This window comes from Elgaria multicarinata, chromosome 11 (genome assembly GCF_023053635.1).
Source record: "Elgaria multicarinata webbii isolate HBS135686 ecotype San Diego chromosome 11, rElgMul1.1.pri, whole genome shotgun sequence".
Taxonomy (NCBI): Eukaryota; Metazoa; Chordata; class Lepidosauria; order Squamata; family Anguidae; genus Elgaria; species Elgaria multicarinata.
The window spans coordinates 8312856-8384705 of NC_086181.1; the positions used below are offsets into that span (position 1 = coordinate 8312856).

The following is a 71850-nucleotide window of genomic DNA, read 5'->3' on the forward strand; positions in this document are numbered from 1 at the left end:
ATCCTTCACCATAGGCTATGCTGATGGTAGTTGCTGTCCAGGAACATCTGGAGGGCCACATGTTCAAACCCCCTGCATTAGGCATTCCTGCTAAGGAACCCAGCCTTTGCAGATTGTGCTATGAAATGAAGCGATTTGCATCTCCTGCACTAGGAACGTCACCGATTGGCAGTATAGAAATGTAATAACTAAATAAATAATGTACAGATTGGAGCTTAGTTATCCAGCAGCTTATGTTCAAATGCAGTTCTTGGCTCCAAGAACAGATCGAAATACACTTTTAAAATGTTTTTTTTAAAAAAAATAGGAGGGAATCTACACGTCGTACTGAAGGCGCCTGCGTGCGCCTCCAGTCCGCCCTCAAAACGATGGTGTAGACAGAGAAAGAAGAGACGGAGGAAGAGGAGGAGGAGGAGGAGGCTGGGGAACCGGCCGCGTCCTTGCCGCCACCGCCTCCCCGCCGGCCTCCTGCTGCCGGGGTAAGAGCCACCCGGGTCGAAGAGCTTGGCTTCCGCTTCCACCGAGCTCTCCAACCTGGATGACTCTTACCCCGGCAGCAGGAGGCTGGCGGGGAGGCGGCGGCGGTGGCGGCGGCAAGGATGCGGCCGGTTCCCCAGCCGCTGCCTCCTCCTCCTCTTCCTTCGTCTCTTCTTTCTCCATCTACACCATCGTTTTGATGGCGGACTGGAGGCGCACACAGGCGCCTTCAGTACGATGTGTAGATTCCCTCTCGGTGTAGGAAAAAAGGTTGAGAGAAAAAAAGGTTTAAAAATACACATCTAACTGCACATTTTTGTGAAGACTTTTTTTTTTTTTAAAAAAATGCATGTAATATACAGAAATGGGGCAGAATATTCTCATGACTGAACAAATATGAAAGTGACCTGTATTGAAAATAGACTGATCTGTCCATTCTTCATTAGGGACATTGCTATACCAGACTTGGGGTCCCTGTGAGAGGATGACACTGAATATAATCTCTCCAAGTCCTCTGGAAAAAGTGCAGAAAATGGAACTAAAATGATCAAAGGGCTGGAGGATCTCCTCTCTGAGGAAAAGTTATAACAGCTGGGATTCTTTAGCTTAGAAAAAAGTTGAGTAAGAGGAGACATGATAGAGTTGTACAGAATTATGCACAGTGTGAAGAATGTGGATAGGGAGACATTTCCCCACCACCTCTCAAAATACTAGAATCTGAAGTCCTCCCATGAAGATTGTTGGGAGATTCAATACATCTTCACACAGTTAAACTATGGAATTCACTACCACAAGATGTAATGATGGGCATCAATTCAGATCTCTTTAAAATGGGGTTACATTAATTCCTGGAGAAGGCTATTAATGGTTACTAGCCCTGATGGCTATATGCTATCTCCAGTGTCAGAGGCATTAAGCCTATGTACACCAGTTTCTGGGGTCCCACTTGTATGTTCTTGGTCAATATCTGTTTGGCTACTGTGTGAACAGGATGCTGGAAAATAGACCTTTGGTCTGATCCAGCTTAGATCTTCTTATGATCTTATGTTCTCTCCTGAACTGATATTCATTTCTCTATATGCAGACTGTGCATAAAAATGCAGCATTTTTGATGACAATGTACATGTGCCTTTTACGTAACACCTATCCTTGTGCTCTATTGCTGCTTATTTTCTACCTCATCACCAGCTAATGTCTCTAGCTGAAATACTAGATGGGTTAGATTTGCATGGTTATGTACTACACATTGGCCACGCCCAGCCAGGTATCTTGTCAGTGTGGTATGAAGCCATGTAACTTGCCCTTATCCTGTGGGTAGAAGATATAGCCATTACCAGAGGGTAATGGGAATAGCCTTGTGGGTGTGGTGGCAACCACATTGCTCTAAGTAATGTGTATTGTAGAGGTGTACTTTGCCTACTGAGCCACAACGGGATACTCTGCAAGCAGGATTCAGAGTTTCTTGGAGCACAGTGTGAATACAGGCACCCCCAATAGGAGTACCAACTGAATAGATGTGGATGACCATTTGAACACACATTATGGGCCTTGCTAGACGAGGCCTTAGCGCGCTTTGAGACCCGGTTTCCCTGCTGTGCGTCCAGATGACGCACAGGGGAATCCGGGCCCAGGCCGCACTGAGGCCTCCTCTAATGCGCCATAAGCGAAGTCACTTATGGCGCGCCTTTTTCGCAGCCCCGGCCTCAGGCCAGAGCTGCAAAACGTCTAGGAAGGTCCGTGGCTTTTTGTGGCTCCTCGCTCCTTGCGAGTAGCCGTGAAAAGCCACGGACCTGGCACAGCACTCATACGAGCGCTGTGCCCATCGGCCCGGGAGGGGGGAAGAGAGGGGCAGGGGGAAGGATGGCAAGGGGGGATGGCAAGGGGGGAGGGCGGGTGAGAGAGAGAGCGCCGCGTGCCGCCACCCGAGCAAGCAGGCGAGCGGCGCTGCCAGGGCAAGGCCTGGCATGGGGCGGCATTGCCCGGGCAAGCGCTGCCCCATGCCAGGCCTTGCCTGGTCCGAAGTCTTCGGGCCGCACGTGGCCCCTTTAAACTAAAAAATAATAATGGCGGACTCCGCAGGGATCCCAACGTCCCTGCGCGTCCGGCGTTTGGAAGCTGAGGCGGTGCGCGCTAACGTCAGCACGCTGCCGCCCCGCCTCCCTGCTGGCTTATCCCGTCAGGTCTAGCAAAGCCCTATAACACACATCTAAAGCTCTCCCATGAGGCAGAGTGAGGCAGTTGCTATAGGTGGCAGATGCTGGCGGGTGGGAGCAGCAGCGCCAGCATGTTAGAGGGCAATGCTGAATATGCCAGGGGGGCTGCTCTGCCCCCACTAAGCTGCCCTGCTTAGAACATGCTGTGCCGTCACCAGTGTTGAAGTGAGGTTCAACTGCCGATCCAATCAGCTTCTGTACATGGAATATTGGCCACCATTTTGTTCTTTGCCTCAGGCAGAAAAGTTTCTTGGGCAAGTCCTGTCTCAGCCTGATACATGGCGAAATTCTCCTTAACAATTGGATGATACAGACAACCAGCTTCTTAAGTGATTACAGGAACGTGGTGGTAAGTGGTTTCCATTACAGGGCAAGCGCTTTAGCTGGGTACTTTCAAGCCTTCTCTGCAAGTATTCAGAAGAAGAAAATAATTGTTTGTTTCCCCAGAGCGCTTTCTCCTCCTCAACCCCAGAAGCTCCTCAGAATGCTGCAGCAGCCCAATGCAGACCTGCTGGTATAAGGACAGGAGGGGACGTGAGCACGGACTCCACTATTCCTGCCCACCCATGACCCAACCTTTCTGTTGAAGAGGAAGGCCTGGAGAGGGTTCCACTAGCTGTAATGCAAGTAGAAGCCTCCACGTGGCTGAGGCACCTGCTTTATAAGGGTCCCCAATTGCACGGGGGCTTCTTCCCAGGTTCAAGCATAGAATCCCCCTTTGGAGCGTCCCCTCCTATATGCAAAGCTTGGGGACAGAGAAGATGGGGGTGTTGGTAGTGGGGCGTGCATGGACACCCCCATTCCCTCCCCACCTTTGAGCCAGGCAATAGTTCTAATCTTTCTCTGTGCCACTTAGCCCACTCCTTTATAGCATCATCCCTCTCTGACACAAAATTCCTCCTTCTCCCACAAGCCTCACTCCCTACAGTGGAGGATGGTGGCTCCGATGTCAATAGGGCAGTAGATCCACTCCAGGTTTTAGTCAGAACCTATCTTCAAGCCAGATCCTATCCTCAAGCTAGGTTCATCACCTTAGATCACTCCTTTAAAGTTTAGATTTTAAACTGTCTCCTAAGAAATCAAATCTGATTCAGGGCCTTTTCTGCAATGGCACCAAGACTGTACGGGGCCTCTTCCCTGGGAAAATCAATGAAGCCCCTCCCAGTGTCCTTTGATAAGGCCTGTCTTTCTGGAGGCTTTTTATGCTTAATTTTTGTGTATGGAGTGCTGCTGACCTGTTTATTTGTTTGAAAATATTTTAATGCATTTTTACTGTCTATGCATTATATCAACTGCATTTATTGCAATATGCATTTTTACTGTCTATTGCAATATATCAACTGCTTTTATTGCATTTATTAACTGCTTTGTTGGGGGCAACTTTTTTTTAAAAGTGTGGTGTAAATGTAGAACTTGGTTAATCATGGAAAACAGATTGAATTTGCAAACAGGTGAGAAAGGTGGGCGAGAGAGAAAGAGTGCACCGTGAGCTGGAGAAAGCAAGGAGAGTCGGGTTATTTGAACAACCCCAGGTCCAATATTAAAATCCCAAAAGGAATCTGTTGAAACTAGTGACCTTATTAGATGCCAAATTTTGAAAACAAGGGAACTATTCTGTCCCACACAGTCAAGTTCAAACAAGTTCCTTGCAGAGAGCTCCCGTTGCCAAATAGATTTCAAGTCTGTCTCACGCTGCAAGGAGCCCTGTCAAAGTTTTGCATATTGCTATTGTCAGATATAGATCAGTTCTGAATCAATTTGCAGCGAAAGCTGGGGAATGAGAGCATATGAGAAACAGCCTGTGGGTTCTTTTCCTCACTTGCATACTCTCTTATCACTTGCCTTTCACTGAGGTTCCAGTTGACAATTGCAACTTTGCAACACTTTCTCTTTTGGCAACCACACCAGGGTTGCATCTGTAGGCCTCAAGCCTTCAGGGCCCCATGGTCTCATGAAGGCGTCTGAGGAAGGGACTGAGCTAGCATGGCACCACCAGCTACTGGCAATAAAAGAAAGCAACAGGATAACCGACTAGAAACTAGGGCTGTGCTCTGCTTCTCTTCGGATCGGAGAAGCAGAAGCGGATTGGGGTGCTTTGCCTCCCCTTAAGGCGGAGATGAAGAGGATGGGGGGGGCAGGGGAGCGGAGCAGATCGGATTGAGATGAAGGCGGATCCTTCGCCTCGATCCGGAGCTCTGTAAAAAAGGTAAGGGGGCCTTATCTGGCGCTGGCGCCGCCTGTGCGGCAACAGCAGCAGAGCCAGGTAAGGGTGCAGGAGGGAGGGGGGTCTTACCTGGTCTGTCGCTGCCCATCGCTGGCTTCACTAGAGCCCGGGGCTCAACCTGGAAGTTTAGGCCCCAAGCGGGGCCTACAGTTCCTGGTTGAGCCACAGGCTCTAGTGAAGCTGGCAACGGGCTGCAATGGACCAGGTAAGTGGTGTGCCACCTGTGCGGCAACAGCGGCAGAGCCAGGTAAGGGGGCAGGGGGAGGGGGGTCTTACCTGTGTCCTCCCGTGGTCCGGCAGCGGCTTCAACTGAGCCCAAGGACTCAAACAAGACCAGGCCTGGTCTTCCTGTTTGAGTCCTCGGGCTCAGTTGAAGCAGCCACTGGATCGTGGATGGACGCAGGTAAGGGGGGAGGACGGAGGGGGGCCTTACCTGGCGCCAGCGCCGCTGCTGCGGAACTCCAATTCAGATCCGGAGCTCCTCAGCGAAGCAAAGTGGACCACTGGTGGATCGGCGCGGAGTGGGAACTGATCCGAAAGTTGTGGATCGGGATCCGAAGCGGATTGGGGGGTCCGTGCACAGCCCTAATAGAAACACAAAAAAGCTCCTTTGCTAATCATCAGCTGGCCCTCTTGGATGTCCTAACAACCCCTGAAATGCAACTGGTTGGGGCAAAGAAGAGGGCCTTTGCAGAAGATGCACCCAGGCCTTGGAACTCCCCTTCAGAGAAAGCCTACCAGGGGTAGAAAGCACATGGCCTGCCAGCTGTAGGTGGCCTGATGGCTGTTTTTGCAGGGCCCCACCATTGCCCCAAATCATGTTGATTTTGCAAGGATATAGCTTTTATGGTATTCTCGAGTGCCCTTTGATGCCTGCTTTAACCTCTGCTGCTTTTAATTGTTGTAGCTTTTTAAATGGTGCTGTCCTTCTTATTTCACTGTTGGAATTGTCACTAGCTGTCTCTGTGGCTTCGCACCTTGGACAGCACCATTAGAATTCTGGCTGATTCTGACTGAAACCCAGAGAGGATTCACTGCCCCACTGAGATCGGAGCCAGCAGCCTCCACTTCCTTCCTTGAAATCTTTTCGAGGAAAGGCAGGATGAAAACCAAGTTTTAAAATAAATATCAAGAGCTGTAAAGGGATTCTGTCTTACCATCTCTCGAATGTATGTGCAATTTTCATGTTGGGAATCCCCTGGCCCATTACTGAAGTGAAAAGCAAGTTTGGTTGGAAATCTTGTGAGCGTGTGGACTGATATAACTTGCGGAGACTTGGAAAGCACCATTTTCCGATGACAGTTAGTGTCAAGAGCTGCTCACAGTGCTCCGTTCCAGGCAAAAGGTTTTCCCTGAAGCCACCCACCCTTACGTGCTCCTGAGCACTAGCTCCTGAAAGATGAGCCTTTAGGAGTAATTGCAGAACACAATCAACTTCTTAGGTGATGTTGAATTACTTTAAAAGATTGCATTCCGCTGGTTATGAAATCACTACAGGGCGAAACTCTATCTGGATGCTGTGTAATATAACTAGGGAGCCATGCCATTTTTCAGGCATGGTTGTGTCTCCTGGAAATGCATGAGGAGTATGAGGAAATGAGCTGAAGAAAATGCACTCTGTGAATGCTTGGAGGCACTCTTACTTTGTTCTTGTCTTTCAACAAACATCTGAGAAGCAGATCCTGGAAATAACCATTAGGTTCTAGGAATGCTGTGGAATCCACACTCCTTCAGATTGTTCTTGGCAGTCTGTTTTAGTTTTCATTTTACAGGTTCTAGCTGCTTGGAATTGCTACAAAGTACAGGAGTTGCTGCCTGCGTTGCAAATGCACCCCAAAATGCACCAGGGTCTGTGATGATATGTTATGTCATCCCTCTCAAGGATATTGCATGGGGAAAAAGATGTTCCCAGGTGCATTTTGGGATACATTTTCAAAATGCCTGGCACCTGCTGCAATTTGTAGCTACTTGAAGCTGATTCAAGTAGCAAAGGAAGAACATTGGAAATGCAGTTCTCACAACCCCTTGTAAACTTGCAAGTGCTTTTCTAAAAAAAATAATAGGTAGATTTTACTTTTAACAATTTAAACATCTGTACATGGCAAATGAGTTGGGACCAACTTTCAATCACATGCATGTGAAACTAACATGGAACTTTTCTACATGAGGAATTTATTGTGTGCTTGTGGTTCCTTATTCACTTAGAGGACATTGTGATCCTCTAGTTTCACTTTGGATTTTAACAAACAGTTACCCGAGATTTTTTTTAGAGCAGGGTAAATGGAGTATTATTTCTGAAAGCGAAACAAAATGTCTTTTCTTACTTGAGTAATTGTGATATTTCTTGATGGGCTCAGTGCCACCTAGAAGTTATGTAGCAGAAAAGCAGGAAAGGAAAAGTTCTTTGTATAGTGCTTGGATCTCAATTGTGTGACAAAACTAGAAGTGGTTTTGATTAACAGCCTCATGTAGAAAACTCACAGACTAAATGTAGACCGATCCATTCATCTCTACTTGCAGCTTCAACACATTCATCTATCACAGAGAGAAGACGATACAGAGAAACCCCAACGATGCCCCGAACCCTCGTCTTATCCATGTCTTTCCTCCGAGGTTCTTCTTTCTGTTACAGCTAATACGATGTAATATCACAGTTGTCCAAAGTAACATTTTGTAATGCTTCAAGGTTTTGAGCAAAGTAGTGGATTCACTTAGCAATAGATACTTTTAAAATGTATATGCTGATTCCAAATGACAGCTGAATAAGACAAAACGTAGCTGAAATAGCTGAGAGAAGCCTTGGGTGCCCAATCTCGATCCCTTCCGAATTGCCCAGAGCCCTGTGCAGAGAAACCAGTGTGGTTTGCAGCTGGCCAAGGTGTTCTTTGATGAGTTGGTGTTGGGAAGCCATGCAGGTGGGTGCAGTAGTCCTAACATACAAATGAAAAGCCACCCTTTCTTGTACTGGGCTACGTACAACTTTGGCCATTGGCAGCATCTATCAGAGGACAAGCAGGAGCAACCAGGACTTCCTACGATGCAGTGGCTAGAGCAACCTTCCCCATTCTTGAGCCCTCCAAATGAGTTGGACTACAACTCCCATGCTGCGAGTCGAAGTCCAACACATCTAGAGGGCACAAGGTCAAGGAACCCTGGGTTGGAGCATGGGAAATCTCATTCAGTTATAAACGTCACCAGTCGGCCTTTCGCATGTCACCAGGTCTCATCCTAATTTTGTTTCATCAAGGCCCTGCAATGTAGCTGAGATGAAGCTAACACTGCTCTTGGAAGAAGGGTGGGACGCACATGTAACAATGATTTCACAAATGCAAGATACGTCATTATGAGACAGGATAATATCCGGTAAACTGGTTATGAAATTGTTACAGGGAGAAACTCTTATCTGCACATCATGTTATATAATTAGAGAACCATGTCATTTTCAGGCATGGGTGGGTGTCTCCTGGGTGTGAACGTGGTGTTGAAGAAAATACACTCTGTGCATGCTTAGGGATACTTCCTTTTTTATTGTCTATGAACATAAGTGTGAGAAGCAGCCCCTACAACTAACAGTTAATAGAAGTTAATCAAGATAGTAAGAAAGCTGGAAAGGGGGATCCTCCTTGGGGCCTATTTACGAAGAGGGAATTCATGCTAACATCCAGATTCACACCCGACATGTAGTCATTTGTGTCTGGAAAGTTATGTGTTACTACAAATTTCCTAATGCTGATTTGCCGACGGGCAGTCTGCAGCTGGGAATTTCTGCGCTGCTCTCTGCCTTTCATTTCTGATAAGGTGCTTCACGGACTCTGTGCCAAACCACGCAGCTACTAAAAAAAACCCTTCCAGTTTTCCCTCCTCCAGGCAGTGCCATCTGCAAAATGCTGTCTCTAATCCTAGAATTCCCTGGCACCATCTAAACTGCACAAGTATCTCAGATGTTTTAAATATGCGCATTTTGCAACTTGTTTTGTTTAATTTTCCAAAACTTTCAACCCCTGCTGATTTGAGCAAGAAAGAACTTTTAAATACCAAACAGCAACAGGAATTACAATAGAGTTACAGGAGCAGCATTAGTGCTCTGGTGCTCAAGCCCTACAACTCCCAGAATTCCCCAGGTTTGGACCCTTAGACAGTCAGCCATGTCCACTTCTGTGATAGTCTATTCCAGCGGTTCCCAAACTTTTTCAGGTCACCGCCCCCTTGGTTCCACAAACTCATGCCCAGTGCCCCCTACCCTACACTATAAAAAATCATTATTCAGAATAGCGGTTTACAACTAAGGAAGATAATAACAATAAAATTCAAAACAGTAACAATTAATTGAATATTTATTCAAAATCCAATTACATGTTTTTAGTTTATTCAATTAAACCTAATTGATGGACTTGATCCAGTGATATCATCTTTTCAAAGTCTGATAGTCATTTAGCAAGAATATTAGATATCACATTTAGTAACCAGGGTAGAGTACCTCACTGTTCTGTCAATTCTTAATGTGATGGATGGGCTTGATGAAGGGATACCAGTTTCCCAATGTCTGGTTTAAAGTCACTTAACATAAGTCTTAAATCACCACGTTTAGTAATCTGGAGTCGATTTCTTTGCTTGGAGAGAAGTAGGCAGACCACACTAAAACCACATTCCACCGAATATGATGTTGGAAATGCAACCAGGAGCTTCTGAACCACTCTCCATAGCGCAGGACAGCAATCAGAAATTTCCTTCTGTAACCAAAACTCCTGGTATGGAAAAGACCACCTCGAGCGCCCCCCTGCCGTCCGCTTCCCTCTGAACGCCCCCCCATCCAATCCCACCGCCCTCAAGGGGGCAGCACCACCCACTTTGGGAACCACCGGTCTATTCCATTCCTGCTCCCACTTGGTTCTTCATCCAACCCACCCCTCAACAGCCAGCCAACATTCCGAGGCCACTGAGCATGTTTTGAGATCTCCCCCCACCCTGCCCCACCCCTTGGGGGCTTCCCCAACACTAGATTATTTGGCCGCCTGCAAACCTCAGGTCTCCGCTGAGCCTGCTGATACCTCCTTTGTGTGTGTGTGTGTGAGTGTGTGTGTGTGTGTGGTGCTGCTCTGGGTACGTACTACATAGGCATCGGCACTCATGGCTGAATACAAGAAATAGAAAGAATAATAATGCACTAGTCCCAGAATAGAAGCTGCACATGTTGAATTAACCTAGGGCTTGTCTATACGCCCTGTACACCCTGTCCTGACTGTGTTTGTACGACGCAGCTGCCAACTCTCAGTAACACTGGGCTCCCCACCCACCCCTGAAACTCTGCTTTCTCATGGAGGTGTTTTACCACGACTTTTGCAGTTGCTCTGAGGTCACCGCCTCGTTTCTTTGTCTGTCAGTAGTTGCCTCAGTTTAGGTTAGTTGGCGTTTCTAGGGGCAGATCCACATGCAGGGTGAGTGTACACAGTGCAGGGGGCAGGGATGCCTTTTTTTTTTCCTGGTCGGATAGCCCACACTCCCTCCTGCTGTATAACTTTATTGTTTCCATGTCATAGCAGCGATGCTGCAAGGTTTTTGTGAAAAGAGCTCCAGCTGCATGTTCTTTAAGAGTTGCGCATGTTAAAAAAAAATGTAACTATTTCTCAGATAACGGGGAAAAACCCCAAGGGTTTGCCCCTGAGTATTTGTTGAATGCTCAGGAGGTACAGACAAGCACAGCATTCACAGGACAGTACTTGTATGATGCACATATTAAAAGCATGTATTGGTTTACCTTTTTAGAGGAATACGTAAAACATCTTAGGCATGCATTTTAAAAAAATGAAATATGTGAAGTGGTATATGAGTAAGACTTCTTTTTTTCTGTGACCTGTTCCATTCTTACGTTGCAGAGCAGAGAATGGCTGCATTCAAACAAAAGCTTTTTTCTTTGCCTTATGTGTGAGCTGTTCCTAATGGCAGGAATAGGCAAATGTTTTGGCCTGCGGACACATTTAGCAATTTGAAAAACTGTCCTGGGTTTCTCACAAAATACCTGCCATGGGAGGCATTTATTTATTTATTTATTTATTATTGCATTTATATCCCACCGTTTTTTCTCCAAGGAACCCAAGACAGCGTACATAATCCTCTTCCTCTCCATTTTATCCTCACAACAACAACCCTGTGAGGTTGGTTGGGCTGAGAGTCTGTGACTGGCCCAAAGTCACCCAGTGGGTTTCCATGGCCAAGTGGGGACTAGAACCTGGATCTCCTGACTCCCAGTCCAACACTTTAGCTACTACACCACACTGGCTAAAGTGGCATGGCAAAGGTCAAGTAACCTGCCCCATTGCCCCAAAGTAGAATCCCAGCTGTTGGTAAGAAAATGTGCTAATTAAAAAGAAGACGAAGAAGAAGAAAGGTGGGAGAGGATACCTTGTGAACACCCAAAAAGTGTCACAGCCAGGTTGCATTGGTGTTCACAGGCACTATGTTCCCTACCTTACGCCCATGGGCTTGCTCCTGGCTTCTTCGCAGAGTGTGACAAACGAGTCAAACTCGGCCGGTGTTTTTCATTGCGTTTGTTTGAATTTGAAAGCTCTTTCACTGAACAAGTTATCTTCCACCCAGTCAACAGCTCCACATTGTTTGAACGGCTGCTGAGTTTGCCATTTTTCAGGGCAGGGCAGGGCGCAAAATTGGGAATGAGGAAAACTTTCCCAAGTGGCTGCAGCAGCCGTGGCGCTCTGGACATTAATCATCAGATTGGCCCTGGTGTGCCTTTTTTTTTCTTTACTAAAAAGCAGCTGGTGGGGGGAGTTCCAATCCAGAACAGGACTGTGAGGGGTGGGGAGTGTGGCTTTAACTCTTTGGGCCTGTTCAGACAACATGCTAAGCCAGTGTTAGGCCGCTAACACATTTGCAGCAAATGGTTAGTGGGTGTGTTTAAATTGTAGTTATGAAGTCACCGTGATTAGAAATGGTTCACAAGACTTTCTAAGTCATGGTTCACATGACACACAATGCCATAGTGTTTAGCTCAAATGCCTAACCAGCATGGCATAGCATGTCATCTGAACAGGGGCATTTCCTCACCGTGGTCCCAGTCAAAATTGTGGTTGCTATTTGCCCAGGGTGAGAAAGTACTGGTGCCAATGGAACCTTTTTTCCTCTGAAAGATAACTGATGTAAGGAGGGATTTGGATCGATGATGGTGGGGGCAAGTGATTAAAGCCCCCCTCTTCCGTGGCCCCAATCTAGATCACGCATGCAGAGGTGTGTGTGGTTGCTATTTAGTTAGAACAAACAAGCATGCAAGGACCTCTCGGGTTTGGCCTTGACATGTCACAGAGTTGCAAGCAAGCTTTCAGGATCTCCATAATTCTTCATTAAACTGAAAGAAGATTTTTGATGATTTCTAAAGCTTGTTCTAGGGTGACCATACAAAAAGGAGGACAGGGCTCCTGTATCTTTAACAGTTGTATTGAAAAGGGAATTTCGGCAGGTGTCATTTGTATATATGGAGAACCTGGTGAAATTTCCTCTTCATCATAACAGTTAAAGCTGCAGGTGCCCTGCCCTCTTTTAAATCTGGTCAGTCTAGTATAGCTCCTGCAGCTTTAACTGCTGTGATGAAGAGGGGATTTCACCAGGTTCTCCATATATACAAATGGCACCTGCTGAAATTCCCTTTTTTATGCAACTTTTAAAGATACAGGAGCCCTGTCATCCTTTTCATGTGGTCACCCTACTGCTTGCTTATTTGTTCATTTACTGCATTTTTATCTTGCTTTTCAGGCAATTATTGGCAGATCTACATTACTGCTTTAAAACACTTTATAACAGTTTTGACAACTGTTGGGGCCCATTCCACATTCCACATGCAGTTTTCAAAGCGTTTTTAAAGTGTTTTATCCTGATTGGGGTAGACCTGGCCATTGTCTCCCAAAGCAGCTTACATCAGTCAAAAGGAGAGGCAGGTCCTTGCCATCAGGCTTACAAACTAAAAAGAAAAGACACACAAGAGAAGGGATCTATAAGAGTAGGGTGACCATATGAAAAGGAGGACCGGGCTCCTGTATCTTTAACAGTTGCATAGAAAAGGGAACTTCAGCAAGTGTCATTTGTATATACGGAGAACCTGGGGAAGTTTCCTCTTCATCACACCAGTTAAAGCTGCAGGTGCCCTGCCCTCTTTTAAATCTGGTCACTCTAGTATAGCTCCTGCAGCTTTAACTGGTGTGATGAAGAGGGAATTTCACCAGGTTCCCACATATACAAATGACACCTGCTGAAATTCCCTTTTCTATGCAACTGTTAAAGATACAGGAGCCCTGTCCTCCTTTCCATAGGTGACCCTATATAAGAGGGCATTTAAGGGCGGGTCTGCACTTTGGGCCTAGCTGGTGTTCTTGCTGGGGTGAGGCGGCTCTTGTTCCTTGGGCCGAAGGACGGGCTCAGAGCGCTCTTTCCTCCGGCTTCTGCAGTCCCAGGGCAACCGTCAATGGCGGCTGAATGTTCTTCCTGGCAGGGAGGGGGAAGCAAGCTCCCTCCAACTGATTCTTCTCCGGCCAATGGATGGTCCTGGTTGCTCTCCCCCTTGGCTTGATGGCAAGACTGGGCTTCACTTCTGCTCTTCAGGACCTTGCTTACTTTGTGACACTGTAGTCTGTCCTAATAAAGGCCTTCATCACCCTACTGTGGTTTTTAGATTATTATTTCTTCTAATGGACCAAGTGTTAGTCGTCCTGAGGGCTAACTGGAAACACTTTTTCTGGAGTTTTGCCCTCACATTTCAGGAAATATTTGGGCAGATCTCCATGGGCAGTATGCCAACAGTTTCATTGAACTCTGTTTGACTTCAGGTTGGGCTCTTACTGACTTGCTAGGGCTCTTTGTTTCCTCCTCAGCCTGCTCTGTGCCCACTGAGTGATGGATGTTCACATTCCACACGAATGGCTTCACCTACTTCTCGGCATACCTCTCTGGCACAAGCTTAAGCCATTAATTCCCAGATTAAAGTCCAACAAACACAACTAAAAAGATATAGCGTGTTGCGCTTGGAGACAGAATCAATCACACAACAATAGAACAACCCACCCACTCCCCACACCTGCCTCCTCCTGGATGCCAACCTCTGCTAGGACTCACTCCTGGAGCTTCAGCAAAAGAAACCCTAGCGTGGCAACTACTGATAGCCAAACCAGTCTATCGATTGTCCTTGTCACTTTCACATCTATGCAACCATCAGTCTGTTCCACCCAGTTTCTACAACACCATGGGATTTTTAAAAAATGCACAAAAATCCATTTTCTTATGCAATTTTTTCCTGGCATAGGCATTTTGTATGCATCTTTCATCAACGTACGCATTTTGGTACATATTTTCCCCAATATATGAATGTCATTCCCCTCTCCCCCCACATCATTCCCCCCCCTGGTGCTGCCAGAAGGAGAGCACAAGGCCCTTGGACAACACCGCTCCATCTCCTCACTCTTGTCATTGCTTCCATGCTCAAAGAGAGTAGCAGCAGGGAGAAGAGCAGGAGCAGGAAGCTCCAGAAAATGGCGGTCAGCCGCCTTCCAGGGTGTGGATCTTGGCAGCTGTCCAGCAAGGCCTACACACGGGGCTGACCCTGAAACAGGCAGGTGATGGTTTGTACACATTGACAAATGTGGGCTTTTTTAAAAAAAGCTTCTAAGTTTATTGGTGCTTTCAGAAGTATATCAGGTAGTAAAAGTAAAAACACACACAAAACCAAACCAGGCCCTGATCTTCATGAACACGGGAGGAATGCATATTGTTGTTATTCTCTGCAGTATGCTAAAATCAGCTCTGCTCTATCAGTGTAACACGGTGGAACCAACAGTCCCTAAAACCTGGCTTTTCAGTGCTGAAAAACATGTGTGTGTGTGTGTGTGTGTGTGTGTAGAGTAGAGTAGAATCAATGTCTTCAAGGAGAGAGAATTGTTACCTGCCCTTCTCCAGGCTGCCCTGCTGCTACAGGTTAAAAATGGGAATAGGGAGTAACTAACCCAAAATACTGGCTCCCCATGAGAGCACCTCATCTGCACAAATAAACCCCACTCCAAAAAAGTATTGCACCAGCCCTAACACTACATCACAGAAACAGATCAATGCAGCGGCCAGCTCTGGAAATGCACAGCTTTGGAACTAACAGCACATCAGAGAAGCAAATTTGTTCATTTCTAACTGACCCCAGAATAGCTGTTTTCACAAGGATATTGTTGTTTTTATGCTTCTTATGATTTTAAATTTTTACATATATATATATATATATATATATATATATATATATATATATATGTTTTTAATGTTTACTGTTTTTAACTTTTTGTAAACCGCCCAGAGAGCTTCGGCTATGGGGCGGTATATAAATGCAATAAATAAATAAATGCAGTTCCCTGTTTGCAATTCTGGAGCTGTGCTGTTCCAAAATTAACACTACATCAGAGAAACCCACTGCGTGACTTTGGGCCAGACTCTCAGCCTAGCCTACCTCACAAGGTTGTTGTTGTGAGGATAAAATGCAGAGAAGGAGGAGGAGGGGGATTATGTATGTCGCCTTGGGTTCCTTCAGGAGGAAAAAAGGCAGGATATAAATGTAATAAATAAATAAAAAGGGGCAGTGTGTTCAGCTCTGAGATATATTGTGAGAGAGCTCCTTAGGTCCTGAAATATAAACATTTGCCAAAATTAGGAAACCCCATAGATGGGATTGCCTGGTGAAGGGGCAATTTCCCCAGAGATGGTGGCACGCTGGAGAGAAAATCCCCCATAAGGGATCAGAAAGAAACACAGTATTGGAAAGCAAAGACCCTTGAAGGGTGACCTGCCTTGGTCATCTTAGAGCAGACAGCAATTTGGATGATACATTATGGCCCTTGGTGTGGAGACTGAGGCCATTGCTAGATCAGGGTTTAGCCTGGTGCAAGCCCCGGGCCAGCCCCTGTGCGTCCAGATGATGCACAGGGGTTCCCGGGGTCAGGCAGGGATCTACCCTCACTTAGCCTGGGATAACCGGCACCGGTTGTGGCCCGGTATTTCCCACGGTCTTAGTCTGAGCCCAAGACCGTGGGCATGTAGCCCGTTCCGCCGCTTTTCCCGGCTATCGCATTTACTCATGAGTAGCCAGGAAAAGTGGCGGACGGTGCGCAGCACTACACAGGAGTGCTGCAGCCATCAGGGCAGGGTGGGGAGATGGGGGGGATAGGAGATCGCGGGCGGGGGGAGATCATGGCCGGGGGGGTAATCGGGGGCAGGGGAGAGCGGGGAACCCTTTTTTTAAAAAAACAACCTACCTTTATCGTTGGTGCGCTCCTGCTCCTGGTGCACAAGGCCCCTTTAAGATATAAAACAAAATGGCCGACACGACGGGGCTTTCCTTTACCCCATCGCGTCGTGTGGATAGGAGCGACAGCCCACGCTACTTCTGGCCCCTCCACACGCCTGGATTCTAAGGTAGGTCTAGCAAGGCCCTCAGTTGCCTCTTTCTCATTGATTTGTATTCTTCCACCACCACCACTACCCAACCCTGTAGCCTAAGAGCTCACTGTGGAGCTCAGCCATCTAATGCTTCCCTTCCTTCAACAGGAGAGGAGAGAGGAAAAAAGTCTCACATAATCAGAAATGTTTCTTGGAAAGGGCTGGGCCTGTGACGTTCATCTTGCCCCTTCCTCCTAATGCAAGTTTCATCCAGCAGCTCACCCTTCCCCTATGATCTGACCCACCCACCACCATCTCCACCCAGAATCAATTTTACTTTCTGCCTCTGAACGTAACAAGGGTTCCCAAAGCACTTGCTCTGCTGGGGATGCAAGAAAGATCACTGTGGGGTGATATCAGGCAGAGGAAATGATGGCCAGCCCAGGAGATAGCCCATTTGAGGTGGGGGAAAGGCTCTGTCTCGTTGGCTTTCAGATTCCCTCTCTCTTTGAGTTGTTATTGATCATGTTTGAAGCTGCACCACAGCATGGGGCAGGAGAGCTGTGAGGACATTCCAGCCTCTTCATGGTGGGCCCAGAAAAGGATGATCCTCTATGGTGCATGCAGAGTACACTGCTGTCTGCATGGGACTGTTGTCCCCCAATCTCCATCTCCCGCATCAAACCCCATCAGATCAAAGGTGGATATGAAGCAGAGGGAATCCTACTTTTGAATCTAAAACAGGCTCCAGTTTGCTGGTCGGAAAGGAGCTGAGCAAGGGAAAGAGATCCATGCAAGCGCACACTCTGCAGTAGCCTTGGGATTAGCCAACTCCTCGCAGGAGGAAAACTGAGCGTGGGCAGAAGCGGTGCAGGCTCCAAAGGTGAAAAAGTCCACGTCAAAGCCGTCGAAAGAGCTGAGGAGCCCCTGGTGCAGGTGGAGGTAGAACAGAGATTGAGGCATGTGGGCAGCTGCTAAGAGGGGGTGAACGTGGAGCTTCCTCTGACCCCTCTCAGCTGCAAGAATTCCCCATTCCTTGCTGGACCTCTGGTTGAAGTGACTTAGCAGAGGCTGGGCCAATGGGGCAGCCCCATCCCTTGACTGGGTCGATGGCTGCCTCCAGGCCTTGTCATATCACGGGTTTGGCGGTTCTGATTCCTCTGTTGCCCCATTTCACACAAGTCCGCAAATAGATACCTGCCCATCCCAAATGTTATACATCATGTGATACATTGCCTGCATTCCTGCAAAAAGGGATGGACACAGTTTTCCTTCATCAAGTCCTGGCAAAGACAAGGGCAAAAGGCAGCAGACGATGAGAGCCAAAGCCCCTAAAGTCAGGGAGAGCTGCTCTGACAAACCCCGCCCCACCCTTTCCTCCAAGCCACAGTGCCCACTTGGCTTTGCCCTGGCTCTTTGTTGCCTTCCACACAACTCCTGGGAACTGCAAGGGCAACTGCATGGAAACCCTCCCGTTTCATTCCAAACGTGTGCATTCACTCCCCTGTCGACTCTACTCACCCAAGCTTGGCTTGGGTCTCCTGTCCTGGGGCCTATCCCCCAACCCCTGCCCACAAAATTCCCCCCTCTCACTCCATCCCTCACTCATCACTATGGCCTTGACATAGGTGTCTTTGGGGAACCCCAGCTGCCCCCCCTTTTCTTTGAGCTTGCAGTTGATGGAGAAGGCGGCCAGGCACTCGACCACGGTCACCCTGTTCTCCAAGTTGAAAGAGTCAGGCTGATAGTGTAGGAAGTCCATGGAGCATGGGGGCCTCAAGGAGGCCTTACAAAGTTACATACATTGGGGGGGGGGAGAAAAAGAACATAAACAATTAAAATACACAACAAAATTATAAGACATTAACATAGATGGAGGGCCAGATTATTCTCCAAAGGCCTGCTGGAACAAAAAAGTTTTAGCCTGCTTCCAAAAGCCCATCAAGGAGGGAGCCAGTCTAGCTTCCCCGGGAAGAGAGTTCCAAAGCACCGGAGCAGCCACCGAGAAGGCCCTCTCCCATGTTCCCACCAAGTGCGCCTGTGAAGATGGTGGGACTTGAAGAAGGGCTTCTCCAGAAGGTCTCAATGGTAGCCAGGCACATGGCAAGCTTGGGGCAGGCTGTGCGTGCTCACATACATCCTGTCCTGTCCTGTCTCTACCCTTTGTGCCTTTATATTTGAGAATGGCTGACTGCCATAGGTATGCGGAAGGGGTGTGCAGGCTGTGCCTAATGTCTCAAGCAATAATCTCTCTCTGCTGGAAACCATATTTCAAAGAGGCCAGGAAAAGGGCCCCCGAAGGCTAATATCGCCTTGTAAGACCCTGCTCCAGCCAATGTCACCACAAAGCCCTACCAATGCTGGGGTTCAGGAGGGTCTCCACATTCCCTCCCCTCTCACCTGCAACAGCCATTCCCTGGTCAGGCAAGCTGAACACCGAGTAGGGCATCAGAGTCTACAGTGTTTAATAAATGAATGAATAAAAGTAATGTCTTTTATGACGGAGTATTCAGTAAATGTTCACCTTTAATAAATAAATAAATAAATAAAATTCCCTGGGTGCACATCCTAATGAAATGTGCTGCACAGGTCTATGCTGACTGCAGTGCAGGAGTTCTCTGCTACATAAAACGATAGAGAGTATGCCATATGCCACCTGCTGGGGAACCATTTCACATGCAACCCTATTGTATATTGACACAAAAGGAAGAGCCGTCTTCTGCCTGCTGGAGGCATTTCTAGGCGGGGGGCTCCTAGTATGACCAAGCAAGCGACATGGTACAGCCATTCCATCTGTTCATTTTAGTGATAAGGGGGAAAAAAGTGGACAAAATGGTGGGAAAACATGAGAGGGCTAACAATGGAAGACAGTGATGCCTGGGCCCTCTGCAAAATCCTGTAAATGAAGCAGGGTGATTACAATCAAAGCCCCATCTGGAAGCATCCCGGGTCCACCTGACATACAACAGGAAGAAGCTTCCTTGGTTTGCATCATGCCACAGGGTCTTGAGAAGGAGGCTTTCCCAGCCATTTCCTGTAGGTGTCACTCTTCTGTTGGTGTTTTGTAATAAACACCATAGGAAGGAAGCTGCTTCATAACTGAACCAAAGTAAAGAAAACAGAATCATAGAATCATAGAATAGCAGAGTTGGAAGGGGCCTACAAGGCCATCGAGTCCAACCCCCTGCTCAATGCAGGAATCCACCCTAAAGCATCCCTGACAGATGCTTGTCCAGCTGCCTCTTGAAGGCCTCTAGGGTGGGAGAGCCCACAACCTCCCTAGGTAACTGATTCCATTGACATACTGCTCTAACAGTCAGGAAGTTTTTCCTGATGTCCAGCTGGAATCTGGCTTCCTTTAACTTGAGCCCGTTATTCCGTGTCCTGCACTCTGGGAGGATCGAGAAGAGATCCTGGCCCTCCTCTGTGTGACAACCTTTTAAGTATTTGAAGAGTGCTATCATGTCTCCCCTCAATCTTCTCTTCTCCAGGCTAAACATGCCCAGTTCTTTCAGTCTCTCTTCATAGGGCTTTGTTTCCAGACCCCTGATCATCCTGGTTACCCTCCTCTGAACATGCTCCAGCTTGTCTGCGTCCTTCTTGAATTGTGGAGCCCAGAACTGGACACAATACTCTAGATGAGGCCTAACCAGGGCCGAATAGAGAGGCCCTCCCAAAAAAATCCAACGGTGCAGAAGCCTCCACTATATAGAAAATAAAGAAAACAATCACAATAATAGTGTCCAACGTGTCAGCACTAAAGTCTCAATAACATGTTACCAAACAGCATATGAGAAAAATAATGTTGTAGTAAAAGTACAGAATTGTATCCCCACACACATTCACAATTCTAGGCGTCTAAATAATTCTAAGCATCTAAATAAGTGTCTAAATAATTCTAGGCATCTAAATAAAACAGGTGTGAGGTACAATTCCCGTTTTGAGGAGTCTTCATCAGTTGGACGCTTGTTAAAAGAAGGAGCCATGGCTGTATGTTTGGGGTGGAGCCCTCCAACATTGTCACCTTGTTGTTATCATGTTTAGATCAGCCACATAATGCTCTCAACAGTTGAAATAGACCCCTCGAATTGTACCGGACACCTGTTTTATTTATACGCCCTGATTAGTGAATGTGTGTGGGGATACAATTCTGTACTTTTACTTACGGCTGTGCACGGACACCCCCCCCCCCGATCCGCTTCTCTTCCAGATTCGCAACTTCCGGATCAGGTCCACTCTGCTCTGCTCTGCCTATGGTCCACTCTGCTTCGCTGCGGAGCTCCGGATCCAGATTGGAGCTCCGCTTTTCCCCCCATAGACTTGCATTGAAATCCAAAAATGCCTACAACTTTTTTTCTGTTAACATTAGAAACCTCAAACTCAGTACCATGACAGCTGATCCATGTATACACATGCATGCCAAGCCTCAAGCAAATCCAAGCATCCCCTGATTTTGGGGGGATTTTTGAAAATCTGACACCCCAGTATCTCAGGGATTGTTAAAGCTGCAGACAGCTCAATGGGCTTTCTTTATTTATGGCCATTTCAAAGGAAATCCCAACATACCATGAATTGGGGAGTAGATAAACCTAAATATGAATCTTCTTCCACACTTGAAAAAATTATTTGGAACTTCAAAACGTCTAAGTGAGCACAGGAAGGACTTATCCCCTGAGTCAAAGCAAGACACACACAAACCATCCCTGCAAGGCGGGCACAAAGGAGGACAGGCAGCACTGGGAGCAAGCATGCCAGAGGCTTGTGGGGTTGAACCACAAAGCCCATCATGTAGTACAGCTCCCAGGCACCAGGCAGGCAGAGAGGCAGGCAGAGATATGCCATAGATCTATGGGGAAGTCAGTCCCAGCAGATACCCCAAGACAACAGCACCCAGGTGAAAGTGGGAAGCCAGGTATGGAGCAGACATTTCTGGGGGCACAAGGAAGTGAGCCAAGGATTGTTTCAAAGCCAGTAATGCAAACCATCCCTGTGAGGCGGGAGCAGCACAGAGAGATGCCTTTTTAGTTATGCATCCCATAACTAGGAGGCTAGGAGGATAAGAGTAAAGCTTTGTGATCCTTGCTTCAGATTTGATTGACTGCATTGTGATCATAGCCCTTATTAAACAACAACAAAATAATAATATTAATAATAGCAGTACTAATTAATATTAATAGCAATAATAATAATAACAACAACCACAACAATAAGGAGTTGAACCACAATGAAAACCTGCCTGACTTCACTGAAGAGGAAAAGCCAGGAGAGCTTGGGCTATGGGGTGTATAAAATGTAATAAATAAATAAACAAACAAAGGAAGGGTGGAATTGAAAGCAGCAGTGTTGCTGAATAAACAACAACAAGAATAATTTTTTTTAAAAGGCTATGTCTGTCTTTTACCAGTAAGAGGAAAGTGGACGTGCTCAGGGGGAGAGGGAACTGTGTCAATTTGACTGAAAAGAGGAGCGATCCGCTCATGGTTGCTTTTCTTCGCCATGCTTCTCCAGCCCCCCAATTCACTTCTTCTCCGCCTGTAGCGGAGGCAGATCACCCTGATCCGCTTCTGCTTCTCCAATCTGAGGAGAAGCGGATCACAGCCCTCCTTTTACTACAACAATATTTTTCTCATATGCCGTTTGGTAACATATTATTGAGACTTTAGTGCTGACACATTGGTCACTATTATTGTTATTGTTTTCTTTATTTTCTATATAGTGGAGGCTTCTGCACCGTTGGATTTTTTTGGAGGGGTTTAAGGAGGTGCATAAGCAAGGAGAAAGTGTTTTGTATACTTTTTCACAAACTGTATATGTAAGAATTAGGGGTGTGCACGGACCCCCCGCTCCGCTTCACTTCCAGATCCGCAATTTGCGGATCGGGCCGCTCCACCCCGCCCCCGCTCCGCCTATGTCCACTCCGCTCCGCTCGGAGCTCCGGATCCGGATCGAAGCTCCGTTTCCCCCCCCCCCATAGGCTTGCATTAAGCTAAAAAAGTATACAACTTTTTCCTGTGAAAGTTAGAAACCTTAAGTTTGGCACCATGGCACCTCATGGGAGTATACACACGCACACCAAGTTTCAAGCCAATCCCATCATCCCCTGATTTTGGGGGAATTTATGAAAACCGGGCACCCCATTCACACCCCTTTCCATAGCTCTGTAAATTTGCACGTTAGAAATCTCAAACTCACCACCATGAAAGCTTATCCAGGGGTGCACACGCACGCCAAGACTCAAGGCAGTCCCATCATCCCCTGTTTTTTGGGGAATTTATGAAAACCGGGCACCCCATTCACACCCCTTTCCATAGCTCCGTCAATTTGCACGTTAAAAATCTCAAACTTGCCACCATGAAAGCTTATCCAGGGGTGCACACGCATGCCAAGACTCAAGGCAGTCCCATCATCCCCTGATTTTTGGGGAATTTATGAAAACCGGGCACCCCATTCACACCCCTTTCCATAGCTCCGTCAATTTGCACGTTAAAAACCTCAAACTCACCACCATGAAAGCTTATCCAGGGGTGCACACGCACACCGAGACTCAAGGCAGTCCCATCATCCCCTGATTTTGGGGGAATTTATTAAAATCGGGCACCCCATTCACACCCCTTTCCATAGCTCCGTCAATTTGCACGTTAAAAATCTCAAACTCGCCACCATGATAGCTTGTCCAGGGATACATACGCACGCCAAGACTCAAGGCAGTCCCAGCAGCAGAGCCCGGTAAAGGACCAAGGGAGAGGGGGACCTTACCTGTCTCTGTCCGTGGTCCGTCGCGGTCTTCAATTGAGCCCGCGGTTCCACCAGGAAGTCTGGGCCGCAAGCGGCCCAGACTTCCTGGTGGAACTGTGGGCTCAATTGAAGACGCTGACGGACTGCGGACGGAGGCAGGTAAGGGAGAGGAGGGCGGAGGGGGGTTACCAGGCCCTGCCGCCGTTGCCGCATGGGCAACAGCGACAGCGGCAGGGTAAACCCCACTTACCTTTCCGGCGGAGCTCCGGATCGAGGCGAAGGATCTACCTTCACCTCGATCCTCTTCGCCACGCTCCGCCGGCCCCCCAATCCTCTTCGCCTCTGCCTTAAGGGCAGGCGAAGCCCCCCGCTCTGCTCCTGCTTCTCCGGTCCGATTAGAAGCGGAGCATATCCCTAGTAAGAATACTGTATATATCACCCACACTTGTAATATATTGCATCTATCTTATATTTTACATGTGAGCCTTTGTGGTTGAGTGCCCAGCACCCCAAATGTGTTTTTTCATAATTGAAACAGGCCATTGCTCCATCTAGCTCAGCGTCATCCAATGGAGGCTGGTGGCACCGGTTTCAATGGGGCTGTGAATCCATTCTGGTTTCCAATCAGAACCAGCTAGAACCTTAAAGGAGCTATCCAAGGTGCCAAACCTAATGCTCCTCAGATAACTTCGTTACTGTTCTGGCTGAATCTAACTGGCCACTCCATGGACTGTCCTTTGTGAGGGCACTGCACAATCTGTGGGGGACCTGTTGTTTTTTTTAAAGGAACCCCCCCAAAAAATAGCAATTTGAAACTGTTCCATAGCATTTACAGAACACTGCAAGGATTAAACTTCACTTGCAAACAAGTTAAATTTGACCATTTTAGCGCTCTCTAGTGCTAAAACTGCCATTTTTTCCACAAATGCAGACTCACACATTTTTGACTGCCACCAAATTTGGCTGTACAGCAGGGGGCTGCATGCAGCCCCATGGCCTGCGTGTTTCCCACCCAGGCCTTAAAAATGAATTGGAAAAAGGCAACATTTTATTGAATCTCTAATTGGACATCAGATGTCCACTCAGAAAACATGAGACTGCAGCAACAATAGGATTCCCTGCTCTTTCTAACTCACATCTTACCTGGCGTCCAAAATTTAATTGCAAAGTATGTGGTGAGAATTTCAAAAGCATAACCTGCCTACGTTGTACAATCCAAGTTATTGGAGCAGGAGGCTTCTTGGATGTGATTCAGTACTGGATTTGGCTTGACAGCAGGTCTGAGGGAGCTGTTTAAGTAGACTGACATTTGCTGCAACTTAGGGGGTGTTTTATACAGTGGATTCCCCCCTCCCCGGGCTCAGCCCCAACAGTGACCTTCAGTATTGGTCGTGGGGGCTGCTGTAAGTTGCTGTCTCATCACAGCCCCCCCCCATCTACAACAGGAACATAATACCGCTGGACAACACCACAGAGCTGGTGTTGAACCACTCTCTCAGTCTGACTGCTAACCTGCAGTCTTTAGCATGAACTGCACTGCAGGGCTGTCAGAAGCAACCTACTCTTCTCATTCTTTGCCTCTTCACTGTCTCTCTAGGTTGGCCAGTGGCATTTTGAGCTCTCTTGGGTTGCTGCAGTCATGCGTCCTCCTCCCCAGTCAACTTCTCCTGACTCCCTTGCTCATGTGCAGCTTTCCAGCACCCACAGATGATGTCAGCAGTGGGCATCTGTGCATGGCAGGAAGAGGGCTTCCCCAAATGAAGTCCCGGCACCTTGTCTTCATAGGCTAGAAGGAGTGAGAGGCATACTAGAAGGTCAGGGGTGGTGATTGGGCAGCAGTGGGCCTTCTTGAGGGCATGGGCCCTTGGCAGCTGCCCCACGGTACTGTCCACTGACACCAGATTGGCAGCAGGTCTTTGTAGGCTGAACCTGAGACCTTCTGCATACAAAACATGTGCTCTCTCATGGAGCTATGGCCCTTCCCCCAAAGGTCATACATACAACTAGATCCAGAAAAAGTCTGATGCATTAGGGCAGCCTCCCCCAAACTGTGCCCTCCAGATGTGTTCAACGACAATTTCCAAAATAACCAGCACAATTATTTTGAGCACCATGGGTTCAAAAGGAATTTCCCCAGCAGAAAGTCAAATGATTAATTGAAGCGCAAAACCTCCATGGAACTCAATTCCTCTTTGGCTTCATTAAAAGCTGAAAGGTTTCACTCTCCTCCTGGTTTCATGTGTTTTGCTGCCAGGGAGCAAGGGTATTGTGATATCACTAGGGAAGGGTGAGAATTTTGCTTCACTTTGGTTTTGACAGATTTTTTTGTTTTGTTTTTTGCCAAAGTTTGCAAAGTTTTCCATATTCAGGACAAAAAGAACTTGAGAAAAACCACTGTGTCTGGGAGAAAGTGAAATTGATGAATTCACCCATCCTTAGATGTCCCTCACAATGTTAGCCCCGAAGGAGAAGAAAATGAAATTGACACTTAGAATGTAGAGATCAGTTGGCCGGTACCAAAGCCGAACCAAGTTTGTCCAACATCAAGGCCAGAGGCTCATAAGAGGCCCATAGAGCTGGGCCCATAGAGTGGTACTCAGCACATTGATCAACAAAGTACAAGTCTCCCTCATGCTTTCTCTGATCTTATCCAACTACCCACAATGTGTGAAGAATCTAATCTCTGCCCCCAAGAAGTCTTCGTATTCCAGAAGACTTGAAGGATGGAGACAGGTATCTTTTCTTCACAAAACGTCTCCCAAGAAGGTTGGAACAGATTCAGAGAGGATTATGTATAAGGCCCAACCTTTCCATAACTTGCATACAAAATGAATGATACCAACACCACTTTTGAGTCCTCATATTGCTTCAGAATGTCTGGGCATCATCTTGAAGTGTTCCTCATATTTTAAGGAATGAGCAGCTGGTGTCAAGTATGGTGGACCCTCTGGGTCCCATGGCATTTGCCCTACCATGCTAGCCGGGGTGCTGATGTTCGGCTAGTCAGAAGATGGTTTGTAGGCTTACTAGATAAACACTTATGTCTTGGAGGACTTTTGTCATTATGCTTTGATTCATCCAGCCAGTTCACCACTCTTTTTCCCTGGATGGGCCATACTGTCATGAAACACTTCTTTTGACATGCCACCAATCTGATCAGAAATTATCTTTCCTTCTGTTCTTTGTAACTGAGTACTGGAGCTATTATTTATTTATTAAATGTTAATATGATGGTGAGATCAGGATCTTGGAGGAAAAGCAGGATAAAAATGTAATTAATAAATAAATACTTACATAAAATAAGAAGGCTTCTATAAAAGTTCAACCTAAAAGTTCAAAAAGCAAAAGCTTCATAATGCTGGGGTGTAGACTCATTGCAATTCTTCTTTTCTTCTTCCTTTTTGTCACAAGTTGTGGTTTGTAAAGTTAATTGACACAAACTAAACCTAGGAAGACATGGAAATAAATTTTCTCTAATGAGGGTCAGGAAGAACTGGGTTCACAGATGATTTGGGGTGAGCCTTCATCTTTCAGTTTCAGTTCCCCAACCCTGTAAACATGATCATAACTGAGTGGATTTATGTAATTATGTTCCCAGCTGCTTGAAGGCTGTGGTTCCATGTTATCAGAAGAAGCTGTCTTAGCTCGCATTGTGATAGATTTTTCCACACATGCAAGACAGAAGCCATAGGGCAGGAGTAAGGGCAGCAGCAGCAGGAGGAGGAATGCATTCTATTGGGGAAGGTATTGGGTCCAATTAAATTGACTGACCACAGGAAGCAGGCTATCTCCGGTCACCAAAAGCTAGAAAAAACCAACAGAGGTTGATGGCTATTCATTATGCCCTTCTTTTGAAGTCCCCCAAAGCCCTTGGCTACCCATTCTAAGAGAAAGAGTGCTGGATCAGATGGATTCGCAGACTGGTCCAGCAATCTGTGCCCAACTTTGTTTGTGGAAGGCCCAGGTTCAAACCCTCATCCAGCCATGTGGCTTCTGAGCATATCCATGGGCAAGTCTCTTTCTCTCAGCCTACTCCCACCTAGTAGGATTACTAAGAGGTGAGATGAAAAGCAGTTGTAAGGAGAGATGGCTGAGTTTGCTCATGCTTGCCTTGAATTCATTCTGAAATATATTGGAAATAACTAGAGGTGTGTGTGTGTGTGTGTAAGCCTATGCAGCAGGGTCTTGCTATTTACTGTGTTATCTGTACAGCACCATGTACACTGATGGTGCTATATAAATAAATAAATAGGCTTGCACTACCGGTCAGACAACGTTCTTATTTGCCACACTGGGCAGAACGCTAATAACTGAAATTTCTCTTTTAAAAAACAACAGCAGTCTTTGACACTGTGCCCCCAGAATAGCTCAGTTCTACTTGATACTATTGTTCATCCTCCCTAAAATGTTTCTTAATGATGTTGATTATAGTGAAGTTTCATTTCCAGGTTCAAGCCAGGACTTGAATTGGTCTTGTAAGGAAGGGGTTAAGTGTACAAAGAATTGCTGTTTTTAAGAATTTTTATTCATTGTCTATTGTCTGTTATAGAATTGCAGAAGTACCGCTTATCTCTCCACCTGGCCGTGGGCGTGAGGCCATCTCCTGGCTCCGTCAAGGCGAGAGAAGTGGCCTTGGGGCAATTTGCATCTGTGAAGGGAAAAAATGGCCCATCCGGAGGGAGGGGGAGTAGAATAGCTGAGTGGCCATAAAAGTCTACCAAATGTGGGGCCTGGGGCCTGAGCTGAAGGACACCTGGCTGGGGAAGTATATTCTGTAACAATGTATTAGTATTGCTGGTATTGGGGTTCAGGGTGTTATTTCTGTATCAATTTTAGTAGCTAATCTGATGTGTTGCTTGCCTCTTACCCTTCCAATTTCAATAAAGGATTGGGCCTAACCCTTTCAATTTGAGAGCTGTGTGCTTTATTCCAAGATCTGTGTAAAATCCAGTGGACAGCCGGTTTGGCTGAGTGTGGTTTCCTTTACAGGTCTCAGCAGTGATATCTGGATTTTAGGATGCAAGCAGGTACAGACTACTCCTGGCTTATCAATGGGTGAGCATAGCAGTGGCCATGATAGTGGTGCTTGTATTTGTTTATTTTCCTCTTCCCTCCCCACTCCATCTCTTTTTTCCTTTTGTATCACTGTGAATTGCAAGTTTGTAAATGTGAACTACATTAAGTTATTGCAAGAATCTTGGTATATAAATGTGAAAAGTAAATAAATAGCATTCCAACCTGGGTTTTGGAAGGAAACTGGTACTGACTAGGTAGGTAGTCAAACCAACCAGTGACAAAGCAGGGAGTTTAGTGAAACGTCTCTACCTGAGCAACTTGGGGAGTGAGAAATCTTATAGGACCAGGTGGCTTCTTTTGGGACCAATTTGCTTCCTGACCAGTATTAAACTGGTAGGGAGAAATGTGTTTGGTTCACATTTTAATGTGAACTTACCTAATTCACTCTTTCTGAACTAATCCATGAACTGAGACACAGTTATACTTTGATATTTTCACTTTTTCAAATGTTGCAATGCAGTCTTCCAATAAATAAAAAAAAAAGAAATTGCATTAAAATGCAGAATTTAGGGGGAGGGGGAATGTGGTAAAAATATCTATATCAGTGAAAACAGAGCACAAAAACACACTATATCCTGGGAAATTGCTTGACAAAAAAAAGCATCTTTTAGGAAAAGTGAGACACTGCTCACTTTAGGAGAAACACTCACAGATGTGTATAAATTCTGTGTGGACTTTAAAAATGATCATCGAATTGAGCTGATGTGGAAACAGGATGAAACAGATTTATGGATGGAATAATGAGAAAACAGAGCAAAGCCAAAATTGACAGACTCCTCCATCCCTGTTCAGACAATATGTAATGTTGGTAGTGCCACCTTGGCTTCTTCCTTCTAATAGTCAAGTTACTTCAGCGGTTGAGAGAGCAAGAGCTCAGTCCCATTGCTAGAGTCACAGGTTGAAGGTTCCTGGACTCACATCCTTACAAGCATTATGATGTGCATAAAAACCACAAGAATGTAAGAAGAGCTGTGCTGGATCAGACCAAGGTCCATCTAGTCCAGCATTCTGTTCACGCAGTTGCCAACCAGATAAATAATCTGCCATCATCTGCTAAGTGTTGCGAATGTCTTTCAGTACTCATCAAGTGATTGCCAAAAATAACAGAGGACATGTGGATTTTCTGATTGCATCAAGCACCAATAGAACTTTATTAGACAACCCTCATCAACATCAGAAGCTAAGTGCCAGCCACTAAACTCAAGCAAGAGTAGCTCCTGCAAAGAAAAAGCTTTGAAGAATGGAAGGAATAGGAAGTAGGGGCCACGGGGCATTCTGCTGCAGTGGAGAGAGAGAGACAGAGAGAGAAATGTGAAAGGCTGCATTGAATTTTGAGAGGAAGCAATCCTCTCTGTCTTGAAGGTCCATGCAGAGAATTTCAGCTGGTGCTCTCTTCCTCGATCAGCACAACACCGTGGAGGGTTTGGGGTCATACAGCGGTTTGTTATTCTTAGGACTTCCTGCCAGATCCTGTAGAGAGAGAGGGAAAGAGCGGGGTGAGTAGGTACATGTGACGTTAGAGGCCCAGGAATATATGGGTGACAACAGTTGAGTTGTGAAATGCATTTGCATTTGACTTATCAAACTTGCTTTCTAAAGCTCTGGATATACAGGCACGCAACAGCCATCCCTGCAACCAGCAGATGATATGAACAGGGCCAGCATCAAAGCTGATGGGGGCCACTGACAAAAGCCCCCCTGGACTCCCTCCTCCTCTTCCCCATTGTAACCTGCTTGCTCACCTGCCTCTCACTGTGGTCCAGACAACGCTGGCTGTGAGAAGGAGGAGCAGTCGAGGCTACGGCCTACTTGCTCCCTGGCTCTCTGCCTGTCAAGTAAGCAAGTGGTAGCAATGAGGAGAAAGAGGAGAGGAGGAGGAGGAGGACCAAGGGCAGCTGGGGAGAATAGCAGTGAGCAGGTAGACTCCTGAGGGAAACTCCCCCTCCCCCACTGAGGGTGTCTTTCCCAAGGGCCCTCTAAAAACTGAATACAAAGACTCCAATTTGACCAGATCTGCTATCAACTAAATACTAGATGTTCAGTCTAGTGCTTAATAAGTGAGAAGTATCTAGTAAAAGAGAAGACTCTTCTTCAAGCCCCCAACTCCAAATCTAGACACTAAACCTAGAGACCCTGAGAGCAGTAGAGCATCCAAGCATGGGATGCTCCACAGCCGAAGCAACTAACTTGCTCCACGTGCAGTGTGGATGTGCTGCATGGTCAAAATCAACGACAGCATCTCAGTGTTTACATGGACAATCTCCCATAGTCTACACCAGGCCTGCATATTTTCCCATAAGAATATCCCCTGTAAGGCAGGCTCAGCCCAAGGCATTTTTCTGCCTCAGGCAAAGGACAAGATGGCGCTCCTCCCATTCCATGACTCTTTCTTCACCACTGGCATCCTCAACCACACCTGAAGGCAGCAGTCTAGCTTAGGGGGAGCAGGGCAGACCACGTGGCCCACAGCTCTTTCCTCCAACATCTTGCTACTGCCTCCCAACATCTGCTACCTGAAGCAACTGCCTTACTCTGTCTAATGGTAGGGCTGGCCCTTCTTTAAGGATAAAACAATTTCAACACATTGGAATCGTCCTTTATTGATTAACATCCCCACTGTCTGAGGGAGGAAAATGAAGAGAACAGAAGATTTAAAGAAGCAGAGTTGCCCGTGTGCTTATTCTAAGTCTCACCTGATTTGATGTGAATATGTGAAGAACTGCCATAACTTCCTCCACCACTTTGACTGCTTCCGCCACCGATGCCTCCACCAATACCCGAACCACCTCCTCCGATGGTTCCTCCGCCACTGCCTCCTCCTCCGCTGATGCCGCCTCCGCTGATGCCGCCTCCGCTCATGCCACTTCCGCTCATGCCACTTCCGCTCATGCCGCCTCCGCTCATGCCGCCTCCGGTCATGCCACCTCCACTGATGCCGCCTCCGCTCATGCCGCCTCCACTGATGCCACCTCCGCCAATGCTGCCTCCGCCAATGCTGCCTCCACCACTGCTGATGCCGCCTCCGCTAATTCTGCCACCGCTACCCCTTCTGCCACCACTGTATCCTCCTCCTGTTCCTCCTCCGTATCCTCCTCCGTATCCTCCTCCGTATCCTCCTCCAGTTCCTCCTCCGTATCCTCCTCCTATTCCTACTGAGCCACTGGAAAACACAAAATCATAATCATGAATAACACAGCAAACCCCTTCATGGAAAAAGAACACTATGGTAGACTATGCCTTGTGGACTGGGCATCATCATCCAAGCCTCCTTCATCCATCATTCAGTCTGGGAAGGACTTCTGCTTTTAGTCGATTGTCAACCAGTTGGAGTTCGCAGTATTAAGCTAGATGAACCAGTGGCATGAACCAGCATAAGGCAGCTCATATTTTCACTCATCACACCTATTTTTCTCCCAAACACAGATGTGTAGCATAATCAATAAGTACAGAAAAGCATGAAACCCAGCTGACTCTAGGACCATTACTGGCAATATTTGGGCAACAGGATTTATATTAAAATCCTCAGTTGTATTATTATTATTATTATTATTATTATTATTATTATTATTATTATTATTATGTTCCCTGAAAGCAGAGTTTGTGGAGAAAAATTAAATCCAACAAAAGGTTTAACTTAACTGAAGTTGTACAGAGACTTTTAAATGTTATTTTGATAAATTTAACAGCTAGAGACTTCCTTTCTGAACAATAACTATACTTTGACTGGGTTAATTTTAATTGTAGATATCTCTTAATCCCTTCATGATTTGTTTAGAGGCTCTATGTTACTGGCATATCATTGTACTTTGGCTTGCACCTTTATTTATAAAGATGTACAGTGTTTTAAGTGTGTTCATATTTCATTTTGTTCCAATTTACTCTTAATTGTGTTTACTTAATTACAATTGATTTTTATATTAAAAACGAAACTTTATAGTACTTTGTTATAGAAGACAGCCTAATTCTTTTTTTAAAAAAAAAGCTCTATGGACATAAATACAGTCCTGAGTTTGAATTATAGTGAAAACCGTTGTTATTGGTGGAATCTGTGAGTCAAGAGTTTTCAAGTGAAGTATGTTTCATGAAAATCAGTCAACAGGAAGGCAGCCAAACAGGGATGACCAGCTAACTCCCAACTTTGAATTATACATATAAGATCATTATCATTATCTTTATCATTATCATTATTCTGCACTGTTTGCAGTCATGATTCCACAGCAGTGGCTTCACTTGTTCCATATCAGCAAGCAACCTACATTTCTTGCTGTCCTTCCTCGAGCAGCCGGCGATACTGGATGATCTCCTGTTCCAGACGGGTCTTGATGCCAAGGAGCATCTGGTACTCCTGGCTCTGGCTCTCGATCTCACAGCGGATGCTGGCCAGCTCTCCTTCCACTGGCTCAATCATGCACTGAATCTGTTGCAGCTGCATATTGTACCGACGTTCTGTGTCCTCCAGATTGCTCTGCAGAGACTGGATCTGATATTAGAGAGGAAACACAAGGGAGAAGACCTTCAGGAAAGAGGGGAATATGCCTTGACCCAATGCAGAATGCTGAGATGTTTTTAGGGAAAGGAGAAAGAGTTGGAAGATCTAAAGACGGCCGTGCACGCGCTGGCAACTTTGAGACTCAACTTCTGCAATGCACTCTACATAGGGCTACCTTTGTGCCTAGTCCGGAAACTTCAACTAGTGCAAAATATGGCAGCCAGCTTGGTCACTGGTACACCTAGGGGTGACCATATTACACCAACTTTAAAATCACTACACTGGCTGCCAATTAGTTTCCAGGTGAAGTATAAAGTGTTGGTTATTACCTTTAAAGCCCTACATGGTTTGAGTTCAGGTTACCTGCAGGATTGCCTTCTCCCATACAATCTGCCCCACACACTCAGTTCCTCTGGGAAGGGTTTTGTCCAGTCAGCCACAACTAGGCTGGCCACTATTACCCAGAGGACCTTGTCTTCTGCCGCCCCCAGACTGAGGAATGGCCTGCCGGAGGAGATTTGTCAGCTTAATGCTCTCTCTGAGTTTAAGACACCTGTAAAGACTAGTCTCTTCCGGCAGGCCGACCCAGATGAATTTTAAACCTAAGAATTTTAAGATGCTGTGATCGTTATTTTAATATTGTATTGGTTTTATATGCTCTTTTAACTAATTGTATGCAGTGTTGTTCCCCACCTCAATCCAGAGGGAGAGGCAGATATTATTATTATTATTATTATTATTATTATTATTATTATTATTATTATTATTATTACAAATATTTGGCTGTAGCCAAATGGAAAATAGGGTGTGGTGCGTTTCCTGTGAATTTCACATATCATTTGTGCATGTGATCACGTACTAGGCTGATTTGGGATTGCAGCTCAATCTCCAAGGACTGTAATTCCCGTCTCAGCTCTGTCACTTGCTTGGTGCCTGTAGTTATCTCCTGGTCGCTTGAAGTGACCTGTTGGCGAACCTCCTCCATCTATAAACCAAAAAAAAAAACATTTTTTGTGTGATTGACATGGCCATTTACTTCCAGAGGCAGACACAGCAAACTTGTGAACATAAAGACAATAAAAAGACACACCCAGGACTGGACAAAACAAGCATGCATAATATTAGACAGCTGCTGAGCAAGAATTTCACCCTATATTTCTGTATCTAGAATAATGCTAAATCTTGTTTAAAAGTTTGGTTGCTTCAACATAGGAATGGATTGATCAATTTATTTCCAGTACATGTAATTTTTGCAGGTGCTCACTCATAAACCCTTCCTGTTTCTTCATTAATTGCAATTTTAAAAAAAAATGCATGAAAAATTTGTAATTGACATATATAATTTTTTTCAGCTTTCATCTTCCCTTGACATTTATTATTTTATTTATTTTATTTTTTATTTTATTTATTACATTTTTATACTGCCCAATAGCTGAAGCGCTTTGGGTGGTTCACAAAAATTAAAACCATAATAAAACAACCAACATGTTCTCTACTTTGTTCAAATTGCTTCTGTTGACCCCTGCATGGCCTACAGATTCCTGGCAATAGCCCGACTTTGCAGTCAACATTTGGAGCAATGTACTAAATCCAACTCAGATACCAGCATCAACCCCTTAAGTCACCCTCCAAGCTCTTGTCAGTGGGGTCCCTCAAAGTATTCCCATTGTGTTGACTTAGGAGTTCCCTGTTGTGAGTCTTCCGATCACTGGCGAGGCAAACCCAGTAGATAAATAGGTTCAACTTGCCTTGGTTTCATACCACTTCTCCACCTCTCTGCGGTTTTGTTCGATGATGGCTTCATATTCAGCCCTGAGCTGATCAAGACGTTGCTTCAGATCCTGGCCGGGGGCCGCGTTCACCTCAACGTTGACCTCACCATGACCCCGTTGATTTCTTAGTTCTCTCAGGGTCTGCAATGGTGGGGAAGAAAAATGCGTCATCAAATGAAACTTGCGCAGCAGAAGTGATTACAGCTATGTCTGACTGATTGTATGAAATATCAGATAGAAGAGGGATGAGGAAAACACAGTCCTGCTCCAAGGGAAGAAACACCAGGACCACTCCCTTTCAGCCAAGGGCTTCAGCTTGAGGACGGCGTTTTTGCGTCATGAGACCCCAAACCTCCGCTTTTGCGCTCCTCCATGTTATCCACATGTGAAGGAGCAAGGGCAGGCATTTGAATGCGAAAAGGAGCACCTCCTTTCATCTCCGTTTTTTCTTTTAATATGGAGGAGGTTCTGCTGCCGTACATGGGGTACCCACGCCTCCTCACATCCCTGTTTTTTGTGGGGGTTTTAAACTTTACTTTGGAGGAGGCATGGTGCTCTTGCACTGGCTGCCCATGTCTCTTCACATCCCTGGGGTGTGTGTGTTCCCTTTTAGTTTGGAGGGGCCGCCCAGCCTGCACCCAGGGCCCCTGTGCCACCTTGCATCCCTGTTTGTTTGTTTGTTTTTACCTTTTGGGGGCTTCTCCCCATACCAGAGAAGCAAGGAGGTGGGACAGCGGCCATTCAGCCTGCTGGCCCATCCCCTTTCCCCTGCCTGGGCAGATGGCAACCAATCAGCATTTGCCCTCTGCCAGACATGCCTCCCAGGCAGCTCGAAGAGGAAAAAAAATCAGGGTAAGTGCCTGACTTCTTTAAAGTGGAGCTTTGGGGGTTTGCCCCTGGATGGCTTCAGGATGGCAGCTGCGTCATATAGATGACTTGCCGCCATACTGGATCCACCCTGGGGCAAATCCCTCATCAAGCCCAAGGTGTCAGAATTTAAGAACATAAGAACATACGTGGCTAGAGCCATGCTGGAACAGACCTAGGGTCCATCTAGTCCAGCACTGTATCTCCGCCCCTGCCTTCGGCTTGTTTTTTCACTCCCTCACAGGGTTTCCCTTCTCTTTCTGCATCCACAGTGGCCAACCAGCTGTCGACCAGGGACCCACAAGCAGGACACGGTGCAGCAGCACCCTTGTTCCCCAGCAACTGGTGTATACAATCCTACTGCCTCTGATACAGGAATTCAAGTCCACAGTGGTCCTGAAGTGGAGACTTGTGGGGCATCAGGTGAGTAGTAATGACACTGAATTCTAGCCGAAGTAAGGAGCTGCAGCGATGTCATGAAGAAGATGGGGCAGACATATTCTCTGATACCTCAGAGGGCAGGACTAGAACCAAGGGGTGGAAATGGCAGGGAAGCGGATTTTGGCTGAACCAAAACTCTGAACAGTAAGAGCTGCAGCAGTGGCTCAGACCACTGTGGGAAGTGCTGAGCTTTCCTTCGCTGGAGGTCATCTGGCCGGCCATCTGTCAGGGATGCTGTGGTTGTACCCTGCATTCAGGGAGGGGGCGGTTGGACTAGATGGCCTCCAAAGTCCCTTCCAACTCTGCGATTATATAACTCTATGCTGCTTGAAAGCCATTCGCTCCCTTAATAGGGTTTAGTTGAGAGTTGCATGTATCGATAACACAACGCAGCCCTTCAGCAAAGAAGAAGGAAATGGACTGCTCTTGTGAATGCTTAATGAAGATAGAGAGCATATGTTCTCTCATATCATGCATATTTTGCATTTTCTACCCAACCTAAGCAAAATGTTACCCAGTCAATCTCGCAGGAGGCTCAGAACGTACTATTTTTCTTGGTCGCTCAGGAGAGCTCTTACCTCCTCATGGTTCTTCTTGAGAGACATCAACTCCTCTCTCAGAGACTCAAACTGCATCTCCAGATCAGACCTCGCAAGAGTCAGTTGATCCAAGAGGGGGCGCAATCCATTGAGATCAGCCTCCACATTCTGACGGAGACCAGATTCGGTTTGATACCTAATCCACAGGAAAGGGGGTGAGAGGAAACCTTGATGGACAAGTCTTGCAGAAGTCTCCCCCCCGCCACCAACAACAATGACTCCCAACCCCCCAAATGGTCCAAACAGCTTTCTCGGTGGCTATAGAATGCTTGATGACTGTTGGGGGACTAAAAACAGAAAACGAAGGGTGAGTGGGGAATGGTATGGAATCAGTGGAAGCTGGTGGCTTTGCTTTTGGCGAGGCTGTGAATCCATTCTGGGTTTTAGTCAGTACCAGCCAGAATCCTAAAGGAGCTACCCTAGGTGCTGACCCTACTTGGGGATAGGGTTCAGCACCTTGCATAACTCCATTAGAGTTTTGGCTGGTTCTGTCTGAAACCCAGATTGGATTCACAGCCCCACCAAAATCAGAGCCACCAGCTTTCACTGAACGGAATGAAGTCTCCTTCCCAGACTGGCTGGCTAGCTGGCTGGACCTCTGAACTGGAACACTCCACACTAGTCAGAAGTATGCTTGTCAGCCATTATTCTTTTCCTTTAAAGAAAAGTGGTGTGTGTGTGTGTGTGTGTGCATGTGTGTGTGTGTGTGTGTGTGTGTGTGTGTGTGTGTGTGTAGTAAAATTGGGCAAAGGGAACTCAATCTGAAGAAGGTGGGCAAAAAGGAAATATACTTACTTCAGTTTAAAATCTTCAGCAGTCATCCTGGTGTTATCAATATTCAGAAGGATTTTGTTGTAATCATCTGTTTCAGAAATAAGCTGGGAATAGATGAGTGGGGATGTTTGTGTTTAATCGTGGCGATCACTTGGGAAATCGTAATAACATCATAGGAATCAGCCTTCCCCATTGAGAAGAATTGTGCTTGAGGTCCTACAAGAGGATTCTTTCCATGGGATGTTGTATCCATGACCGGCCAGTCACATATGTGAGCCATCACTCAGTGATGCAATCGTGAACAGATGAACATGCATATCTAAGCCAGTTTTCGGATAGGGAGCCCAAGCCCAGTTCTGCACAGTGACACGCGGAATCAAACGTGTGAGCGCAATCTCCAAGATGGTCATGTTTACCACTGGAAATAAGGATTTACAGTAGACCAGGGGTGTACAAAGTCTTTCAGTCTATGGGCCAAATTTGGTTTTGGAGATGCTCTCAAGGACGATCCAAGGATAAACCTTAGGTCTAGCTATGGCCTCAGTCTCATTACATAGGATGTTCTCCATAAGCCATCCCTCTCCAACAGCCTTCCCTTGCCTGGTGCCCTCCCAGCATGCACTTCTCCTTTTTCTTTTGTTGTGTTAATGAAAAGCTGCAGGATTTGCATGGGTTTTTAGAATACCTGTGCTTCATCCCAAAGGTTAAAATGGAGCATGTTAATTTACAATGTGTTAAATATTGATTAAATTACACCTATTAAATATTTCTCAGCCTAATATAACACAGGGAAGGGTAAAAATCCAAGACATTGTCGAATCTCTTTAAAATATAATCAATTACCTCATTGTAGAGCTGGTCAATTTGCTGATAATAGCCAGAGTAGTCCCTTGGTTCACTAACATCACCATGCTTTTGGTACCATTCTCTGATGTAGATCTCAAGTTGAGAATTTTCCTCTTCCAGGTTTCGCACCTGGTCCATGTAATTAGCCAGGCGATCATTAAGATGTTGCATGGTTGACTTTTCATTGGTGGAGAGGAGGCCACCCTCACCAGCTCCCATAGTGAAACTGCCACTGCTGAATGGGTAGTAGCCCCCGCCGCCACCACCCCCATAGCAAACACCCCCATAGCCACCACCGCCATAACCGCCACCGCCATAGCCTCCGCCGCCATAGCCTCCACCGCCATAGCTGCCGCCGCCATAGCTGCCACCGCCATAGCTGCCGCCACCGCCATAGGTGCTACCTCCATAGGATATTCTCCCTCTGCTTATTCTTCCGCAGCTACCGCTGCTGAAACCACCCCCTCCACTCCTGGATCCTCCTCCACCATAACTTCTTCCAGAAAATCCCCTTGAGGACCCTGAGGACGAGCTTGTAATTTTGATACTTCTGCCACCTCCACCTCCACCTCCACCTCCACCACCACTAATGCGCCCGCCGCTGCTGCTGCTGAAGCCACCACTGCCGCCTCCAACTCGAATGCCTCCGCTGCTGCCACCGCTTCCGCTGCTGCCGCCCTTAACGCCAAAACTCATGGTGAAAGATGTTTAGAATCCAAACCCTGTGAAAGCCCCAGCTCAGCTGCACAGTCTGGTATTGGGATTCCGACTGCAAATGCTCCCTCCCCGTCGATCCTCTTTTATATCTCCCATGGAGGGCGTTGCCACAAAGGGTGTTCCTTGTCCCTCCCTTGGCATTTGCCAATCCCGTTGTTTATGCCAAAAATGAACTGCCAAAGGGAGGTGTACGTGTGTGTATTTTAAATTATCAAAGGTAATCTTGTGCATACCTGGGATTTTGTCACTCTCTCTCTCTCTCTCTGTGTCCCAGAACGTTTTAGTTAAGATACTGCATGCTGCCATGGAGATATAGCTCCATCTTCTCTTGTTTCTCCCCATTTTGCCGTCATCCTGCGTGTTCAAGCACTTGGTTCATCTGTTTCGAACACATCAACCAATCATTCACACAGCATCAGCAGTGAAGGAAAACCCACAGTCGCCAAGTCACTATAATTACATGAAAAGGAGAATTTGGCTTTCCAACTCGAATACAAAGATGAGAATCCACTCAAGAAATGCTGAATGGAAAGTCTGGGGGAATCTGAAAATTAATGTTCTCCATTGCAGACTGTGAAGTGTGAAAATTGGAAGGGGGAATATGCTTACTTCTCCCCACTCCTCAGTTTCAGCATTGGGTGTTTGTATGTGTATTCTGTTACTGGCTTAGTTACTGGCAATAAGAACTATAAGCTAAAACATACTGGTATATTGGCTGTTTGGACCCTCTGCTTTTGCATTCAGTCCCACCCACCCCTGGAATGCGGCTCCTGAGAGCTCCAAAATTGCATTTGTCCCTTGAGCTGAAAGCGGTTTGCAACCCCTGTATTATGATTTAGGATTTCATGGACTAGAATCCATGAAATCCGATGCCATCATGCATGCATTATGGCACCTGAAACACGGCTGCCCCTCTGGAAGACTTTACACCCATTTGGGTGTACGTGCACCCTCTCCATACACATGGGATCCTTGAATGCTTGGAGGTCAAGGTGTGGGTGTAACCTTCTTCTGCTCCTTCCATGTGCTCACTGAATACCAAAATGCTTGGGTGATATGTGGATTAAATATTTGGGGTTGGATCTAGACTTATTAGGGTAGAATCATTGAAATCAATGGGACTGAAGTTAATCATGAATATTGATTAACTTCAGTATCAATGGGTCTATGAACTCTGGGCTCATCTACACCAAGCAGGATATTCCACTATGAAAGTGGTATGAAAGCAGTATGTAAGAGGCAGAAGCCACACTACTGCTTTATAGCAGTATTGAAGAGCACTGACAACTGTTGGGGGCCATTGACACAGACCATATACAACTTTCATAGTGTCGTGGTATATCCTGCTTGGTGTAGAAGTGCCAATGCTCCCCCCTAACAGTTGTCAGTACTCTTCAGTACCACTGTAAAGCAGTACTGTAGATGCTGCAGTGCACTTCAGTACCACTATAGAGCAGTAGTGTGGCTCCTGCCTTTTATATACCGCTTTCATACTGCTTTCATAATGGAATATCCTGCTTGGTGTAGATGAGCGCTAAGTCTGGATCCAGCCCAAGGTGTAGATTGTAAATGAGATCTAGCAATAGTTTCACTCACAATTTTCTGGTTGCAGAGACAGGGCCGGGATCGCATGACAGCCAGACTCCAAGAGTTCACAGCTGGCATTATACAATGCATTTCAAACTGATATGTATGATTGTTCTAACACATCTACTAGCAAAGCGGTTGTGAATATTATTGAACAATCCTAACCATTTCCTTGTAAAAAAAGGCATAACAAGGGATTCGCTTGTTGATTTAAGGCCCAATTGATTGTACTTGGGTGCCACTGAGATGGGTAATTTGTTGGATGAGTAATGAGATTGATGCCGGCTATTTAGTTAATTATATTATATTATATTTCTTTACTGCCAAAGCTCTCTGGGCAGTTCACAAAGACTGGTGTTTTGGTGACATTGATTATTATGATTATCTTAGAAACCATTCTAGTAAAAATAAAAGTATTTCCAGCCCACTTGTTGCATATATCTACACAACCCGGCTGCTTCATATCAACCCCTTAAACCATAAGGCCAATCTTCGAACCTTTTTTTTTTTTTTTTTGGAAAGAAACACATCTGAGTGGTAAATTCTCAAATACTGGTCTAGTGATTTAGGAGTTTGGTCTGCACCCACCACAATTTGTGCTAATGTAATAAGTGGCTTGGAAGTATTTCTATTTTACTAGAATAAAACACTGCAAACCTGAGCCTACATTTTGATGGGAACAACTGTGACTGAAGCCACAGGTACAGCTGTATCCGTTTTTTTGGGCGTTACTCATTTTGGTGGTGGAGGGAAGAGCAGAGCTACCAAACCCCTTTTGTTCAAAGGGTTGTGCTGGTGTTTGTAAGATTGAAGCAACTGATAAAAGAAGACACATTTTCACCTGTTGTGACACCCACGATGAGCACACCCAGAGTTTCCTCATCAATTACCTTTCCTTAGTAAGAGACGGCCCATTTAGCAAGAGCTTCCTCAACTGTGTGGATACCTAAACATCTCAGTACATGATCTGCAAATGTCAGCTACATGGATTCAAAGGAGATGGTTGCTCAAACTGCACGTAAAAGTGCCTGCTTTAACAATGACCAAAGTTGTTGTCACTGTTTTAAAAGTAATTTCTCTTTCCCCCTTTTCATTTAATAATTTGTTAGGGCCAATGTGTACCATTTTCTGCTTGAGCCTGGTTTGGTTCCGTCTGGGGAGGCGCCCCATCGAAAAGAGATGTGATTTTGTAAGCATCTTCTGGGCTGATGCTGATGCAACTCCATTTTGAAGATGTTCCCTCTTCATGATGATTATCTTGTCACTTGCTGCTCTGCTTAATCACTTCATAATGGGAAAATATACTTTCAACTCCTTGATGATCTGGTGATCACTGGTTCCCATCCTGCAGTCCAAAGATGTCGGTGTTATTATGAAGTGCATAGTGAACGTGGGTTTTGGTTCTCATCCTTGGCCAATTAGCTCCCAAATTAAGGATTCGGTCTAATAAATGGATTTTTAAAAATTCAAAGGTGGGGAACCTGGGGCCCTGAGGTGCTGTTGGACTACAATTCCTATCTGCCACAGCCAGTATGGGCAATGACTATGAATGATGGGGGTTGTAGTCCAGAAACTTCTGGGGGGGCTTCCCCTAAGGGCTGGTTTACACATTACAGTTGGTACATATTTACAGCTTGTTTTTAACGCCTCCATGTAATATTGCACTAGCTGTCTATTAGCTATCGAGCTACATATAAGGTTATGTTATTGTCATGCAAAGCCCTAAACAACTTGGGACCAGGATACCTAGCAGGCCGCCTTCCCTTCTATATCCCAGGTGAAATGTAAGATTGTCAGAGGAGGCCTTGCTGGTCATTCCAAAATTAATGGGACGCTGCCATGCAATGCCCTGATGGTGGGCCTTCTCAGCAGCAGCACCCACCCTTTGGGAAACCCTCCCTCCTGCAGTTTGGGAGGCAGAAAATGTGGCATCCTCCAAAAGCCTCCTGAAAATGCACTGGTTCACCCAGGCTTTCCCCAGGTTGTAATTAACTTAATCACGCCGTTCCATCTTATTGCTCATTGTATTGTTTTCATTGTAAGTGGAACTGGTTTTATGGTTGTTGTTTTTTCATGTTGTATTTTAAATGTGCTTTTAATGTTTAAATGTAAACTGCTTGGGATTTTATTGTATTATTTAGCGGTATATAAATATTGCAAATAAATAAATAATTTTTCGAAAGCAATGTTTTCAGAACCACCTTGGAAAACGTTAAGGCCATCTTCTTTCTCTCTGGTTCTAGCCTCTGGCTTTGCTCTTCCTCTCCTTCTTACCCCTTTGCTTTGCTGCTTCCCCTTCCCTCCCTCCTTCCATCCCAGCTTCTAGCCTCACTATTCCCCCCTCCCACATCTTCAGCTCACTGTTTCTCCCCCTCCCAGCCTGTAGCTTTGCTTTCTTTCCCCTCTACCCCTTTGCCTGGCTATTTGTCCCTCCCAGACTCTAGCTTCACTATTTCTTCCAGTCTTCTTTTGACTAGCCAGGCCCCTACAGCAGCTATTATGCGACTAGCCACATGCTCCCTGGGAGCCATTTTGTGGTGGCGCCCCCAACTGCTGCTCAAATTCACAGATGCATCAACAGGTCCAAAAAGGCTGGGGAACCCTGCGTTACCATACCACTCGTTCAATTGCAATTCCGTGTGCACGAATTTCTGTACACAATTCGGCATCCAGAATAGATGCCAGAACATTTGTGAACTACAAGTTCAATCACAGTTTTTAAAGATCAGCTAAAAACTTTTCTTCTTTCTAAAGCTTTTAGAACTTGATTTTGATCTTACTTTTATACTGTTGGGCCATAGCTAGACCTAAGGTTTATTCCTGGATCGTCCAGGGGTCAAACCTGTTCATCTAGGTGACACACAGGGGATCCAGTGCTCAGGCAGGGGCGAACCCTGGATGATCCCAGGATAAACCTTCGGTCTAGCTGTGGCCTTAGTTTACTCTACCCTGTGCCTGTTTGGTGCATTCTCTTCCCCTTCTTATTGTTTTATTATGATGCTATTAGAATGTAAGCCTATGCGGCAGGGTTTTGCTATTTTATTGTTTCACTCTGTACAGCACCATGTACACTGATGGTGCTATATTAATAAATAAATAAATAATAACAACACGGATTCCTGATCATCTCTGTTTTTATGGGGCTTTTCTTTAATAAAAACAAACAGGTTTCTAGACCTCATGATTGTGGAGCTGCATTAGAAAAAACATAAGCAATGTCTAACAAAGATTCCACCATTCATGGTATATAGCACGTCATAGGATGCCCACCCCTGATCCAAAACATCTGTTAGCTGCAGCTTTTCCAGCCTTGCTAATGTCAATAGATTAGATACAAACTGGCTGAACAACCACGTTTGGAGACACACAAAGGGAGCAAATGGAGGAGGCCTCAATAAGGTTCAGCTCTAATCCATATATGTTCTGCCTTAGTCCATATTTTTATCACTGATGCTATTGAATAAATTTTGAAGATAACTCAGAACTGGGATAGAATTCAAATGTTCTAGGTGGGATTAGGATTAAAAAATATATCTTAATAAATCCTAGTATTCTAGTAACAATAAGCCTTTATTGTTCACCATTCTGTAAGATGTGGAGCAGTATATAAATGTTGCAAATAAATAAACAGTACCCCCCCCAAAAAAAATGAAATCTAATTACAGAAAATATTAAACATCATGGGCAAACCACTAACAGCTTGGTGCATCATGCTTCATTAATTTCAACTGGACACTCCCAGGTAACTGCATGTGTCTTTGCATTTAATAATGTTAACATGCACTTTGTTTAACATGCGAAGAGCAGCTGTGTATGTCTGCGATAATTATCAGGATCCACAGCAGGCAAGGAGGCAACGTTTAATTATCCCCCTCCATTAAATCCTGACTAAAATCACTCGTTGAAGCTGCTATTTGAATTGGGAGGAAATCCATTATTGGCAACGAGCCAGGATTGCAGAGAGTCAATTTCAAATTTATTTATTTATTTATTTATTTATTTATTTATTTATTTAAGGATTTTTATGCTGCCATTCAGCCAAAAAAGGCTCTCACGGCAGCTTACAAAAGTATTTCTTGACAGTCCCTGCCCACAGGCTTACAATCTAAAAGACATGACACAAAAGGAAAGGGGATTGGGAGGGAGGAGGAGGAGGGGGAAAGGAAAAACATATCGACCACGAAATCCCTGCATAGCCACGAAGCTCATTGGGTAAACTTGGGCAATCGCTATTTCTCAGCCTCGCATACCTCACAGGTTTGTTGTGAAGATAAAATCTGATGTGACAATACTTGCAAAGCTGTGTACAGTTCTGGGCCCCTCACATTGATGGTGCTATATAAATAAATAAATAAATAATAATAATAATAATAATAATAATAATAATAATAACAACAATAACTTCAAAAAAGATATCGTAAGCTTGGGAAGGGTGAAGGAAAGGACAAGCAAATGTGGACAGGGTGAAGTTTTTCTGCCTCTCCCAGAATACTACTAGAATCCAAGATCATCCAATGAAGCTGAACAGCAGGAGATTCAGGACAAATAAAAGGATGTACATCTTCACACAGAGTATAGGGAATTTGCTACCACAAATGTGCTTTCTCTCAAAATACACATTTAAAACACAGTTTGAAAAGTGATGGAGACCTATATTCCAATTTGCACATTAAGGTGGAAGTTCAGGTCAGGTGAGTTTGTGTTGGAATTCACAAAGATGGAATTCTTCAAGCATCCCTAGAGCTGCAGCTGTTGAGCAGTACCAGAAATGAATAAAATTTAAGACGTTTGTGGCACTTGCAGTAGTGCACAAAGCAAGCAAAAAACAGGTACCAAGGACAGCAGAAACAGCAGTAAAGGAAGTTCACTCTAAGGCAACCTTCCCCAAGATGGTGCCCTCAAAAATGGTTTGAACTAAAATTCCTATCAGCCCCAGCCAGCATAGCTGGTGGTGTGCGATGACAGGAGCTGCAGTCCCAAACATCTGGAGGCTACCAGGTTGGGGAAGGCTTTTTGAACACAACAGTTCCTTACCCCTTCCTTTCTTTTTCTTTCTTTCCCCATTTCCTAATCAAAAAATGTTATGATTTCCTGGTCTTCCCAGGAAACTATTCTATAAGCCATGCCAAATTACTTACTCTTAAACAATGTTGTTTGTTGTTTATTCGTTCAGTCGCTTCCAACTCTTCGTGACTTCATGGACCAGCCCGCGCCAGAGCTTTCTGTCGGCCGTTGCCACCCCCAGCTTCCCCAAGGTCAAGTCTGTCACCTCCAGAGTATCATCCATCCATCTTGCCCTTGGTCGGCCCCTCTTCCTTTTGCCTTCCACTTTCCCTAGCATCAGCCTCTTCTCCAGGGTATCCTGTCTTCTCATTATGTGGCCAAAGTACTTCAGTTTTGCCTTTAGTACCATTCCCTCAAGAGAGCAGTCTGGCTTTATTTCCTGGAGTATGGACTGGTTTGATCTTCTTGCAGTCCACGGCACTCTCAGAATTTTCCTCCAACACCACAGTTCAAAAGCATCTATCTTCCTTCGCTCAGCTTTCCTTATGGTCCAGCTCTCGCAGCCATAGGTTACTATGGGGAATACCATTGCTTTAACTATGCGGACCTTTGTTGTCAGTGTGGTGTCTCTGCTCTTAACTATTTTATCAAGATTTGTCATTGCTCTCCTCCCAAGAAGTAAACGTCTTCTGATTTCCTGGCTACAGTCAGCGTCTGCAGTAATCTTTGCGCCCAGAAATACAAAGTCTGTCACTGCGTCCATGTTTTCTCCCTCTATTTGCCAGTTATCAATCAAGCTGGTTGCCATAATCTTGGTTTTTTTGAGGTTTAACTGCAACCCAGCTTTTGCACTTTCTTCTTTCACCTTTGTCATAAGGCTCCTCAGCTCCTCCTTGCTTTCAACCATCAAAGTGGTATCATCTGCATATCTGAGATTGTTAATGTTTCTTCCTGTGATTTTAACTCCAGCTTTGGATTCATCAAGCCCAGCACGTCGCAGGGTGAGAGTATACAACCCTGCCGTACTCCTTTCCCAATCTTAAACCAGTGCGTTGTTCCATGGTCTGTTCTTACCGTTGCTACTTGGTCATTAAACAGATTCCTCAGGAGGCAGACAAGATGACTTGGTATCCCCATACCACCAAGAACTTGCCACAATTTGTTGTGATCCACACAGTCAAAGGCTTTAGAATAGTCAATAAAACAGAAATAGATGTTTTCCTGGAACTCCCTGGCTTTCTCCATTATCCAGTGGATATTGGCAATTTAGTCTCTAGTTTCTCTGCCTTTTCTAAACCCAGCTTGTACATCTGGCAATTCTCGCTCCATGAATTGCTGGAGTCTACCTTGCAGGATCTTAAGCATTACCTTACTGGTATGTGAAATAAGTGCCACTGTCCAATAGTTTGAACATTCTTTAGTGTTTCCCTTTTTTGGTATGGGGATCTAAGTGGATTTTTTCCAATCTGATGGCCATTCTTGTGTTTTCCAAATTTGCTGGCATGCATCACCTTGACAGCATCATCTTGCAAGATTTTAAACAGTTCGGCTGGGATACCGTCGTCTCCTGCTGCCTTGTTATTAGCAATGCTTCTTAAGGCCCATTCAACCTCACTCTTCAGGATGCCTGGCTCTAACTCACTGAGCTATCCCTAATATTATTATCCTTCCTATACAGAACTTCTGTATATTCTTGCCACCTTTTCTTGATCTCTTCTGTTTCTGTTAGGTCCTTGCCATCTTTGTTTTTGATCATACCCATTTTTGCTTGGAATTTACCTCCAATGTTTCTAATTTTCTGGAAGAGGTCTCTTGTCCTTCCTATTCTATTGTCTTCTTCCACTTCCGTGCATTGCTTGTTTAAAAATATTCCTTATCTCTTCTGGCTAACCTCTGGAATTTTGCATTTAATTGGGCATATCTCCCCTATCACTGTTGCCTTTTGCTTTCCTTCTTTCTTGGGCTACTTCCAGTGTCTCAGCAGACAGCCGTCTTGCCTTCTTGGTTTATTTTTCTTTGGGACGTTTTTTGTTGCCGCCTCCTGGACAATGTTGCGATCTTCTGTCCATAGTTCTTCCAGGACCCTGTCTACTAAATCTAGTCCCTTAAATCTATTCTTCACCTCACTGCATATTCATTAGGAATATTAGTGAACTCTTATCTAACTGATCTGTGGGTCTTCCCTATTCTCTTTAGTTTGATTCTAAATTGTGCAATAAGAACTTTGTGATCTGAACTACAGTCAGCTCCAGGTCTTGTTTTTACCGACTGTATAGATGTCTGCCACCTTTGGCTGCAAAGGATGTAGTCAATCTGATTTCGGTGTCGACCATCTGGTGAAGTCCATATATAAAGCCATCTTTTAGGTTGTTGGAAGAGAGTGTTTGTTATGCACAGTGAGTTGTCCTGGCAAAATTCTATCAGCCTATGTCCAGCTTCATTTTGTTCTCCTAGACCATGCTTACCTGTAATTCCAGATGTCATTAGCATTCCAGTCTCCTGTAATGAAAATAACATCTCTTTTTGGTGTATTATCCAGTAGGTGCTGCAGATCCTCATAGAATTGATCTACTTCTGCTTCTTCAGCATTTGTGGTTGGGGCGTATATTTGGATCACTGTGATGTTAAATGGCTTACCCTGAATTCGAATTGAGATCATTATATCGTTTTTTGGATTGTATCCAAGCACTGCTTTAGCCACTTTATTATTAATTATGAAGGCTACTCCATTTCTTCTGTGGTCTTCTTGTCCACAGTAGTAGATCTGGTGGTGATCTGATGTGAAGTGGCCCATTCCAGTCCATTTCTGTTCACTGACACCCAAAATATCTATATTTAATCTTGACATCTCACCAATAACCACATCCAATTTGCCCTGGCTCATAGATCTTACATTCCAGGTTCCTATGGTGTGTTGATCTTTAGAACATTGGATTTGTCGTTCACCATCAGCATCGTCGGCCACTAGCCGTTCTTTCAGCTTTGAGCTAGCTGCATCATCACATCTGGGGCTAGCTGAACTTATCCTCTGTTCCTCCCCAGTAGAATTTTGACCATCTTCCGAACTGGGAGTCCCATCTTCCAATGGTATACTGACATACCTCTGGTTGTACTGATCCATTTAGTTTTCACGGCAAGAATACTGGGATGGGTTGCCGTTACCTTCCCCAGGGATTGTATTTAGTCTGACCTCTCTACTATAACCTTCCTGTCTTGGGTGTCCCTTCACGGTTAGCTCATGGTGTCCTTGAGGTGCTCAAGCTTCAGCACCATGACAAGGTAACGATCTCCTTTGCTGGAGCTTAAACAATACTGTAATTAATTATATGCTACCCTTGGCAATTTAAAATAGGGCAGTTAAAACTGAATTATTCTCACTGCTTGCCATATGAATGAGTTTGAGTTTCCTAGGCGGGTGAGTTTGCTGCATCCTAAATAGGTGTGGTTTTGGTTTTGCCAGGGGGCATTCCAGATGTCTTGTACCAGCCTGTGTGGTAGTGAGTGACCTGGAAAATCAATGGAAACATCCGATAGGATCTGAGGAATTGCAACATCAGATGCTTATTTTTTAAAAAATAATTAAAGCTGACAGTGCTTATTAGAACAGTGCATAGTAACAGCAAGTGGAGAATATAGCACATAGTGATAGGAATTTGTCCTGCAGCAGCCCTGTGGGTTCTCCGTGTACTGTAACCCTCACATGCTGGCTAAAAGATCGATGCTTGGGCCTGGCTCAGTTTTCCCGCAAATAGCTCAACACATCACATTGGCAAAATGTGTGTGAAACTTTGAATTTCTCACACTGTGTGTGTGTGCTCATAAATTGTAAGGTAGAAAATGGGAGGAGAGCCATTTATTAATTCTATGCACCCACAAGGTCAGTGGCTTCAAAACTGTGTTCTTGGCACTTTTGGGGTTCCTTGGAAGCTCATTGGTATGTCTTGATCAGTAATGGTGCACACACAGACTTCCTAGGCAGGGGCGGAACCCACCTTGCCTCCTGCTAACTACCCTTCCCCTTCCATGTACAGCAACAAGGGAGTGTTTGGCTATGTTCTAGGGTGCACCATTGGTTCATGCAGGGCAATAAAGGGCCCAAGAGAGGCCCTTTCATTGCCCTTGTTGAGAAACTGGTTAAAGAAGAGTAGGGGATTCAAAGGGTGACAAAGTCATGAACAGTGCAATACCATGCATGTCTATGCAGAGATAAGTGCAATCCTAAACACACTTATTGGCTAGTCAGTCCCATTGAACTCAATGGGTCTTGCTTCTCAGTAGACATGCATACGGTTGCACTACGTCTGCTAGGCTGGCTTAATTATGGGCGGCTCTTAATTGATGGGTTCTTTGTGAGCTTTCTTTTTGAACCATAAGGGCACAATCCTGTGCAAGTTTAGAGAGGAAAGGGGCCCTCTAGCACAACATGGAGGGCAGGAGGACAAGGAGGGGAAAGTCACCTCTGCTGCTCCTCCTGCCCTGCATACGATGCTCCTGGGTCTCAGAGTTCGGGGGCTTACGTGTATCGTGGGTTGGCCATCATCTACCCATAGGATTGCTCCCTTAAACACTTGAGACATATTGATTGATCAAATAAAAATTGCTTGACATTCCTAGCAAAACTCAATTTTAAGGAGTAGGCTGGGTGTGTGTGGAGGAACCCATATGTATTCCCAGTCTGAATCCATTTTTATAAATCTGCCCCCCATTACCCTGCTGACATCTCTGGTGTGGCCTTTGAGACCCAACCACCATATGCTTGGTCTTTGAGCACATTCCGTGCTGGATTTCCAAAGCAGGCAAAGCAAAAGGCCACACAGCAATGCAAATGCAGTATCATTTTCTTGCCTCCACTCTGGAGAGGAAAGGGTGACCCAGCCAAGGAAGGGACAGAGAGGTCAATCCATATGGCTCATGTATCAAATGTGTGGAATGAGTGCAGGGAAGGAGATTGACTCCTTCCACATACTCCCCAGGAGGTCTGAACTAGGGATGTGCTCCACTTCTAATCGGACCGGAGAAGCAGGAGCGGAGCGGGGGGCTTCGCCTGCCCTTAAAGCGGAGGCAAAGAGGATTGGGGGGCCGGCGGAGCGTGGCGAAGAGGATTGAGGTGAAGGCGGATCCTTCGCCTCGATCCGGAGCTCCGCCAGAAAGGTAAGAGGGGTTTACTGGGCCCTGCCACTGTCGCCCATGCGGTGACGGCGGCAGGGCCCGGTAACCCCCCTCCCTGCCCTCCTCTCCCTTACCTGCCTCCGTCCGCGGTCCGCGGCGTCTTCAATTGAGCCTGCGGTTCCACCAGGAGGCCCAGACTTCCTGGTGGAACCGCGGGCTCAATTGAAGATGGCGACGGACCACAGACGGAGGCAGGTAAGGTCCCCCTCTCCCTTGGTCCTTTACCGGGCTCTGCCACTGGGACTGCCTTGAGTCTTGGCGTGCGTATGTATCCCTGGACAAGCTATCATGGTGGTGAGTTTGAGGTTTCTAAAGTGCAAATTGATGGAGCTATGGAAAGGGGTGTGAATGGGGTGCCCGGTTTTCATAAATTCCCCCAAAATCAGGGGATGATGGGAATGCCTTGAGTCTTGGCGTGCATGTGCACCCCTGGATAAGCTTTCATGGTGGCGAGTTTGAGATTTTTAACGTGCAAATTGACGGAGCTATGGAAAGGGGTGTGAATGGGGTGCCCGGTTTTCATAAATTCCCCAAAAATCAGGGGATGATGGGATTGCCTTGAGTCTCGGCGTGCATATGTATCCCTGGACAAGCTATCATGGTGGTGAGTTTGAGATTTTTAACGTGCAAATTGACGGAGCTATGGAAAGGGGTGTGAATGGGGTGCCCGATTTTCATAAATTCCCCAAAAATCAGGGGATGATGGGACTGCCTTGAGTCTTGGCGTGCGTGTGCAACCCTGGATAAGCTTTCATGGTGGTGAGTTTGAGATTTTTAACGTGTAAATTGACGGAGCTATGGAAAGGGGTGTGAATGGGGTGCCCGGTTTTCATAAATTGCCCAAAAATCAGGGGATGATGGGATTGCCTTGAGTCTTGGCGTGCGTGTGTATACCTCCATGAGGTGTCATGGTGCCAAACTTGAGGTTTCTAACTGTAACAGAAAAAAAGTTGTATACTTTTTTAGCTTAATGCAAGCCTATGGGGGGGGAAATGGAGCTCCGATCCGGATCCGGAGCTCCGAGCGGAGCGGAGTGGATATAGGCGGAGCGGGGGGCGGGGCGGAGCGGCCCGATCCACAAATCGCGGATCTGGAAGTGAAGCGGAGCGGGGGGTCCGTGCACACCCCTAGTCTGAACAGAGCCTACATGGGTACGCATCAGGGCTGTTCTCCGTTTCTCCTCGGACCGGAGAAGCAGAAGTGGATCAGGGTGCTTCACCTCCCCTTAAGGCAGAGGTGAATAGGATCGGGGAAGCAGCGGAGCGTCGCGGAGCGGATCGAGGTGAAGGCGGATCCTTCGCCTCGATCCGGAGCTCCACAAAAAAGGTAAGGGGGGTTTACTTGGCTCTGCCACTGCCGCTGCTGCCCATGCGGCGACGGCGGCAGAGCCAGGTAAAGGGGCAGGGGGTCTTACCTGGTCTGTCACGGACCGTCGCCAGGTTCACTAGAGCCCGTGGCTGAACCCAGAAGTGTAGGCCACAAGCGGGGCCTACAGTTCCTGGTTGAGCCGCGGGCTCTAGTGATGCTGGTGACAGGCCGGGATGGACGCAGGTAAGGGGGAGGAGTGGGGTTTACCTGGCCCTGCTGCCGCCGCCCATGCAGTGATGGCGGCAGAGCCAGGTAAGGGGGCAAGGGGGAGGGGGGGGTCTTACCTGCATCCATCTGTGGTCCTGTGGCTGCTTCAACTGAGCCTGAGGACTCAAACAGGAAGACTAGTCCTCAGGCTCAGTTGAAGCAACCGCGGGACCGCGGATGGACGCAGATAAGGGGGAGGAGGGAGGGGGGTTTACCTAGGCCTGCCGCCGCCGCTGCCCATGCGGCGATGGCAGCAGAGCCAGGTAAGGGGGCAAGGAGGAAGGGGGTCTTACCTGCGTCTGTTGCAGGCTTCACTAGAGCCTGCAGCTCAACCCAGAAGTGTAGGCTGCAAGCAGGGCCTTCAGTTCCTGGTTGAGTCATGGGCCCTAGTGAAGCTGGCGATGGGCCGGGACGGATGCAGGTAAGGGGAAAGAGGGAGGGGGCCTTATCTGGCACCACCCCCCGCTGCTGCGGAGCTCCGACCCTAGGCGGATCGAGGCGGGGCGGAGCTGGCCCGATCTGCAATTTGCAGATCAGGAGCAGAGCGGAGTAGAGCGGAGCAGAGCGGCGGGTCATGCACAGCCCTAGTACACATGATATATCCCATCTGCAGGCTCTGTACGTGATGAGTGATCTTGTACAGTTGTTGTGTAAACAGGATCCTGCTATACAGAAAGGGGATTTAGCACTCTAGGAAGAAGCAAAGGCACAATTTTAAAACAGTTTTGTATAGATTGAAAATAGATTTATCTCAATCTGCTTGAGATTATGCTGATTGGTTTTGGGGAGTATGGGTGTAACAGAGTAGTCTGAGAAAGCTTGGATACCCAAAGGGTAGGGCTGTAACCTTGCCTAAGAAGTTGCCTACTACTCAGCATCATGAGTTGAGACAGCTTTGAAGGGTTCCTCACAGATGGGCTCATGATGCTCAAGGCTTGTAACTACCTAAGCCAAGCGAGGAGGAGGAGTAATAGCCACAGTATTTAGGAGCCAGCTGCCATTCCAAGATGGTAGTTGGGGTTCAAAATGACATCTCAGCAGTGGTGCCATAAGAGGAGGACTGTGGGGCGGATGTCAAGGGACCATCTCAGCAGATTGAGCAGAGTCTTCAGATGTAGCAGGGCTGGCTTACCAGAAATTCAGATGGCCACATGTCAGAAGTAACTTCCCACAATGGGCCTCCAACCACACAAAGGGCTTGTGTCTGGAGAATCAGAACCACACAGTCATATTTTCATCACTCAAAAGTGATCACTAAAGACCACAGGCTTCATTGATGGAAATGTTCCTAATGGATATGAATTGCCTGTTGGTAAATGGCCCTTTGTATTCGCCCACTAATTACCTTCCATACTGCACCTCTTCATTTTATTTTTAAATAGAAGACTTGCTGACCCTTATTTTGAAGTGCTTAGCACCCCACCACCACTATTTAGGGAGCTTCCAACTCTCTGTATAAAGTCCAGCACCTTGATGCAACAAATGCATCTCCTCTATGTCAGGGGTGGGGAAACGTGTTTGGTCTGAGGGCCACGTTCCTTTGAAGCGAAGCTTCTGGGAGCCAGCTTTCCGTGTGGTGAACCCTCAGGTGCAAGTGGTCGGCAGCTCCTGCAAAAGTGGGCAGCCTAAAGCAAATGTGGGTGATGTCAAAGCTAAAGTGGGAAGAACCACCCACATTCTCTCTCTCTGTCGTACATCCACACACACAGGGATTCATACACAGAACACACACGTGACACACCCATTCATATACACGTTCTCAACAACACACACATCCATACACATGCATACACATCATGCACACACATATACACACTACACACATCCATCTCTCTCTCTCTCTCTCTCTCTCTCTCTCTCTCTCTCTCTCTCTCTCTCTCTCACACACACACACACACACACACACACACACACACACACACACACTTGCATGTACACATACATGCACACACTACACAAAGCCTTAGCAAGCTGGATGGGGAGACCTTGGCCAGAGGTTCCCCATCACTGCTCTATGCAGAAACAGATGGATAAGATATACATCCGACAGAGCAGAATAGCCATATGTCCCTGCAGACTCCTAGGCATTCAAAGTTGTTCAGAGAGTTTTTACTCTGCAAGTGAGAACTCAGCCTTCTCATTCTCTTTTATGTTTTATAGTCATACATTTATTTATTTAATATTTGTATTTATTTAATTTATCAAAACATTTCTATATTGCACATTGGAGTCTGTGGCTACCCTGCTGGAGACCCCAGCTATTGGGTATTAATTGTGTATTAAGGACTTTGTGTAAATCTTCCTTTAAAAAATGTTGGCAAGATTAAGGCATAGCAATAAGGGGATGTGGTGGGTAAGCATAGGAAATGCAGGCAATTATCCAGGTGAAGGATGTGTGTGAATTGCCACCCTTAGGTACAACTCACATATTTTCAGGCTATTCCTTGCCACTATAAGGGCTAGAAACGTGCTCATTTTCAAAACAAAAGAACCATTCATCCATACCTGCATATGAATGCACTGAGTACAATTGCAAGTACCTGTAGGGCTTCATTTGGTTCTGCTCACACTTCTGCCTTCCTGACATAAAAAAATTATAATTCCTTCATTTACAACACAGATTAACTTTATAACTTATGATTAACACAATTGCTTTACAAGAGCTCATCCGCTATGGAATGTTACAACAGGCCTGGCCCATAAAGGATTGGGGTGTCATTCCCTATGTGTGGAGGAAGAATAAAATACAAGTGATTATACCTGTAGGGCCCAGATACGGAACCTATTTTCTGTCAGTGGCCACGCTCCCTCTGTGGTAATCTGTTGGGGGGCACATGCCAATGGGAGCCAAGAACAGACAGCTCCATCCGGCGAGCGTTTTACTGCACACTCGTTACCGAGCACTCACGGATTGCTCACATGACGTCATCTGCCTCTTGTGCATCTTCCGCCCCTTCTGCCCTTCATTGCACCACAACCTCCCCCCCCCCCCGGAAAAAAGTCTGGGCTAATTACTTCCTGTTTTCAGGAAGCAACATCAGAGCAGTGACAGAGAAATGACGGGAAATGCGCATTTCGACCTAGAGCCCGTCTACACTTGTCTAGATGAAACGTAACAAGTTGGCAGAGATGACGTCAGCAGTCACGTGATGCTGTTGTTGTTACGTTTCTTCTGACTTTTAAAACCGTTCCACTTTCTGTTAAAATCGTTTTAAAACTAACAATGTGCCCCAACCTTTCGTTGTATTCAATGCCGTCTTTCAAAGTCATGTCTCGTGACCATGGTCTTTGCTTCCTGATTAGGACAAGTGAGGGCTTTTCTAGGGGAGGGAGAGCTGGCACAACGCGACGAGGGGGAGGGGGAGGGGGAGGGAGGGCGGTGAAAGAAGGGACAGAGGCTTAATTTTTTTTAAAAACCGCTTATCTTTCGGGGCGCACGTGGCCCCTTTAAGACGCTGCAGGGCTTCCCTCGTCCCTACGCGTCGCCCCGCCTCCCTGCTAGCTTATCCCGGCAGGTCTAGCTCAGAGTCACCGGAAGAAGGAGGTTTACTTCAGAGCCGGTATGAGCATAATGAAGAACGTTCTAAAGAAGAGTGTGCCGGGGTAAAACGATAGAAGAAAAGGTATTTCGATTGACTGGGCTCAAGTTGCATTTTGTAACGTAGCAAGGGAGGACGCAACAATGCACTTAAACAATGGTGTAATGAGTAGTGTAGATCCTGCCCTAGATGTGATGGGGATGAGAAACAAAAATGGGTTGGCCATCCCTTTCTTCCTCTCTTTCTGCCAGCCCCCCTCTCTCTTTCTCTCCCACGCCTTCACTTCCTCTTCCTCTGCATCCATTGGGCTGCTGAGAAAGGCAAGGGTCTCAACTGATCAAGAGTCTCAACTTGCCAGGGGTCTCAACTGATCACTTGCAGAGAGGGCTTTTGGAAGTATGCCAAGGGCAACATGAATTTATTTATTTACAATATTTATATACCACTCCCTATCCAGAGATTTCAGAGCAGTGAACAAATAGAATGAAAACAGAATAAAAACACAATTTTTAAAAGAACATATTCAGATAAAACTATGGCCTGTTATTCAGGGAAAGCTTCCTGGAACAACAATGGTTTCAGGAGGCACCAAAAACAATACATTGGTGCCTGCCTGACCTCCAAAAGCAGGGACTTCCATAGAAAAGGGGCCACCACACTGAAGGCTCTTCTCCTGGTAGACTTCAGTTGGACCATGGGTCCATATGGAACCACCAGGGTCATGTCCTCAGATGACCTCAGTGACCGGGTAGGTTGGTAAGGGAGAAGATATCCTGTCCCAAACAACGCCTACTGTTCCATGTTGCCCAGCCTTTCTATAAAACTTGGATGCATCCTATATGTGAATATAAGATTTAAGATAGGGCAAACATCTAACAGTTCCTCACTCCAAAATTTCACTGTATTGTTGGGGGAGGGGGGGCTTTGCTTTCTTTATTTCTCTACCTCCTTCAGTATATCTTCTCGGGCAGTTTGGAGAGCATCTTTTGCAAGAAGCCATGTGCTCAGCCAGTACTTTATGCACAGTTTTGCTCGTTTTGTTTCCTTGTATTTCAACAAAGCACTGAAGAACTGAATCACAGAGACTAAAGAGATGAGTAACTTTTGATTTCAAAACCAGCAGTCTCCTGGGCAGAGCCAGGAAGTGGGCAAAATCCAGTGGACCAGGGCAAAGTCTGGCAAACCTTGATGGAACATTTGGGGTCCTGGGCAAAGTTAGGCAGAAAATCTACTGGGTTAAGGACGGAGCCTGACAAGGATGGACGTTGCTGGTTTTTCAGATCCTAATACTGAAATGTGGTCCTAGCAGTAAAATAGCATTTGGTTGGCCACTATACTCTAGACCAAAGCAGTAGAGCTTGATCTTCACTTGAAGAAGTGGGAGAGGGCTTTTAAAAACACCGAATTACAAGACTGAGATGGGGAGGGTCTTGCATTATAATTTCTATCTCCAGGGCTTTGTCACCCTGATAGGCCAGGATTAGCCTTCCCCAACCTGGTGCCCTCCAGATGTTTTAGCCTTCAGCTCCCATCAGCCCCAACCATCATGGCCAATGGTCAAGAATGCTGGGAGTTGTAGTCTAGCACATATTGGAGGGCTCTAGGTTGGGGGAAGGGTAGCCTAGATTGTATGCATTTGCTTTCTTCTCCAGGGTACAGGACAACCTAAATGTGTAATATCTGAAAATATGTGATATGGGAGAAAGTAATGAGAAGACTGAAATGAAGAGAAACTTCACAGGAGAGAGGGTGTTAGTTTAGCTTTTAGTCTTGCTGCAGTCTCTCATGTCATCTTACAACACATTTATTTTGGAATATGCTTCAATGGACTAACCTCCATGGAAGTATATACCACAATACATTTGTTAGCCTTTCAGGTGCCACAAGACTTTCTGTTGTTTTTAAAAACATTTTCATTTCTGGCACAGGGTTTATTTTTTCCTGGTTGGCTTAGACCAGATGCAGGCAACCTGGTGCTCTTCAGGTGTTCCAAACACCAGCAGGATCATTTTTAAATCCTTTCCTGGTGTGTGTGTGTGTGTGTGTGTGTGTGTGTGTGTGTGCTTGGCCTTCCTTAAACGATTTCCCTCCCATTGATGTCAAGGAGACGGAAATGAACTACCCCAGCTCCAGGGCTGGCGTACGTTTCTCCCAGTTCTGGGGCTGTGGTTGAGGCCTGGGAAGTCTGTGAATCTGGAGTGAATTTTGCTGTGCTTCATTGGTTTTGAACCTACTTTGGTGTCATTTTATATTAAAAAGTGGGTAATAAATTGAATAAATAAATGAATAAATAATTTTAAAAATCCTGCAGATCCACAGCCTCTCCCAACACACCCAGAGAACATCCCCGACCCTCCTCCTTTTTGCTTCGCCCCTCTTAATCCCTCACTCCATGTCAGAGGTAAGGACTACAGAAATTTCTTTGCAGGGACCATCTGAGGTTGATCTCCCCCTCTTATGGCTGACCTTTCTCTCTCTGCCTTCAGGGATGTCTTAGGAACCATAGGATCTGAAAAATTCTATGGCCCCTAGGATGACCTCCCAGAGAACATAGGATTGTAGCCTTAATGCCACATGCCAGATGATTTGCACCTTCAAGATACAAAGACAAGTTGTTGTAAGACTGTGGGAAAGAAGTTCCAGACAAAGCTTGGGACATTTCAGCTGCAAAGCAACGCAGTATCCTGAGTCAGCTAAAAAAAAAAAGCAGAGGCTGATGATGATTATGAAGTTAAAGGAGGAGTCAAAGGGAAACGCAAGGGAATGATTTAGCAGACAAGAGGTGTGTGTCATTAGCGTGCATGAGATAAGATTAATTGCAAAACGAAGCAACCTCATTGTGCCTACACCCAGAATAAAGAGGCGAGACACATGTAGAAGGTTAATTTGGGACATGATTTTTATTAATATTAAGAGCGGAGATCTGCAAAGCACCTAGTTAGCTGTGGAGAAACTATCTGAAGCAGTAGCCATCTTGCAACTGGAGAGCTGAAATTCCTTAGAAGCCGCCTTCTTCTTCTTCTTCTTCTTCTTCTTCTTCTTCTTCTTCTTCTTCTTTGAGATTTTTCATTTTCTTACACCCCTATTCTTTCAGATGCCAGGTGAAGACCTCTTTATTCTCTCAGTATTTTAACAGTCTATAAATTTAATTTGAACTTGGCTGTTTTAAATTTGTATTTTAAATTTGTATTTCTGCACTGCTGGTGTTTTTATCCTGGTTGTGCTTTTATATTGTATTTTATATCATGTTTTTATACTGTTTGTTTTATACTAAAAATGCAATAAATAAATAAATAAATAAATAGTAAAAGGAGGCCACTTTGCAGAATTTCCCCCAAATATTCTCCACCATTTTTGTGTGCAGCAGCCCTGGAATGATGCTAAGGCCATAGCTAGACCTAAGATTTATCCCTGGATCATCCAGGGGTCAAACCTGTTCATCTAGGTGACACACAGGGGATCCAGTGCTCAGGAAGGGGCAAACCCTGGATGATCCCAGGATAAACCTTAGGTCTAGCTGTGGCCTAAGTCTGGGGCATTGTGGAGGATGCAAAATGGTGGTCAGGCTAATTCACTTGTGGCTGCTGCCTCTTGCAGTGCCAGCAAAAGTCAAAAGAAAAACCCTTAGGAAAGGATCTGTGCTACTGCCACTGCTAATGCTGAGAACCACAAGAGAATGAAGCCTCCTTTCCTTTGGAGAAATTGGGTGAAATGGTCCACCCAATTTCTCTGCCCCCAAATAGCGTGGAGAATTGCAAGAGGCCATCTGCAACCTCCTCCTAGCAGCCTAATTTGGGGCAAGCCTGCCCTTGCCCTGCCTGCTTTTGCCCAGTGTAGGTGGGTGGCTCTGATGTCAGTGGGTTGGTGAATCCACTCCAGGTTTCAGTCAGAACTCTGCTTTGCACCTTGGATACCTCCTTTGGAGTTTGGACCCACCAGCCTCCACTGCTTTTGTCCCAGATGCCAACACCTTTGGTTTTGAGGGATGCTCTCTTTAATGTCTACCCTCCCCTTGACCCCAGGACTCTCTGGGTGTGTGATCCAGGCAATCCCCAATGCCTGAGTGTCACACCTGGGTAATCCCCTTTCGCCATAATGGTGCCTCAGGGCGTTCACTAGTGACTTTGGCATCTATTTTCCTGTGCTGCCTTGCTGTTGTGACTAATCTACTTAATTGTGTGGTGTCACCTCTGTTTAATTCCCAAACTCCCCTAGGATCACTGTCGAGTAGCTGAAAAATCTGGTTCATGGGCAAAAAATATCCTGTTCGCCCTCAAGGTGACCAACTGTTCCTACGCTGCATGTTAATTGGGCAGGAGGTTGGCTGCATAGGGCATGTCTACACCTCCTGGCATTCTGGGAGGGAGGGGGAGGATCTCATGATATTCTGCTCACAAGATCCTCCCCTTTGGACAGATGGCGCGCACGACATCCTGGGAGGAATGAGGGATGTTGTGGCAGCACCGGAAGCCTCCAGAAGAAAGATGGCAATGGAGGCAGCAGGTAAAGAGACTGGTGGGGGTGGTTCTGAAGCACTGAGGCAGCCCAACGCTTCGGAGCCAATTGGCTTCGGCTTCAGGCTGCCTCGGCCTTCGCCTGAACCTCCTCAGATCCAGTTCGGAAGGGTCCGAACCACCCCGATCTGCTTCGGATTTGAGGTTCAATTCCGAGGTGGTACACCTTCCTAGCAGACACAATGAGCATCCTTAGACTTGTGTCCATCCCACCTCTCTCCAGGGGAGATGCAACAATGCTCCCAGCCCACTCTTCTGCTTTGGACCATGGAAAAAGGGAGAAGATTTCTCAACTTTTCTTTTTGTGGTTGTTGTCCCTTCTTTTTGTAATCTGGAACATCCTCCAGGAGATCAGAGTTCCTGCCGTAGCTGCAATTTAGCCTAATCTTTGCCCTGCCTGTCTCAAAGCCAAGCAGAGAGGTGTGTTTGGAAGGCAGAATGGGAGGAGCTATTCTGTGCCACTTTCTTATAAGAAATCATATACCTGGAGCATGAACACCCTGAAGAATGCGACTGAAAACTAGTATTTCAATGCCATTTAAGGGCTAAAAGTGTGGTGGAGGTGAAGAGTTGTGGCCATGCATGGAAGCCCCCAATGTCTCTGCCCCTCAGTCCCCAAGCTTCCCACACAGAACAGAGAGGCATGAAAGCGGGCTGGGTTTACTTATATTCACGTGAATTAGAGTGACCATATGAAAAGGAGGATGGGGCTCCTGTATCTTTAACAGCTGCATAGATAAGGGAATTTCAACAGGGGTCATTTGTATATATGGAGAACCTGGTAAAATTCCCTCTTCATCACAACAGTTAAAGGTGCAGGAGCTATACGAGAGTGACCAGATTTAAAAGAGGGCAGGGCACCTGCAGCTTTAACTATTGTGATGAAGAGGAAATTTCACCAGGTTCCCCATATATACAAATGACACCTGCTGAAATGTCCTTTTCAGTACAACTATTAAAGATACAGGAGCCCTGTCCTCCTTTTTCATATGGTCACCCTAGCGTGAATGCAAGTAGGACCCTCATGGAATCATCCTTCAAACCTTTTCCTTCCACATATGTAGGGCAGGAACTGGGTGGGCAGGGATGTGGGGGGCAGGGCTTACATTGACAGCCACGCCCACTCGCCACTTTTAGTCTTCACAGGAGCAGGTTGAACATATATGGCTCACCATTCACAAACACCGCAAGCTTTGGAATAGCAGCACAATTGTGAACCTTTCCAGACTTCATGTTCAGTGGTCCTGTAACCTCTGTACCTCACGGTAACAGAAGCTGCTGAAGAAGTGGTTGGAGGCCAGAAGTCCTGTTTGTAAAACAGAATCACTTTGAAGACCTGGATTTCTGATTGCTTCATGCAGAAGTAAAGTTTTATTAGAGGCTCAAGCACAGTAAAGACTAAATGGGATGCAGAGAAAAGAAAAGGAAGATTATATCAGATGGAAGAAGATCTGTCTGCATATGCTCTTAAGCTGCAATCCTACACAAATTTACCTGGAAGAAAGTCCCATTATGGGACTTACTTCTGAGTATGCAGACATAGAATTGTGCTGTGAATGTATGGGAGAGCATTTACAGGAATATGGGTAAAACTAACGTCTTAAGCAACTTGTCCTAGCTTTAATCAGCTTGTGAAAATTGTATATTCTCCCAATTTTATATATCGGTGGGGTTATCATCCCCAATGAAGTATGCTGCTGAAAGCACACATTTGAAGAAAATACTGTAAAATGACTGGATTTCATAAGATATTTAACACTATTTCCTTAAAATTCATCATAAGATTTAAGATTACATTTGAAAGTGTCTCTCAAAGTCAATTTTCAAAAGTGAAAAATAAAGTATTTGAAACTCAAAAGCTCAGATTGTAATTCTGAAATTTTGCTGAAGTTTGACACTATTGTACAATTTCAGCTGTACAATAGAATTATTTTCTTAATAGGCATATCAGTTTCTGTTGCATCACTACTTTGGACAATACTGGGACATATCCTTGTTTAGGCCTGGTTAGCTTGTACAGCATCTGTTTTCTTGCTTTCTGGCCTGATCAAAACATGGTACTGCTGAAATTCTAAAGAGGTATAGTACTTTTGAGCTATATTTCCATTAAACACTGGGAGTTTGTTTGGATGTGTCTGGCATGTAAGATTTTGAAATGAGAGTTTCCAAAATGGCAGTGCACTAGACCACATGATAATCACAAAATTTTGCTCTCTACTCCTGAAGTGAATTAGAAACTGTGAGGAGTTAAGTCTTACACAGTTGTCCTATATTTATACATTTAATAAAGACCTGTTTAAAGGGCAGTTTACTTGTTTCTTAGAGTAGGCCCCAGATATATTGGGCAACTCTGTTGGGTATCAAGCAAGCAGGCACCAATACACATGCTTAACAATTGCTAGCTGTCTGATGCTGATAAGGGTGTAATTTAGGGTGACCCTATGAAAAGGAGGACAAGGCTCCTGAATCTTTAACAGTTGTATTGAAAGGGGAATTTCAGCAGGTGCCATTTGTATGCATGTAGCACCTGGTGAAATTCCCTCTTCATCACAACATTTAAAGCTGCAAGAGCTATACTACAGTAACTAGATACAAAAGACAGCAAGGCTCCTAGAGTGTTGTGATGAAGAGGGAATTTCACCAGGTGCTGTATGCATACAAATGACACCTGCTGGAATCCCCTTTTCTATGCAACTGTTAAAGATACAGGAGCCCTGTTCTCCCTTTCATATGTCACTGTATAGTGTAATATACAGTTAAGCAACCCGCTTGATTTCCTCTGTTTGCTTTACTTGCTGAGGAAATGAGGAGGATTCCGCCCCCCATGTTGGAATGTTGAGATCTATTAGTCATAGGGCACGTACTACAATATCAGAAAAAGTATAAATGATATTGCAGAGGCTAACCAATTCAACCTTATGCCAGGGGGAGTCTGCATGCCAACCTGGAGAACTTGGGTTTGAGGGATGATCTCTGCTTATTGTTGATTTGGGGGGCCCAGGAAATGCCAGCCCTGTGGGAGTTGCCAGTTTCGTGGGCTGAAGAGATGTACGAGCTTTCTTTCTATTGTTATTCTGCATCCATTTTCTATCAATAAGGTGTCGTTTCTTTCACAAGTGGTCTAGTTTCATTTTTGCAATCCCATGAATCTACTTTGACTGGGCCCTGAATAGATCAGGCCTCCAGAATAACACATCTCCTCTGTTTTGTTTTGTTTTTTTTAAAAAAAACCTACTTTGTACCATCTTATAAAACAAGCAAATCTAATTCCATCTGACAAAATATTGGAGGGTATGCATTTGGGAATACATGGCACCATCTGTGAATTGGAAGAAAAATCTCGCTTTTGGCATAGTAGATGCCCTTGCTTAATCCATAGTTTGACTTGGAAGGATTTGTTGGAAGAGGGAGATGCTGGTGTCCGCAATGACTTAGCCCCTTCGTGAATAACCTATCAAAAGAGAGGAAAATATTTCTGCATTTAAAAATATCGACAGTCACATCTTGTGTGGTCAATGACAATGGCTTAAAACACAGACAGGGGTAGCAGAAATTATGCATATCCAAGATTTCTAATATATTTCTATTATATCAGTTCATAATCAAAGGTAGTTGAATGCACAGCTTGTCTCAGTAGACTGTGCTACACACACACACACAGAGTTTGCTGTATCCAAAAATGCTTTATATTACTGAAAAAGATATCCAAACAAAGCAGGGTATGCCCATGTTTAGTGAAATCAGAGTGTGAGGACTAGGCCATGGGAAAGAGTCTGAAGTAAGTTAGGAACAAGGAACCAGGGACTGTGGGACAAGTCAGTAGTCCAGACTGGAGAACAAGTCAGGACATACTAGGAGGCAAGATCACTTTTTCTAAGTTTCCACAAATAAAAAAGAAGGAAGAGAAGGAGAAGGAGAAGGAGGAGGAGGAGGAGGAGGAGGAGGAGGAGGAAAAGAAGAAGAAGAAGAAGAAGAAGAAGAAGAAGAAGAAGAAGAAGAAGAAGAAGAAGAAGAAGAGATCAATGAATATGAACCATGATTATTCTTACCTTGCTCTCCAGACTGAGAATGGGATGAAGATGAGGAGGAAGACTGTCAATGACTATCACCTCTTTCTCCTCCAGAATTTCCTCCTTGTGAAATCCCACCAGGTGACTGTCCTCTTCCTCCACTTCCTCCTCCTCCAGAACTTCCTCCTTGTGAAATCTCACCATACTGTCCTCCTCCACTTCCTCCTCCTCCTGCTTCAGAACTTCCTCCTTGAGAAATTCCATCAGGCGATTGTTCTCCTCCACTTCTTCCTCCTCCAGAACCTCCTCCTTGAGAAATTCCACCAGGCGATTGTCCTCCACTTCCTCTTCGTCCAGAACTTTCTCCTTGTGAAATTCCACCATGTTGTCCTCCTCCACTTTCTCCCCCAGAACTTCCTTCTTGTGAAATCCCACCAGATGACTGTCCTCTTCCTCCACTTCCTCCTCCTCCTCCAGAACTTCCTCCTTGTGAAATCCCACCATACTGTCCTCCTCCACTTCCTCCTCCTCCTGCTCCAGAACTTCCTCCTTGAGAAATTCCACCAGGCGATTGTTCTCCTCCACTTCCTCTTTGTCCAGAACTTCCTCCATATGAAATCCCACCAGTTGATTGTCCTCCTCCACTTCCTCCTCCTCTTCCTCCAGAACCTTCTCCTTGAGAAATTCCACCAGGCGATTGTCCTCCTCCATTTCCTCCTCCAGAACCTCCTCCTTGTGAAATCCCACCAGATGATTGTCCTCTTCCTTCACTTCTTCTTCCTCCAGAGCCTCCTCCATATGAAGTCCCACCATATGATTGTCCTCCTCCACTTCCTCCTCCTCCTCCTCTAGAACTTCCTCCTTGTCCTCTTCCTCCTCCTGAGCTTCCCCCAAATGATCCACCTCCTCTTCCTCCATCATATCCACCTTGCTCTATGCTGGCCCTTTGATAAATAACAGAGAAAGACAGAGATGTCATTTTAGGTGGGTGAGGAAGAGATAGAGAGAAATGAACCGTATGCTTTGACAGAACCCACACATATGTATTTATATCATCATCTGTTCTTATATCATCATGCACCAATCTGCCTCTATCATTGTGGCTGATACCATTTAATATATTTAAAATGATCAGGGTGGGGGAAAACATTTTAGACAAAATGTTCTAGTTCTTATTTAGGGTTCATCTACACCAAGCAGGATATTCCACTATGAAAGCAGCATGGAAGCTGTATATAAAAGGCAGGAGCCACACTACTGCTTTATACTACTGCCATGACACATATACACCAAGCAGGATATAACACTATGAATGCGGTATGAAAGCGGTATATGGTATGTGTCATGGGCCCCAACTGTTGTCAGTGCACTTCAATACCACTCTAAAGCAATAGTGTACATCCTGCAGTGCAATACTGCAATAAAGCAGTAGTGTGGCTCCTGTCTTTTATATACCACTTTCATGCCACTTTCATAGTGGAATATCTGCTTGGTGTAGATGAGCCCTTAGTTGCAATTTTTTTAACACACTGAAGTTGGATGCAGACTAAATTATTCCCTCTTAGGTCCCATTCAAATCAATATAAATAGTTATAATTTGATTTAAACTTAGTTTGGGTCCAACTCTGTTCAGAAGACACCTTAAACCATGGCTTTAACCACAGTGATTAAGCCAGAAAGCAGGGCTGTGTTCAGAAGACATCGTAAACCATGGCTTTAACCATGGTGAATAAAGCAAAAAGCCTTATTCACCATGGTTAAAGCCATGGTTTAAGATGTCTTCTGAACACGGCCTGGCTTTCTGGCTTAACCACCATGGTTAAAGCCATGGTGTTTAAGCCAGAAAGCCAGGCAATGTTCAGAAGACACCTGAAACCACGGCTTTCACTTCAGTGAATAAAGCAAAAAAGCCTTATTCAAGCCATGGTTTAAGGTGTCTTCTGAACACAGCCTGGCTTTCTGACTTCATCGCCATGGTTTAATGTGTCTTCTGAACGGACCCAATCTTCGTTCAGGTTTCCCTCCACCCAGCTTTAGGGATGGTGCAGGTGTCTAGTTTGGGCTTGAAACTCAGGCCTTAGCTAGACCTAAGGTTTATCCTGGGATCGTCCCAGGGTCAAACCTGTTCATCTAAGTGACACACAGGAGATACAGGGGTCAGGCAGGGATGACCCCGGGATGATCCTGGGATAAACCTTAGGTCTAGCTACGGTCTCAGTGATTTCTTGCTGGCTTGGCTTCCTGGACACCAGTCCACAGATCCCCATGTTTGCCCAACTTGGCATGCGCTGAGCCAGACAAGTGCACAGCTCTTTTGCTCCCTTGCCAAGCTGCTATTTTGCATTAAAATGGCAGTTCTGCCACTCTTTTCTTCGTATAGGGCCATTTAACACAAATGGGGCTATAAAGCAGCCATTTAGGCAACACTACATTTATGGCTGCCATTTGCTTAACTGGTGGCCTTGCAAGGGAGCAGGTGGCTGCTTGCTGCAAGCCGGGCACCTGCGTCCCACCTGGCATCTTGTCACATGCAGCGAGCAAGATTGAGTGGCCGGCAGGGTGCAGTGAGCAGTGCGCAAGGCAAGCTATGGTGAGTTCGCCCACCCCTACGCAGCTTTTCCAGTTATGGATGCTGTTGAATGTAGGAAGGTGGGGTGTGGGAGGCACAGTATTTGACAGGTTGATATTTAGCATTGTTTCCATAAACGTAATTTTTTAAAAAGTTACAGTTTAAGTTCTTTTCTTTTTTTTTAAGTATCTCTCAAAGTTGAATCATAAAAGTTTCTTTAAGTTCATCCTAGTAGGCACAAAAGTTCTCAAAAGTCTCTTGTTCAAATAAGTGGTGTACTTCAGATATTCAAAAGGATCTCAGAAAGAAGTAAGGAAACCACTGTTCAGACTGGAATGCATGGAAATTAGTTGGCTAGAAGGCAGAACGTGGTGGCCTCTAGGATCAGTAAGTGGAAGGAAAGGGCATTTTTACAGGACTCTACCCCATTGAATTGGATTTGCCACTGAGAGCAAGTGTGGTCTAATGAACAGAGCTGGAGATAAAACTGGGGCTAAAACCTTGTGCCAGTTGCAATTCGTGTATCTATGAACCTATTTCAAAGGTTTGGTTTGAAGGTAAATTGAAGATAAAGGTAAATTGAAGGTAAATTATGCATAAAGATGCATAATGAAATGTACTATGGGTCTAATAATAACAGTTGCAAATTTTTGGGAAGGCATTCTCCCAGAGCAGATTTTCAAGGGCCATTAGCATTAGCACCACCACCACCATCGCCACTACTAGAAATAGCAGCTAGCATATTATTTTACTGAATGAAGGTTCGCCCCCATAATTTCTACATACGCAAGGTGCTTTCCATGCTCAAGCAACTGATGGTACTGGGAGATCTCCTGTTCCAGGCGGGTCTTGACACCAAGGAGCGTTTGATATTCCTGGTTTTGACTCATGATCTCGCATTTGATATTGGCCAGCTCGGCTTCCAGCGGCTCGATCAGGCCCGCAAACTGTTGTAACTGCACGTTGTATCCTCCTTCTGTGTTGTCCAGGTTGTTTTGTAAAGACTCGAGCTGACATTGCAAAAGAAAGTCAAAGCTTTCAAGAGTATGGCCAAACACAGGCCTAGTTTTAATAGACAAACAATACATTAATTCCCCCACTGGGGTAACTAGATGTCAGGCAGACATGCTCTCCCTGACATGCCAGTTTTCAATGTGTAGTATTTTTTTTTTTTTTTGTATTGGGCAGCATACAAGTATATAATCATTCTTGCCATGTTCTTTGGCCTTGATCTCCACTCTGGCTCAGAGGAAGACTCTGAGATGGGGGAAGCATCATCCTGTGAGCCATTGTCTGTTATCCATGGACCTTCCAGGCCAGAGGATATGGCTTTACTGGACATAAAGGGCACCCCCCCCTCCATGCAGTCATCACCACCCCCAAGCTGGAGGAACCAGATAGTTCCTCAGACAGGTGAAGCAGGCCAAGATCAGCCAGCCAGATTATAAAACCTAGAGGACCTCTGCATGTTGCTAAGACAACAGCTCTTCCTGAGTGAGTTCCAGTCAACATAGAGCTATCCAGGGTCCTAACAGGCCTGGCTTTTTCATCCTGCACTTGACGCTGCAGCATTCTTGTCCCTCTAATAAATGCACTGCATCAGATCTGCTCCCGTGGGAACCTTGAGCTGAGCCAGACGGGACATTCCTCAGTCAGCATGGCAGGCACTCAGCCCAGAAAACCATTTCCAGTTCAGGATGGCAATGTTTGGAACTGTATTGGGCAAATGGGTAGTATCACTGGAAAGTGTGAAGGGGCATTGCACCAAAAGATCCAGGTGGAGTCTAGTTGTACATAAACACGATACAGAATCGAAAACTATCACACACCACGCGAAGCTGGGTTTGCAGCTCAGTCTCCAGTGTCTGATATTCCTGAGAGAGCTCTGTCAGTTGGCTGTTCCCAGACTCAATCTCCTGGCTGCTTGAATTATTTTGCTGATGAACTTCATCAATCTGGAAAACACCAATGAGAGACCCATAAAGGAGACTGTGTACATATATGCACATTCCGTAGCGAAGCATAACACATTTCTGCGAGCATTATCCTAACATATTAAGGAAAACAGAGAAGCTACATTCTGTGTGAATTTTCATAGCTCTTACTACATTTCAGTTCTATTCGGCTAGTTGTGGTATTTTAAGTAACATTTTTCTTACCAAAACGTACTGAATGTCATTAATTTTAATCATGTAACTTGACTGCTGTTTGCCTTGCAGTAATGATAATTATATATTGCATTTCTATATTTCTAAAGCATTTTGCTAATCTTATCTCAAATCACAACTGCAACACCAGATATTGTATGGAACATGCTTTGAACCACGTAGGGCCGTGAAAACAAGTTCAGGGGCTTCTGAGGCTGATGAGTTTGGGGGCGGGCAAGTAATTGGTAAAAATAGAAGATATTATTTTTCAAATTTAGGCAGGTGCTCAGTATGCTAAGGGCATGTCTATGCTACAAACGTATGCCAATTTAATTAAATTCCCAAAGCATCTTGGGAACTGTAATTTGGTGAGGGCACTGAAAGGGCACGGCATTCCTTGAGGTTTGCCAAAGGGAGAGAATGACTATGAAGCCAGTCTTTGACTGTGGTAGAAACTGATCCTGTTTTCTTCTCTTCTTGCAGAGAGCTACCCATAGATAGTGAAGCACACACTAGTAGTCAGGTATTTTCCCTTGTTGTGCCATTTTGGAGAGACTGCCAGTAACTTAAATTTCTTTTTTTTTTTAAAGCAACTTTCAGCTTTTGACACTGTCACTGCATTCCCAGGGTAACTCACCTTGGCGTCATACCATTGTTCAACCTCCCTACGGTTTTTCTCAATGATCTCTTCGTATTCATGTCTCAGGTTATCCAGGGTCTTTTTCAGATCCTGGCCAGGATTAGAATTGACCTCAACAGTGACATCCCCACCAGACTGGTGCTGCAAATCCTTCTTTACCTGTAGGCCGAAACAAAATAGAACAAAATAAAAAGAGTGAGCAGAGCACCTATCGAGACCATCGAATGCACACACTGGCCATGCCAGTCCCTGGCTCTAGTTATGTGCAGAGCAAAGAAAGTGTTAATGGGCAAGTGCTCTCATGAGGATGTGGGTGGGGAATGTGCATTAGAATGCATATTGAAAAGCGCATCCCACTCAAAGCAACACAGTGTAGTCAGACCTCATCATTACTTGAGTACACACATGGCGACGCATTTGAATGTGCAGCCAATTTATGTCTGTGCCCCAAGCATGTAAGGGAGGTGTGCACATAAATCTGCTGATACACGTGGATCTCTTTAACTGGATCAAGAGATGATCTCAAACAGTCCTCCTGATTTCGTCATTATGATCTCCTTCTCTGGAACTAATCTCAAAAACTAGGGTGCTCACTAGGGATGCTTGAGGAATTGGATCTCTGCAAATTCCCATCTATCTGATCTCCATGTCCTGAACTAATGTGCAGCTCAGGACGTACTTATCAGCTGGATTTCACACTTCTCAAATTTTTCATCAGAATTCTTGGTTTGAAAAATGTTTCAAAATACATTTTAAAACTTACGTTGAGAGAAAATAGTATTTCCATACATATTTCTATGTGAATTTTCATACAGATTGGAAATGGACTGATTTATCCCTGCCTTGCGGTTGCCTTTATTTTCTGGCAAAGCTCCTGTGCAATTTACCAGTTCCACAACACATGCTGAGATTTAACAGGTGCAGCATTTCCCAGCACAGAGATGCAGTGTTGAATACCTGCCTGCACAGTCATGTGAAAGGCCAGGAGTCCTCCCAGGAAAAAAGGGGGACTAGCCTCACCCCAATACCTTCCTTTATAATGTCGTAAAATGCTAGTGGCAGATCACAAAGCCAGATATAAGTATAGCGATAAATTCCACATGGAGGAAACAGAGTTCCCCAAACATCTACAGGTCTCCAGGCCACAAAGGGTTAAATTAAAAGGCATGAGGGCTCCTTGATGAAGTGTATTTTTGAGGCCTAAAGCTCTGCATACAGATTTCAACAGTGGACCTTTCTCCCACCTTTCCTCCATCCAGTCTAAACTGTGCCATCTTTCAGCAGCAATATTGGCCTTAGCTAGACCAAAGGATTATCCCAGGCAAATGGAGGGGTCGTCCTTGCCTGCTCCCGCGATCCCCTGTGTGTCATTTGGATGCACAGGGATGATCCTGGGACAATCCCGGAATATAGGCCTGGTCTAGCCATGGCCATTGATTCAGTACCAAGATTTGAAAACTTTGCCCAGTTTGCAACAATGCGAGAGCCACTGCATCCTTTATTCCCATATCGAGTGAAAAAGAAAAATGATTGCTACATTTTGGAATTACACAGAAATATTGGAAAACCCCAATGCAGTGAGAAAGGTTGGGTTGGATCCAGATTTAAGCTGGATCAACTGTCCTGGTGGAAGTGGATTTCCCCCTCTCCTTCCCATGGCAGCCCCTTCAACCCCCTGAAAATGCTACACTGAGAGTCCGGAGATCCCGCTGAATGGGGTGAGTTGTGGTGGGCAGAGGAGGGGGACAGGCCTTCTATGAGTGGAGCCCTTCCTCTCACAGAAGGCAGTTCCTAGATCCAACCCTTAGATCCTACTTGAATTTTAACATGCTTATCTAAAAGGCAAAAGGGAGGGGGGAACTTACTTCATCATGGTTCTTTATAAGATGCGTCAGCTCCTCTTGGAGGGTCTCGTATTGCATCTCCAGATCGGATTTCTCGAAGGTCAGCTTATCCAAAAGAGGACGCAAGCCTTGAAGATCAGCCTCTTCAGTTTGGTGCAGACCACGTTCAGTCTCGTATCTAATCCACAAGAGAAGATGTCAAAGCTGTGAGTTCTAAAGGCCACAAGTGGGCCATCTGCAGTGAACCGTTTAGTGTGCAGCAAAACCCTTTGGCCACCAATAGTATGAGGTTTTGCAGTGGGGATGGGTGGGGACTGAATAATTATATATTTTGTGTTCTTTACATTGCCCTTAACAGCTTTTCGTTTTCATTTGTAATGAAATCAACTCCCTATTTCCTAGGGATATTTTTATAATTTCTTTCCCCCCTCCTCCACTTTGGAGAATCTGCAAATTTTGCTGACACCCTAAATAAATGAATAGATTTGCAAAGAAATGTCCAACTTAACATGCAAGCTATGAACTTCTGAGAGAGAGAGAGAGAGAGAGAGAGAGAGAGAGAGAGAGAGAGAGAGAGAGAAAGAAGAAAATCTGTCTTCTCCTGTTCCTTATT

The 71850-nt window shown here is 45.6% G+C and overlaps 2 protein-coding genes and 1 long non-coding RNA gene across 3 annotated transcripts in view; all 3 read right to left on the bottom strand.

Moving 5' to 3' along the window:
• Positions 1-29253: 29253 nt before the first annotated feature.
• On the bottom strand, positions 29254-30877 carry LOC134406581 (uncharacterized). Its single transcript, XR_010025978.1, has 2 exons — positions 30828-30877; positions 29254-29604 (listed from the first exon to the last, which is right to left on the bottom strand). It is a non-coding gene; the product is annotated as an uncharacterized LOC134406581 (long non-coding RNA).
• Positions 30878-30882: 5 nt separating this feature from the next.
• Positions 30883-38702, bottom strand: LOC134406639 (keratin, type I cytoskeletal 10-like; the record flags this gene model as incomplete). The annotated part of the gene is made up of 8 exons (XM_063138156.1): positions 37920-38702; positions 37098-37180; positions 36282-36438; positions 34372-34536; positions 33483-33608; positions 32391-32614; positions 31104-31294; positions 30883-30968 (listed from the first exon to the last, which is right to left on the bottom strand). Coding segments are annotated over exons 1-8 (1731 nt in total), but the record flags the coding sequence as incomplete, so codon positions are not given.
• A 24646-nt stretch (positions 38703-63348) lies between these two features.
• The window catches only part of LOC134406588 (keratin, type I cytoskeletal 10-like), a 12479-nt gene continuing 3977 nt past the window's right edge, over positions 63349-71850 (bottom strand). The window contains exons 3-10 of the mRNA XM_063138088.1: positions 71259-71415; positions 69391-69552; positions 68436-68561; positions 67393-67616; positions 64764-64981; positions 64362-64706; positions 64077-64268; positions 63349-63478 (exon numbers count right to left, since the gene is read on the bottom strand). Coding sequence (XP_062994158.1) covers positions 64123-64268; positions 64362-64706; positions 64764-64981; positions 67393-67616; positions 68436-68561; positions 69391-69552; positions 71259-71415 — 1378 coding nt within the window. The 3' untranslated portion in view covers positions 63349-63478; positions 64077-64122. The remainder of the gene's footprint in view (positions 63479-64076; positions 64269-64361; positions 64707-64763; positions 64982-67392; positions 67617-68435; positions 68562-69390; positions 69553-71258; positions 71416-71850) is intronic.